Raw genomic sequence first — 72,089 nt, 5'->3', positions numbered from 1 at the left:
GTTGTCATTGTTGGATAGGACAGAGAAATGGAGAGAGGAGGGGAAGACAGAGAGGAGGAGAGAAAGATAGTCACTTGCAGACCTGCTTCACCGCCTGTGAAGTGACTCCCCTGCAGGTGGGGAGCCGGGGTTCGAACCGGGATCCTTATGCTGGTCCTTGTGCTTTGCGCCACCTGCGCTTAACCCGCTGCACTACAGCCCGACTCCCCCTATTTTAATTTTTGTGTAGGGTGTAGTCATCTAGTTTCATTACTTTGCATGTGACTGCCCAGTTAACCACCATTTACCGAGATTTCCATGTTCTGTTGTAAGCTCTTAGTTTCATCATAAATTGATTGTCTAACTTGTGTGAGTTTCTGGGCTCTCAGTTCTGTTCTACTGATCTCTGTGTCTTCTCATTCTGACATTAAGCTGTCTACTATTGCTTTGTAATAGTATATTTTGAAGTCAGGTTGCATGATGCTTTCACTTTTGTTCTTTCTCTTAGGACTGCTTTGGTTAGGTTGGGGGTCTATTGTAGTTCTAAATAAATCTTAGAACCTTTGAGTCTATTTCTGTGAAGAATGTCATTGGGATTTTACCAAGGGTTGCGTTGAGTCTGTGCATTGCTTCAGATCCTACAGCTGTTGTGATGATGTGAGTTCTTCCAGTCCATGAACACAGACTGCCCCTCAATGAACACAGAATGCTTGGGGAGGTGGGTAAGCAAGCAGGGGAGATTGCTCATCTGGATGATTCCTGGGTTTGCTTCTGGGCATCACATATGACACAGTGGGGCTCTAATACCTCTCCCTCGCTTATAAGTCTTTTCTTCTTTTTCTTTAATTTGTTAAAAAAAATTTACTTATTGGCTAGAGACAGAAATTGAGTAAGAAGGGGGAAATAGAGAGGGAGAGAGACAAAGGGACACTTGCAGACCAGCTTCACCACATGTGAAGCTTTCCCCCTGCAGGTAGGGACTGGGGACTCGAGCCTGGGTCCTTCCACATTGTACCATGTATGCTCACCAGGTGCGCCACCACCCGACCCCAGTCTTTTTTCCTTTTTAAGAATAATACTCTGTGTCTCCTGTTGGTTTTCAGCAGTGCTTCAGAGTTTTTAGTGCACAGGTCTGTCCCTTCCCTGGTGAAATTATTATAGGTATTTAGTTTGTTGTAGTATGATTGTTAAGTGGGATTTCTGTCCTGACTTTTCCTTCTGCTAGCTCATTGTTTGCATGTAGAAGTGCAACAGACTTTTGCATACGATTTTGTACTTTCCACTTCACTGTGCTTATTGTTCCTAATCATTTATCCTAGAAATGTTGGCATTTTCTATGTGTATTATTGTCCATCTATAAACAGTGACAGTTTTATTTCTTTTCCATCTGAACTTAGTGATATTATTTAAAAATTTTAAAATAAATTTTACTTATAAGATTTATAGTTATCATTTTCAATTACTGTATATATTTTTTTCTTCCCTTCCAATTTGTATATCTTGTGTAATTCCTCTGACTGGAATGTGTGTATGTCTGTTTTGGGGGCCTTGCATATGTGTAGTTTCACCATGCTGAGCCCTTCCTTCCTTCCTTCCTTCCTTCCTTCCTTCCTTCCTTCCTTCCTTCCTTCCTTTCTTCCTTCCTTCCCTCCTTCCTGGCTTTTTTCATTCAGGTAGCTGTAGCTATGTAGATATATGCAGACAGGAAGGAATAGGCTTCACAGTGTCAGAGCTTCCCCCAAGCACCACTGCAGCAGCCCCATAGTGCTGGGGCTTGAAGCTGAGCTGGATACAGGGCAAGGCTGGCATCCTACCAAGGGAGCTATTTTATTTTACTTTATTTTACTTGGCTCCTGCAGAACTCTAATACTAATGTTGAGTAATAGTGATGAGAGTAGACATCTGTGTCTCGTTCCTGATCTCAGAGGAAAAACTTAACAGATTTTCATTATTGTGGGTGATGCTGATTGTTGGTTGTCATATAGTCTTCATTGTGTTCAGAGATGTTCTTTTTGTGAAAAAATAAGAACCAGAAGAATAGCTCACCTAGACATTGTGCTGGTTTGCCATGCAGGCAACCCAAGTTCGAACCTGATCCCTACCACATTAAAGCAAGCCTTGATGCTGCTGTGTCTCTTCCACTAGCTCTGCCTCCTCACATCTCTATCTAAAAAAATAAAACAAAACAAACAAACAAAAGCAAAAATAATTAATGGGAGGGAGAAATGTGGGAATGTGAAAGACCCCAACACTGCTCTCCCACCCATGGAGCTTCCCTGGGTGCTGTGGACCTTGGAGATCCCATGTGGTGCTAGGGCTTACCCTTGGGGCACTGTGCATACAGTAAAGTGCCAGCTCTACTGCATTTGCTGTCTCCTAGCCCCAGAGTGGTTTGTTCCTTTTCTTCCCATTTTGTTGACAGGTTTAGTTACTAGTAGGTGTTGAATCTTGTCAAATGCTTTTTCTACATCTATTGAGTTTGCAGTTTTTAAATGTGACCCACCAACTAACTCCATTTCATACAAAATGGAAAGAAACATCTGTTGTTAGCCACAGAGGTCATCTTGGTTCTACTGCACTTTTTGAGAGGTGTGATCTCCAACACGATGGTCTCCTAAGGTATCTGTGATAGTACTTTGGGGCTTGGGCAGTGGCACAACCAGGAAAGTGCAGAAGTTACCATGCGTGGGGACCTAGATCTGACTTTCTCGTCTCCACCTTCACTGGTGGAGGAGCAGTGCTACAGGTGTCCTTCTCTCTCCCTCTCTGTCTCTATCATCATAAAAATATAATTATAAAAAAGTATTATTTTTTTTTCTTGCCTCCAGGGTTATTGCTGGGGCTTGGTGCCTGCACCACGAATCTTCTGCCCCAGCGGCCATTTTTTTCCATCGTTATTGCTGCTGCTGCTGCTGCTGGACAGGACAGCAAGATAGAGAGAGGAGGGGAAGACAGAGGTGGGGTGAGGAAGATAAGACACCTGCTTGTGAAGCGACTCCCTCTGCAGGTGGGGAGCTGGGGCTCAAACTGGGATCCTTGCACTGGTCCTTGTGTTTCGCACCATGTTTGCTTAACCCGCTGCACCACACTACCTGGCCCCTCAAAAGAGTATTTTTTAATAAATTGTGATTGTATAAGTTTGTTAGTTGCCTGGAGCAGGAATTACATTATTTTTCTTCCTCGACTTTATATATGTTATCATGATCTTTATGATAGGAAAATGAATGAAGTTTAAAAGTATAATAATAATTATCGATCTTCCAACTAACACAACAGTTCAGCTGCTCATCTTTCTGATCCTGGGAGCTGGGTGTGTGTGACTCTAGAGAGGTGATTTCCAGCAGAAACAGCTGCAGAACTTTGTTTGAAATCACAAGTCCAGAAACTGGGTGGGTGGGGGTGGGGGCAGCTTCTAGGTTATCTAATCTGTTATTTCCGTATTATCCTCCCTAAAACGTGCCCAATAGTTCTCTCCTATCTGTGAGATGATCAGTGAAAAACAAAAATGGTAATAACAAAAAAGAATTCTTTGTTTCTTTATTTTATTTATTATTGATTTAATAATGACTGACAAGACTGTAGGATAAGAGGGGTACAACTCCATGTAATTCCCACCATCAGAGTTCCGTATCCCATCCTCTCCACTGGAAGCTTTCCTATTCTTTATTCCTCTGGGAGCAGGGACCCAGGATCTTTATGGGGTGCAGGAGGTGGAAGGTCTGGCTTCTGTAACTGCTTCTCTGCTGGACATGGGCGTTGGCAGGTTGATCCATACTCCCAGCCTGTTTGTATCTTTCTCTAGTGGGGCAGGGCTTGCTCTGGGAAGGTGAGGTTCCAGGGTACGTTGGTGAGGTTGTCTGCCCAGGGAAGTCAGGTTGGCATCATGGTAGGATCTACAACTTGGTAGCTGAAAAGCGGTAAGATATAAAGCAGGACAAATTGTTTAATAATCAGGAACCTAATGCAAGAATACAGCAGATGAGATTTGGGATCTTCATTTTGGAAAAAGCTAGTAGGTCTATTTTAGGTATATTCTAAGGGGTCCATGATTTTACTAATTTTTGCCTGAGCCCAACAGCTAACATGCAGGTTGGCTAAAAGAATTGTCTGGGGAGATGGTGTCAAAGTTGGAAACAGAACTAGAAAGCTGGATCTGGTCACTATCAGATCATCGTCCTGGGCCCTAGTCTGGGAATCCTGGGATTCTCACTTAGACATGAGGGACCTAGACCTGTAACAGATCCCTCTCTCCCTTGTCACTGGTCATCTCCATCAGGAACAACATAATTAACCCTCTTGTGGGCTTCTATAGGACCTTGCCCTCAGAGTGGGTCAACATTGGTAGGGACTGCCCCACTCTCCGAAGGGAGGCTGGGTTAGCATACTCTGCTACTGGAGGAAGATGGGTCCTGCAGTGAGTGCAGCCTGGAATGTTCTTTGCCATGACCATAGAATGCAAGCTCAGACCTACAGGACTACAGAGGTTACACAGGCACCTCTGCTGAATATGGGCCCCAGATCAAATCGATGGGGTTTACAGAATTCTTTTTTTTTTAAGTTTTTTTTTTTTAAATCTTTAACTATTGGATAGATACAGCCAGAAATTGAGAGGGAATGGGCGATAGAGACGGAGAGAGCTAGAGACAGCTGAAGCCCTTCTTTACCACTCGTGAAAGTCTCCCCTGCAGGTGGGGACTAGGGACTCAACCCTGGATCCTTGTGCACTGTAACATGTGCGCCCCACCAGTGGCACCACCACCCAATCCCCTACAGAATTCTTAAGGGGGGGAGAAGAATACTCTCTAGGAAGGGAGATTTTACAATAGAAATGCCTTTTTATTAGTGTTAAACAGAGAGCCTTCACTCAGATGCTAGGGCTATCTGGCTGTGACATCTGTCACCCCATTGATTGCCACGGTTGGTTTGCCTATCTGGCTGGCTAGGTGAGTGTCCCCTCCCTCCCTCATTGCTTCATGTGCATCCCTCCCAAAGCTGTGTGTTTGGTCCAAGAGGACAGGACAGCCTTCGCCGAATAGAGATGGACCCGTGTTCGGTCGAGGGTGTACTAGTAGCTGCGCTCCCCTGCTAGAACCTCCAAACAGTAAGAGAGTCTTCACTCACCTTGACAAAGGAGAGAAGACTTAGATGCGAGAAAGCTGTGTGCCTCAATATAAGAACAGTGGGGAGGGAGGTAATTGCTGGAGTTTGCATCACTCATAGTGTTACAAATATTCCAGAAAGATTCAGAAATTGGGGGCTAGAAATCTGGGTCCTAAAAAATGGGTTACAGTATCTTACTGGAGGTAAATCAGCTGGTGGGCATCTGTTACATCTATCTTCAAACAGCTCTAGTTAGGAGGAATCCCTGGTCATAGCGATCAAAACTGTCTGCTTGAAACTTCTTCTACCCACTATTCTAGTTCTGGTCTGTTGGGGAGGGGGGGTATTGAGAGGTAGGTCTAGCCTGTAATTACCGAGTGCCCATGGCAGTGACTTTTAGACTAGTTTCCCGTGGAAGCCAGGTCGCCAGGGGATGCTGCTTGTAAGGATGCTCTGCTTTGAAATGTGTATCTTCCTTTAAGAAGCCAGGTGGGACCTAAGCACTTCAACTCAGGTTCATCCTGGGCAGCTCAGGACTTGCTAGAAATACAGTCTCTCTTGTCTGGGAAACCTGCACCTCTGTTACCAGCGGGGGCTTTGCCCTGCCAGTCCTTCTTTCTATCAGCTCGCTTCTGTTTTTTGTTTGTTTTTAAATTTTCTCTTTTATAGCTCTGCTCAGTTCTGGCTTATGGTGATGCTGGGGATTGACCCTGGGGCTTTTGATGCCTCAGGCTTGAAAGTCTCTTTGCATAACCACTTGGCTATTTCCTAAGCCCTCCTTTGCCCATTTCCAAAACTGCCAACTTTCTGAGCAGAAGTGGTTCTCCTCCTCCTCCTCCTTGTTTATTAGTGATTTAATAATGATTAACAGGATTGTAGGATGGGGATGAGCTGTGCTGCACCTAGTTAAGAACACAGTCCTAAGGATCTGGGTTCGACTTCCCCCACCCCACATGCAGGGGCAAATGCTTCACGATTGGTGAAGCAGGTCTGCAGGTGTTTATCTTTCTCTCTCTCTCTAGCTCCCCCTTTCCTCTTAATTTCTCTCTGTCCTATCCAGTAAAATGGAAAAAACAAAAAAAGGCCATCAGGAGCAGTGAATTTGTAGTGCTGGCACCGAGCCCCAGCAATAAACCTTAGAGGAAAAAAAAAAGATTGTAGGCTATCAGGGGTATAATTTCACACAGTTCTCACCACCAGAATTCCATATCCCCACCTCCTCCATTGGAAGCTTTATCCCTCTGGGAGTATGGACCAAAATTCTTCCTGGGGTGCAGAAGGTGGAAGGTCTGGCTTTTCCTTTTCTTTTTTTAAATATTTATTTCCTTGTTGCCCTTGTTGTTTTATTGTTGTAGTTATTATTGTTGTTGTCATTGTTAGATAGGACAGAGAGACATGGAGGAGGAGGGGAGAGGGGGAGAGAAAGACAGACACCTGCAGACCTGCTTCACCGCCTGTGAAGCGATGGCCCTGCAGGTGGGGAGCCGGGGCTCAATCCGGTATCCTTACGCCGGTCCTGGCACTTTGCACCACATACTCTTAAACCCACTGCCTTACCGCCCAGCTACCCAGGTCTGGCTTTTCTAATGGCTTCTCCACTGAACATGGGCATTGGCTGGTCGAACCATACTCCCAGCCTGCCCCCTATCTTTTCCTAGTGGGATAGAGATCCGGAGAGATGAGGTAGGTTCCACACGTTGGTGAGGTCATCTGCCCATGGTAGTGTCTGCAACTTGGTGGCTGAAAGATATAAAGCAGGACAAATTGTTTAATGATCAGGAGCCTCAAGTTCAGAGCAGAGCAGATGAAACGAAAGGTCTTCATGTGGGAAAACGCTAGGAAGTCCACTTTAGGTATATTCCAAGAAGCCCATGACAGTTAATTTTTACCTGAGCCCAACAGCTAATATGCAGGTAGGCTAAAAGTATTGTTTTCAGGGTGGAGGTGGGGGGTAGCCCAGTGGGTTAAGTGCACATGGCGCAAAGCGCGAGGACCGCGGTAAGGATCCCGGTTCAATCTCCCATCTGTAGGGGAGTCACTTCACAAGCGGTGAATCAGGTCTGCAAGTGTCTGTCTTTCTCTCTCCTCTGTCTCCCCCCTCCTCTCTCGATTTCTCACTGTCCTATCCAACAGCTAGAACAATAAAGTCAACAGCAAGTGCAACAACAAGGGCAATAAAAGTGGGAAAAATGGCCTCCAGGAGTAGTGGATTCATGGGGCAGGCACAGCCCCAGCAATAACCCTGGAGGCAAAAAAAAAAAAGGCCGGGTAGTGGCGCACCTGGTTGAGTGCATGTATTACAAAGCACAGGGACCCTGGTTTGAGTCCCTGGTCCCCACCTGCAGGGGGAAAGTGGTGAAGCAGGGCTGCAGGTGTCTCTCTGTCTCTCTCCCTCTCTGTCACCCCCTTCCCTCTTGATTTCTGGCTGTCTCTATCCAGTAAATACAGATAACAAAAAAATTAAAGTAAAGTTTTGTTTAGGGAGATGGTGTCGGAGTTGAGTGTTTTTCAATAAATTATGCTTCTGCTTAGGATAGTCAGAGCCCAGTTTCTGTCATTTGCGACTTGGCAACTTGTTTTTACCCTGGGTCATTGTGCAGTCTATCTGGCGAACCACCACTAATGGAGGTGAGAGAGGGAAAGAGGGAGAGACAAACATTAAAGCACTGCTCCACCATCCATGGTGCTCCCCTGTGGCCCTTGGTGCTGTCTGTGGTGTGGGGGACGAGCTCACACATGGAGAGCTCTGTCAGCTGAGTCACCTCCCGGGCTCAGTGATATCAGACCTGCTGAGAGGAAATTATGGAAACAGATTGCTTTGCACAGTGGTCTGTAATGAATACTGAATAGACATTGCACTTGAGTTTCTTTCCTCTTGCTGAAGCCAATGAGACATAAATAAGAAAAAGTGACTGAAGACTGGGGAGGGAGGAGAGAGGTAGCTGAGTTATATTCACAGCGGGTGCTGCGAATGGGAGACCCTGAGTGAACATAGGCAGAAGGCAGGTGGGGAGGCAGCGTGAGGCACTAAGGGCAAAACTGATGGAGCAGGTGGCCTAATCCAGTGAGGTGAGCTGGGAAACGGGCAGCGCTTGGAAGGAAAGGAGTAGAAAAGGGACACTCCAGAGCAGGGGTGAGAAGCTTTGTCCTGTGTCCCTGCCTGCCTTTGGACTCTGTTGCCTTTATGGATATCTTCTGCATCTTCCCCTCCTCTCGTCCCTTTCCTATCTCCTCTTCCTTTTTTTTACTTCCTTTCTTATATTTTTCAGGCCCTGTGCATGTATAATTTCCCTACTATGAGTCACCTTTTTTTTTTAGTCAAATATACATGAAACAGAGAGAGGAGGAGAAACACCATGGATCAGAGCTCCCCATTGTTCTGTAGTGCTTCATTGTGGTGCTGTGAGCTCAAACCTGGGTCACACTCATGGCAAAGCCAAGTACTTTAGCAGATGAGCTATCATCAGTGGGCGGTCAGGTCCAGTGTGACTGTGACCAGTCTCTCAGGTGGGAATGGGGAGACTGACGCTCACTCCAGGGCCTGTGTGAGGGCTTCTTGGAGAAGGGCAAGGCTGAGTGATCAGCCTTCACATTTCACCTTGAAAACGTCCCTTTCTTCTAACATTCTAAAATTCCCTCTCACTGTTTCTATCACACCGAGGGGCTGGGATTTAGCTCATTGGATAGAATGTGCACTTTACCTGGCATGAAACCCTGGGTCCTACACCTGGCACCACATAGGAGCACCATGTGGGAGCTCCTCAGATGGTGGAGCCAGGCTGTGGTCTTTCTCTCCCCCTAAGTATATAAAATGAAAAGAAAAAAAAAAAAAAAAGCAGAGGAGGCTGCCTGGGTTTGTCACTCTTGTGAGATCCCTGGTTCATTTGTTTTATTATTCATTCATTCATTCATTTACCAGAGCACTGCTCGCCTCTGGCTTATTATGGTGGTGCAGGGGATTGAATTTGAGACTTTGGAGCCCCAGGCATAAGAATCTCTTTGCATAACCATATGTATGTATCCTCAGAGGTTCATTCATTTTAAAAAACAAAGCTGAAAGAGCTCACTGGGTAGGGGGTGCACCTTGCCATGTGTGTGACCCAAGTTTGAGCCCCAGGACCATGAGAGACTGTCCTAGCTGTGGGGTAACTCTGGTGCAGGGATGTTTCTCACTCTTTGCGAATGACAAAGTTGGCCTGGGAGCAATAAAATCCTGCATGCTCCAAGTTCTCTGCAAAAACCAAGACAAACCAAATCCAACTCCGCTTACCCCTTCCCTCCCCATCCTATCCCCACCCCAGAACAAAACAAAACACTACCAGAGCATCACGTCTATAGCACTCCTTTCTGACCAGTCCAGCATGAAGTCCAGTTTCTTGGGATTTCTGTATGTTGGCTGAAGATTTGTAGTTTGGATTGGAGCTTATTTCTTCTTGACAGTCCTGCCTGACTAGCATGAGTGAGTGGGGGAGCCCCCCGGTACAAGCACAGATTTTTTTTCTGGCCTCCAGAGTTATTTCTGGGGCTCAGCACCTGTACTATGAATCCACTGCTCCTAGAGGCCATTCCCCCCCCCCCCCCCCGTTTTTGTTGTCCTCCTTGTTGTTATGGTGGTTACTGCTATTTGGATAGGGCAGAGAAAAATTCAGACAGGAGGGGAAGATAAGAGTCGGGGGGCTGAAAGAAAGACACCTGAAGACCTGGTTCACCACTTGTGAAATGACTCCCCTGCAGGTGGGGAGCTGGGGGCTTGAATCAGGGTCCTTTAAGCTGGTCCTTGTGCTTTGTGCCATGTGAGCTTAACCTGCTGCGCTACCTCCCGGCCCCCAAGCACAAGATTCTTGTGACTGAATTTCACTTTGACATCCTGGTTTCTCCTCGTATCCTCAGTCCTCAGTGGATGTTTGAGCACCATCAGACTGTGTTTTCATGGGGAACCCAAGCACCCTTGGCCTAGCAACATTCAGTGTGGACTAGGGAGAGAGCCCAGCCTTACTGCACAGGACTTGTGTGCCTGAGGCCCTGGAAGCCACAGGTTCAATACTTGACACCTCCATATGCCAGAGCTGAGCTATCTCTATTTCATAAAACTTATAATATTTATCATAAATATGTAACTCTTAAAATATTTTAATATGAAACATGTATTGTCATTTGAGGCTCTGTTTTTGTTTTTTTTTTAAATCGCCTTTCCCAGATTTTCAGGTCAACCTCTGTGGGTCCAGTGACTCCTCACATTCTTTAATTGGAACTTTTTGCAAAAGTTCAGTCAGGTCCACCTTTGCCCAGTGTGGCCTCTAGCCTGGACCTGGTAAGCCATCTGCTGTCCGCACACTAAGACAGTGGGGTGTGTGTAATGGGCCAGCCCCGCCCATGTGCCCCTCAAGTCCGAGCAAGTGAACAGTGAGTGAGGTTAGTGCACACTGGTCTGGGAGCAGAGGAACAGCCTTTGCAGCACCACGGTGCAGTTTTCATTTTCATTTTCATTTCTTTCATTCCATAGACCTGGGATATTTGGGGCTCTCAGGTTTTATAGGGAAAGAAAGTCTCCAGGAAACCAGGGTACTGCCTTGAAGTTCAACCTACAGGAACCATTTCAAAAGCTCAGTGAGGGTCTGAGTTGTGGTGCAGCACGTTAAGCACACACGTTACCATGTGAAAAAGCCTGGTGGTCCCCACCTGCAGGGGGAAGCTTTGTGGAAAGTGAAGCAGTGCCGCCGTTCTCTCTCTCCCTCTCCCCCTGTCTACCCTTCTCTCGATTTTGTCTCTATCCATTAAATAATTAAAAAAGAAATAACATAAAGGTCTCATGGTTTTATTTTGTCACTAAGGTCATCGCTGGGGCTTGGTGCTCACACAGCTCCATCACTCCCGGTTCCATTTTCCTTTTTGATGGGTGGGGTAGAGAGAAGAGAGAGACTACTGTATCATTGCTCTACTGCTCATAAAACGATTCCCTCCCCCATCCAATCCACGTGGCAGTCAGGGGCTTGAACCCACATCCTTGCCCATGGTAACATGTATGCTTTACTGGTGAAGTCACAACCTGGCTTCTTTTTCTTTTTTTTTTTTTTTATTTTCCCTTTTGTTGCCCATGTCTTTTTATTGCTGTTGTAGTTATTGTTGTTATTGATGTCATCGTTGGATAGGGCAGAGAGAAATGGAGGGGGAGAGAAAGATAGATACCTGCAGACCTGCTTCACAGCCCGTGAAGCGACTCCCCTTCAGGTGGGGAGCCGGGGGTTCAAACCGGGATCCTTCCACCAGTCCTTGTGTTTCACGCCACGTGTGCTTAACCCGCTGCACTATTGCCTGAATCCCTCTTTATTGTATTTCTAAGGGTGTATTGAGTGTGTGAGAAAGGGGGAATGAGAGGAGGGAGAGAGCAGGATACTGCTCAGCTAGCAAAGTGGTCCTGCCAAGGACAACCGTGTATGTGTGTCTCAGCACATCCACCAACCAGAGACCCGCATAACTTAGCACCCCATGTCTCCTCCCTGTTCCTTCTGGTAACCACTGTAGTTTTCAGGGTCTGAGTTTTGATCTTTTTTTTTCCCCCCATTTTCAGGCTTTACATGTTGCCTGCCAGTGATTTTGGTACAGTAGTTCTATTCAGTCTAGAGTTTTACTCAATACCTTTAGGTTGTTTTTGTTTTTTGCTTCTACTTTTTTGAGTCCATTTTCTCCTCTCCTAGCAGATAGATTACATTGGTTCACTTTTTTTCTTTTATGTGGTTGCCATGACTGTTTTTACATAGGCATTTGTAAAATCCTTGGGCTGAGGAGACAGAAGTGGGCATCAGACTTTCTTATGTGGAGACTGAGGTCCCAGGTGCAGTCCCTGGCACCACCATAAGTCAGAGCCGAGCAGTACTCTGGCCTCTCTGTTTAAAAATGGCTTATTTATGTGACTGTGAGTTGATTCTGTCAGAGACAGACCTCATTTTCTTGCAAGTCACCACACCAAGTTTGTGAATTGCAGCTAGAAGTAAAAAGTGCTGGGGGTTGTATTGTTATATGGAAAACTGGCAAGTGTTATTATATATGTACAAACTATTGTATTTACTGTTGAAAGTAAAACATTAATTTCCCAATAAAGAAATTAAAAAAAAAAAAGTGCTGCTGATACTGACTCCAGACAAGGTAGTTTTTTAAAAAATATTTATTTATTTCCTTTTGTTGCCCTTATTTTATCATTGTAGTTATTATTATTGTTGATACTGATGCTGTCGTTGTTGGATAGGACAGAGAGAAATGGAGAGAGGAGGGGAAGACAGAGAGGGGGAGAGAAAGACAGACACCTGCAGACCTGCTTCACCGCCTGTGAAGCGACTCCCCTGCAGGTGGGGAGCCGGGGGCTCGAACTGGGATCCTTACTCTGGTCCTTGCGCTTTGCGCCACCTGCGCTTAACCCACTGCGCCACCGCCCGACTCCCTACAAGGTAGTTTTATATATTGACATTTGAAAAAAAAAAAAGTTCTGGAGTTTAAAAAAAGAGGCTTTGTCTAAAGCCAGTATAGTTTTACTCCAGCTATCTCCTATACTAGAATATTCTTATCTTGATGGATTTATTGGCCTCTAGTCTTTTTCAAATATTTTAAGTGGGTTTCCTATGAGGCGGGGAAGCTTCATGAGTGGTGAAGCAGTGTAGCAGTTTCACCACCACTGCTCCCTCAGTTCCTCTATCTAATAATAAAAGATTCTCTTTACTAATCACCCGTCTGTTTCAAGCCCTACCCATGTCTTTAGCTTTAAAAGGTTGAGACACACCCTAGGTGGGGGCTTTTGAAAAAAAAAACACCCAAACCTTAAAATAGTTTACTTAATCTTGTGTACCATGCACAGTAGTCTCCATGGAAACCCAAATTGAGGTTAGGAAGTAACCACATGCAGTTCAAGGGCACTGATTTAACATAATTTTGGGAGATTATATTGAATTACTTAACTGCCAAGGTCTGATTCGCAGGTGCGCACTGCTGTGCCCCGGAATGCATGACCCAGCAGGCAGCCTGCGAGACACCACAGCAACGCATTGGGGGCTAGGGGTGTGTGTGGCCTTTAAAGATATTAGGGCAGATGATCAGAAAAGTTCTGTGCATCTGTGTGATGTAATACGTACATATTACAGAAGTCCAACATAGATATGTATTACTTATTGCCGAAGGAGACCCTGGAATACTCTTCGGGGCACACGCATCTCAATACCTAAGAGTGACCAGCAACCTCGCTCCCCCCAACCCGACTTGACATTTCTGGTTTGGCTCAAAAGGGCCATGATGGCTCACTTTGTTAGGGCCTCCAGAACTGTCAGAGCAAGTGCTACAGCCCCAAACCAAACAGACCAAGACTGCATGGAGAGCAAGTAGTCTACCGGTTTCAGGGGTTCACAGCCAGTCCTGAGTGAACTGTGTTGTTGGCACAGATCTTCTGTTTGGGGTGGGTACGACAGAGTGGGGTGGCTGTCTTTGGTATATGTGGCACAAGCAGATTACAGAAGTGGTAATGGTGCAAATTTCAAAATTGGCACCAGCGGTACCAGTTGGTGGCAGTGACGGGATGCAGAGGTGCAAGCCCACCACAGCTTTGCTATATTGATGAGCTGCTCTGGCTTCCACCCTTTTACTCGTCTCTTGGTCTATGGTTTCTGGATGCAAAAATCAACCCAAGGAAACCCTGAAAGGTAGTGAGAGGAATGCGAATCGTTTGAGTCCCAGGGTTGCAGAAACACCAGTGGTTTAAGTTTATTTTCTCTTGGTGTGAATTTTCCAACTGCGTAACAGAAGGCAGTCCAGGTGTGCTCCTTCGCCCGCTGGCACCACCACCAGCAGGTTTAGGTGGGTGTCCCACTAGCAGGCAGTCGGGAATCCAATGAGCCTGATAGCTCCTGCCTCTGCTGGGAGGACACCAGAGCAGCCAGGCAACAACAGAAAGGGGATGGACTACACAGCTTTTCTCAGAAGCCTAAGATTTGCTCCCCTAAGCCAGAGTCTGGGACAGTGATGTGGTGTGAACCAGAGGGGTCCCACCAGGAAGCACCCACCCAGGCAGTATTAGGCCCTTGAGCCAGAAAGATTTCTCTGTATGAGAACAGACCAAATAGCACCACAAAGGCCCTGGGAATTAGTGTTAAAGATAGGCAAGGGTCTGTGAGATAAAACTGAAGATGATGTGGGGCCCAGAGTCTCTCACTAAACCATGGAAAAGTCCAGGTACCATGGAAAGTCACAACCTCAGTGGGAAAAGACACCAGGATGCTAAAAAAGGATGCTAAAGTGGCATCTTAAAATGCAGACTATCTTGAAACAACAAAAAAAAAGAATCCTAATTATATATTAACGGGCATATTCTATATATACCTACAAAATATAGAACATAAAAGAGCCAAAAGAACATTAAAGAACTAAAAATATACCGTGAGAAAAATTTACTATGTATGTTGAATAGAGTAAAAATGAGGGAAAAGGGGTAGAGACTCAGTGAACTGTACAGATCGGTAGGATTTACAGCATATAAACAACAGAAAATATATGAATGAAAAGTAATAATCCTTAAGGCAGGAGAGATGGCTCAGCAGTAGAGCACACACCTTGTTTGGGTGACGTCTTGGATTCATTCCCTGGCACTGAATAAAGTAAGTGGTGTGGTAGCATTTCTCTTTTAGAATAAAGGCTTTTTTAATTTCCAGAAGGAGGGGTTAGGCATTGGCATACCCATTAAAGTACACACGTTACCAGTTTCAGACCCCTGGTCTCCACCTGCAAGGGGGAAGCTCCACAGTGGTGGAGCAGTGCTGCAGGCCACGCTCCTTCTCTCTATCAAATCAAATAATCCTATATGCACCAAGCACCAGTGGTAATCCTATTGGAAAGACATATTGCCAGAGGAACTAGGAAATATTTCTTGGTACCGAGTGCATGAGGACTCAGATTCCAGCCTGGTACTGTATGGCGTTTTTAAACAGGACTACACGAGACAGGTTTGCTTAAGAAGGGTTGTAAACCGCAGAATAACATTTTATTTGACAGTCTGATTTTGCAGATATCGATTATCAGTGCAAGTTCAAAGGTGATCAGCAGTTTTTGCCAAGTAAAAAAATACATTTTTTAAAGCCTCAATCTAATGCCAAGCACTCACAAAGGTGTTGAGATTAGTGTCTGTTTGTCAACTGTCTTGCTAGGTTTTTTGAACAAAGTTTTTAAAAAATATCCACATAGTTTTTACAAAGGCATTGTACTAGTCATTGTATCTTCAAGTCATTAGTTTTTACAAAGGCATTGTATTAGTCATTGTGTCTTCAAGTCATTATTTAGATTTTGAAAAAAGAAATCAGTATTTTAGAAAAAGTTTGGGCATGCTTGTGCAAAGATTTTGACATAATTATTTTTTCATGAGTCAGGTTCTGATTTCATGAGTCAGGTTGTGAAAAAGTCAATTTTTTAGAAAAAGTCTGGGTTTCTTTTATACAAGATGTTGAGATAATTTCTTCAAGTCATTATTTTTTCAGGTTCTGAAAATATTAGAAAAAAAATTCAGGTATTTTACATAAAGGTGCTGAAATAATGTCTCTTCAACATCATTATTTAGGCTGAGGAAAATCTGAATTTTTATAAAAGGATCTTGTATATGCATACAGGTGGGGTATTACTATTCTTTTTTTGCCATTGTTTTCAAAACTGTCTTTTTAATTGTCCAGGTTTTTTTTTTTTTCTTTGTACAAAGATGCTGAGGTAATTGCCAGTGATCGATTAATCTGCTATTTTCATTTGTATAGACAGCATTGTCTACAGAACAGACTATTTCACATTTTCTTGTGGATAATTTGGAAAGGTCATTCATATGGTAGACGAAGATATTTGAGTGAGTTAAAAAGAACCCCAGTTTGCAAATAGTTCCAAGGAGAGCCACAAAAACTTTACACACGTTTCTTCAACCTATATAAAGTGAGATGTTTAGTCTTCTAGCCCATTGCTGGTATTTTTAAAAGCACAAACTTCCAAAAACACTTAGATGAACATTTTCGGTCTACACCTTTTTTGATAGCATCAATAAAGAATGTTATTGTCACATAGTTAAAAAATTAGTCAATGGTTACCATCCTGTGTATTTTATATAAATAATGATTTTGAAAAACAAAACTATTAAATGTACAGGTATTGAGATATAGTTACTGGTTCATATCATCAGCTGTCTTGTTAGGCTTCTGAACAAGTAAGCTTTTTTTTTTTTAATGTCTTATGTCCAGGTAGTTTTTATAAATCAGTTAAATTTTTAAGAATTTATGGGCATATATACAAATGTCTTGATGTCATCATTTTTCTAAATTTGACTTGGTATTTTTTAAAGTGTCCAGCTGTTTATTCACAAGGTGTTGATATAGTTACTATTTTACATTATTTGCTTATTTGCTGTTTGGTTCTTGTAGACAGCATTTTAACAATTGTACATCGTATTACATCACATTCAACATTCTTCATTTGTGTGTCCACCCCTAACATCACAATTCTCTGAAGATCCTGAGTCTGGATTGGACAAATCTAAATCATTGGTGTGAGAGAGAGGACCAGCAGCACAATGCTCACTAAGTCCTCCTCCCTCATCTAACTTGATGTATTCTTCAGATTTTATACACAGATCAGCAGATTGCATGTACATTTCATCTTCTACAGTGTTACATTCCATTAAGTCCCGGCAGGGTTGAGGACTCTCTACCTGGTCTTTCTGTATATTTTCCACTCCTGCTTCCTTGAAGGGCATCACTTTACCACTTGAAGCAGGTGGAGGTGACTCCCTTGGCGATCCTGGTTGTTTCTCTTCAGCTTTGGAGGTCCTTGTCCTCCTCAAGGACCAGTTTTTCAGGTTGGCCAAGCTATTTCTTAACCATGTGACGGAGTGCACTTGTGAATGCCACCCGACTTTTTTGGTGCTGGCCTGTGCTGAGGATGGCCCTGGCATTGCTGAGTCCAGATGAGAAGAGAGCTCTTCAGAATTGTTCTGGAGTGTTGTCTCAAGTGCTGTAAACCCATGCGTGTCATAGTTTCCAAAAATGTCAGATTCCTGGGACTTTGAGTCTCCAGGTGAGGAAGTGCCTGGGGAGGACACAGTGGAATCAGTTGTATTGATCTTATAGTTGCTTGGTGGGGGAACCACTGTCCCACTCTTGGGTGTTTCTAAAGATTTGTCTTGTCCATCTAACAGATCCAGCGGATAGCTGGTTTTCTGTTTGGTAAAAATGCCCCGGAGGCAGTTCAGTGTATGGTGGTTCTTACCCATATTTGATTCTGAGCGGCACCTCTGACTTGTGGGGGAACCGCTGGTGTTCAGGAGGGATGTGTTGGTGTTGGGAAGTCTGTTAGTGGACCCGTTCTGTGATGAAGTGTCACTATCACCACAGCAATTGACAGAGAATGTCTTCGGTCTATATTTAGACACAGGTTCACGCAAGCCCTTCTTACTATAAGTGTTGGTCTCAGTGAGTAAACTCACATCGGAGACAATCTTAGACTCTCCCTGGAAACTCTCCATGTCTTTTTGTAGGAGAACTGCATCGCAGCTGGACTTGCGGGTTTTCTTAGGGTAGAACTTTGTAAAGATTGTGAATTTTGAGCATATGTTTGGCTCTGAGGAACGCCTAGCACTTTTTAGATAGGGTGCTATTGTGGAAGAGGTACTGGCTTCCAGAAGGTCATGTGGAAATATCACAGTCTGTTCCAGTGGATTGTCCTTAGAATTCTCTGACTCCAGATCACTTGGTGTTAGCATGGAATCTAAGCTTCTGCGGCAGTGACTCCTCCCCGAGTCACTGCTCGCAGTGTCCATGTGCTGCCTGTTCAGGGTGTTGCCTCTCCCAGTGTCCACCTGCTCCCTCTCTAGGCTGTTGCTCCACTGGCCGTCCCCCAGGTCCTTGTCGAGGGTGTTGCTGCTGGAAGTGTCCACAAGTTCATCTTCCAGGCTGGTGACACTCATAGAATCCACAAACTCATCGTCTTCTGGGTTATGGATGTTCAGAGTGCCTAGGAGCTCTTCATCCTTAAGACTGGTGAAGCTTACAGCTTCCTCTAGGTTGAAAATGCTGGTGGTATCCATATGCTCCTCTTCATCTTCGATGCTCGTAGCATCCTCCAACTTGAAAAAGCTTGCAATGTCCACGAGCTCGTCATCCTTGAGGCTGCTGGTGTTTTTAGTGTCCTCAAGGTTGCTGACATCTGTAGTGTCCATGAGCTTACTGTCTAGTGTGTTACCACATGTGTCCAGGAGTCCATCTGGGAAGTCACCAGACGGCGCCTCTATATCAGCTTCCAGACTGTTGAAGGAAGAGTTGTTTGGTAGCAATTCCAATGTATCTGTAAAAAAAAAAAACAAAAAACACCATGATTTAACACTTTCTACTTACCACAAATACCGCCTTTTAAACAAACTGGTGCTCAGTTTAATTAATTTATTTTTGCCCCCAGGTTTATTGCTGGGGATAGGTGCCTGCACTATGAATCCACTGCTTCTGTGGCCACCCCCCCCATTGTTGGATGGGAGAGAGAAAGATAGACCCCTGTAGGTGGGGATTTTTGCACTTTGTGTGCTACTGTCTGACCCCCTTAATTTTTTTTAATATAAGTCATAAAAATTTCTACTGTCCAGAAAGAAAGGATCTTTCACAACTTTCATGATTTTTGGTCAGAAAAATGAGGTTAAACTTAACAGTTTCTGGAAAATGGTAGAAAATGAAATAAATGCTACCTATATCGAAATTTTGAGTAGAACTCTACCTTCTAAAAAGATTGCTGCTAGGTACAACTCTAGTCTAATTACTAAACCCTGTCTAGTAACATTTATCACTTTATTACTCAGTGGCATAAAATAATTAGAGAAAAATACTAATAAATTGGTGGTATTTCTATTCAAGAAGACTGAATGTCTTCAATCCCCCCCCAAACAAATACCATGGTGCTGTTTTTAAAATGTTTTTATTGAATAGAGATAGAAATTGAGAAAGGGGGGAAGAGACCCCTGCAGCACAGTTTCATTGCTTGTGAAGCTTCCTCCCTGCAGATGGGGAGCTTGAACCTAGGTTTTTGTGCATTATAATGTGTGCTCAATCAGGTGTGCCACCACCTGGCCCCTGCTGGTTGTTTAACTTTTCTGTAGCAGAGTGGCTCTGGAATCACTCAGTAAAAGACCAGGCTTGTCTCTGTTACATCCAGGCCTTCCACTTTCAGTTTTAAGCAGAGCAGTTATATTAGAATGTTAGCCTTGTGGTCACTATAACATTTCATCAAACTGCTACTACCAACCTCATCCTGTTGCCATGTAAATATATGTCTGTACCCTACCACAGTCTTATATGGTCTGCCCTGACTTTCTAAAAAAAGATGCTACCTAGCATCTATACAAATGTCTATTTCTCACAGAAACCAATCCAGTTTATTCACAATACCTGTAGTGTTTTCTGTGGTGTTACACTGTAAGGAATCCTCTCTGAGGAGGGATGTGATTCCCTCCCCGAATAGTTCACAACAGTTTTCAATGACAAACTGCACAAGGAGAGTAACCTGTTCAAGAAAGGACCCAGATGTTAAGTGCTACATCTCATGTTAACATGACTAAAAGCACATTTAAAATATCAATCCCAAGTCTCCTTTAAAAGGTTGCTAGTTGCAGAGTTATAGTATTTCCCAAATTCTGAAAGAGCAGGATAAATTATCTCTCAAAATTACCTTACAGTCCTTAAAATATAAAATGTAAAGATAAGCTAGACATAAGTACTAATTATCAAAATTTGATATTTAGGTATACCTAAATTCCAAATCTCAAAGCATATGTTGTAAAGCCAGAAATATATTAAAGTGCTCAAGTTTCCTTGAAACAGTAATATCTTTAAGAGTAGTTTGGGGGTCAGGTAGTGGTGCACCCAGTTGAGTACAAGGACCTGGGTTTAAATCCCCACTGTCCACAATCCAGCTGGGAAGCAGGTCTACAGGTGTCTTTTTCTCTCTCTCTCTCTCCACTATCCAATAACAGAGAAAGGAAAAAATGGCTGCCTGGAGCAACGGATTCACTGTGGCCTCAAAGACCCAGCAATTACTCTGGTGGTAAAAAAAAAAAAAATTAAAATACAGACACTATTTATTACTACTTAATACTAGTGGCCTTGACTTTATGATCTCATTTTTATTTACTCCCTGATATTTTACATCATTAAATTTGTTGGTAGCCAGCCAGATAGCTTACTTGGGAGGGTGCCTGTTTTGTTAACATCCCTGGTATAGCACATGGGAGTAGTATGGTACTGGGAATGCTGCGATCTCTATGTCTGGGATAATATATATTTTTGATTATCACCAGGGCTTATAAAGAGAGGTGAGATTAATGGGGGATTAATGTTTTACATTTGACAGTAAATACAATAGTCTGTAAGTGCATAACATCTGTCAGTTTTCTACAACCCCCACTAGGTCCTCTTTTTGGACCTGTACTCTTCCCTCCCCTCCACCCCAGAGTCTTTTACTTTGGTGCAATACACCAACTCTAGTTCAGGTTCTACTTGTGTTTTCTTCTCTGATCTTGTTTTTCAACTTCTGCCTGAGAGTGAGATCATCCCATATTCATCCTTCTGTTTCTGACTTATTTCACTTAACATAATAGGTCCATTTCTAGCCTTCTGAGAGTTCTCCAGACTGATCGCCATAGAGGTTGGACCAATTTACATCCCCACCAGCAGGCAGGAGCGTTCCTTTGACCCCCTGACCCCACAAAAGAGGTAAAATTTTATTAGGGAACTTTTATTATTTTTTACTTTTCTTGAGACGTCCTAGATCCTTTCCACAAATTCTGTGCTCTGAGGTAAATGTTGGAAGCAAAGGGAAACCAACACCTCAAGCCCTGTGTCAACCACCAACTCCTAGAAGAGTGTAATTTCAAGTAACATAAGTGTTGTGGTTATCTCCTTATTTTTAACATGTGGGTCAGTGTAAATAATTGTTTTATATCGCACATATCCTGGCAATGGTGAACTAAGAATTAATGCTTGACTGGCTTGTTTTACTCTAAAACTACTTTTATCAGCTGCTCAGTTTTACTATTTCCCTCTTAAAGAGATGAAACACTAACTTTAAAAAGTGCTGTCTAGTAAGATACAACAGCTCAGTGAACTTGGGTTTATATGGAGGGGTTTACCAATTATTTAAGAAACTGTATTAATTTATAGAGATTCAGTCCCCCAGACATAAAAATGAAAAAAAAAAATACATTACCTTTTTTGTAAAGCTGCTCTCAAGTTCTCGGTCTGTATTAGTAGGCGGCCAAAGGAGGGTTGGTGTAAAGCATACAGCCAGGTTGAAAGTATTCATTTGATTCACAGAAGAATTCTGGTCGATACTATATAGCAGTGCAAATATATGCTTTAAAAGAACGATGTTTACTTTTGGGAGTTGGTCTAGAAGCCTAAAACACACACACAAAAGGGAAAGAAACAGTCTGGTAAATATGGAAAGATTTTCAGTTAATGTGACACCATGCTAAGTGAAGAAAGCAAATCTTTTCCTACATACACTAATGACTATGTAAAAAGGAGGCATACAAATGGCGTGTTCAAAACTAATGCCTGAAATATTTACCTGAAGTTTAAGTTCAATTTGTGTTGATTTAGGCAAATCCTGTAATTTTCAGAATATCCTCAACCAAGGAACTTTCTGATAAACAGCTACGGTGCTCCTTTACTGTTTTTTAATTGTTGTAGTTATTATTGTAATTGTTAGATAGGATGGAGAGATAGACACCTGCAGACCTGCTTCACTGCTTGTGAAGCGACTTCCCTGCAGGTGGGGAGCTGGGAGCTCAAACCGGGATCCTTAACACCGGTCCTTGCACTTGGCTCCACATGCGCTTAACCTGCTGTGCTACCACCTGCTTTCCACTCCTTTACTTTTAAGTAGCACCATAAGATTGTTGTCTTTTGGTGAAAGGCCAAAGCTTTGAAAGCTTACTCTGCTCAAACCAGCATTCTGGGTCAGTCTTGTCCCAGGTCTCTCTTGATCTCACTTTCACATGAAAGTTCAGCTTAGTATATTTCCTTGTCTTTCTATATTGTAGCTGATAAGGAACTTGAAAAATTACTGCTCAGTAGGTGGGCTACCCACTTGAGTGCATTAGTTAGCATGCCCAAAGATCTGGGTATAAGCTCCTGCTCGTGTAGGGGCACTGCCAAGTGGTGACGCAGGGGTCTTTATCTCTCTTTCTCACCTTTCAATTTCAATGTCCTATTAAATAAAAATAACTTAAAAAGGGAGGGGGGAATGGCTGCTGAGAGTAGTAGAATCGTAGTACTATAGCAATAATCCTACTGGCAAAATAAAATCATTCACTGAATTTTTTCCCCTATCATCTAGAGAAATATATATTGTATTCATGGTTGCTGCTTTTAAACAATCTGCAACCTGGGGGAGGGTCTAACACACAATGAAGCAATGAGTGTGCTTTATGTGTCTGACTCTGTTACACAGCTCTGACTTCTGTTTTCAAGAGCTGTATTATATCCTCATATTTAGAAGTTGGTCAAGAAAAAAGTGTGCTCAACAAGCAAATGTGTGATACTACCATTCTTAGGTTTTCACAGAACAGTGGGAATAGTGACTTCTGGCAAAGTCTGGACAGTGTATTCTTAGTGATCAAAGCCTTTACGACTCTTTTCCCCTGACACTTCTCAACAGTATTTATACAATACCCTCCTTCAGAGATCTCTGTATTTGCTCTAACAGTCTCTGACTTCATTGAAGAAAGGGAACTTTCTCTTCCATGAAGTTTAAGTGAATGAGAAAAGTAAGGAGCTGGCTCTTTAAATATTTACCAAAACTGAGATGGTAAATTGTAGACTGAGCCACAGTATTGCCTAGTGGGCTTCAGCTCCTATTAGATTTGACTAAACAGAAGGTGTGATTGGTCCATTATTCCATGTTAGCAAAATCCCATATTTTCATAACTAAATTAGAATCATTACCTTTTAATGGTACTTATTCTGTCTTCCCTGTTTTCCTCATCCACGATACATATCCAGCAATGATAGAACTCTGAAGATAAAAGGCTACCTGGGATGTTTCGTAAGAATTCCTACATAGAGGGGAAGATAGTAAATAATTACTCTTATGCTACATATCAACTAAAGGAATGAGAAAACTTTTTGGTGGAGTTAAGTCTCCCCTTCTCCAAAATACATAGAGCTCTGTGCCGTCTCTTCACTGACATACATGCTTTCTTTTCCTAATAAAAAACTAAAAGGCTAGTTGCAGTCTAGTCTACAGGGACTAAAAGGTCAACCATCCTAAGTCCTTCTCCCACCCAGTCTCACTCAGTCCATTAGTTCAAAGCAATGTGTGAAAGTATTTGAGGTTGACCCACCATTTAGTCATTCTACACTTCATCTCACAGGGAAGGGATTGTTTTAGGCTCTAGGGCTAGAGCAGTGAATACCACAGTCCTGGATATTCTAGAGCTTTCTTTCCAGTGGTACTGCTGAACCATTCCATCCACATCCATTCAGTTTCTCTTGGTATCAACTCATAGGGGAACTGTAATATATATTTAGGGTAAAAAGGCGCATTCCAGGCTGTGGCTGGTTTTTGGGACATCACCTTTCTGCCTGGTGCACAATAATGTGCCTGGGACATGATCCTTTTTTAGATCCTTTTCTGCTGAGACCACTGGCTGGATGGGGTGTGGTGAAACCAGACAGTAACACAAGGAGATGACTTTGGGCAGAGAAAACTCAATTCTCTCTCTAGACACTGTTTTCATACATGGTCAGCTATCTTTGGGCAAGTTATTCCTTACAACCTGCAGAAAAACTAAATCGGGGCTGGGGAGATAGCATAATGGTTCTGCCTGAGGCCCCAGGTTCAACTCCCAGCACCACCATAAGCTAGCGCTGAGTAGTGCTCTGGTATCTACTTTTCTCATTCAAACTAATGAAGAAAAACTAAATCAGCAACATTACCTATATGCCCTATATACCTTCTAAAAGACTACAGAGTCCAGGTACTTACACATCATGCTAAGGATACAAATATGGATGCCTGATATCAGAAGTGTTCATAAGCTAGACGCACACAGAGTCAACTAAGGCAGGGACAGCACCTCCATGCCAAATAGTAAAGTGAAGACTAATGGTGATTGATAGGATCAGATCTAGAACCACAAATTCAATGGAGCTCAATTGTAAGTCTCCCTCCTCCAAACCTGGAGTCCAGAGCAGCAGCAGACGCCCTGAATTCATCCCTCAAAACAGTTACAGATGTCGTCATGACTTTTCCAACAACCCAATAAATTTCTTCCTACTATAGCATGAAGAATTTAACTTATATTTAAGCAGAACTGAATGTTAATCTCAAGTCTTAAAAGCAAGGGGCTCAAAAACCTTTCCCTGCAACTGTGTGGAAACTTGAGAGTAAGACAGTTACATGATTATGAAGCTTAAATTAATTAAGAAACTTCTGACCAGACTTTTCAATCACTTGGATCATTTTTATACAGCAGTTTTGCAATCTGAAATGAACTCTTTTGGAGTTTTTAAAAATAGCTTTTAAAAATAGCTTCAACATATTCCACCCATTTAGTGAAGGGGACTTTTTTTTATTATATTTTTAATGGGTGAAGATAACCTGCAGGTGAGGAGCTGGGGCTTAAACCTGGGACCTTTCCCACAACCATTCCCTAGCACAAACTTCTGCTAATGTGAAAAACCTAACATAGTAATGAATATTTTTTACAGCATGGGAATTCTTTAAACCAAAGGAGAGTCATCATTGTCTGTCTCCTATGTCCCCAACATATTTTACTTGCTAAGCACACTATACTTTTTACTCTATTCACAAAACGTTACAACAGAGTTTTATCTATCATTAGAAACTTCAGTGCTTATGTCCTCAAGATTCTTAAGTTGATTTTTATGCTCAAAGCAGGCTGTGCAGGCTAGAGACCTTCCCTTCACCCCTGGTTAGGAGATGGGAGCCAAAGTACAGACAAAGGCTCTGCTGTAAGCTTGAGGCATTCTTAAGATGGTGAGGAAAATATTTTTGAAGACCCCTAATGCAAGTAGGGATGTGACTTCAAGAAGCATGAGATGAAAAGTGAGAACCATAGATTTATGACCAATGTGGTAGGTATAATCCTACTCTACTTTAAAAACTGCTTGAGGGGGGCTGGGTAGGGAGACACCTGCAGCCTTGCTTCACCACTCATGAGGCTTTCCTTTTGCAGGTGGGGACCAGGGGCTTGAACCCAGGCCCCATACAGGTGTCTATCTCCCCTTTCTTATCAAAGAAAACAAGTGGTAGTGGAGGACATTGTGACTAAATGAAATTTTCAGTAGTCTCACAAGCAATTTTTTCTTCAAAATGTTCATCATAGTAAAAATTTCTTGATCTACTTAGTTTTTATATTTACTTTCCCTTTTGTTGCTATTACTGATGTCATCATGGTTAGATAGGATGGAGAGGAGGGGGAGAGAAAGATATAAGACACTTGCAGACCTGCTTCACCGCCTGTGAAGCGACACCCCTACAGGTAGCTGGGTACTCGAACCGGGATCCTTACGCCAGTCCTTGTGCCACATGTGGTTAACCCGCTACACGACTGCCATCTATCTATTTTATACCAGAGCACTGGTCGACTCTTCTGGTGGTGCTGAGTCTTTGGTGCTTCGGACACAAAGGGCTTTCTGCATAACTACTATGCTCTATATCTTTATCAACATTCCATTATGGTTAAGGCATGTTAGATACACTTCATTCAACATCTTATCAGTGGTCATTTCTAAAGTCCAGTGTTGATTTGACACATTGACTTTCTCTAGAGCTGCATGATAAGGTGGATGAAGAAAACTTTTCTTACCTTTAACACTGCTGCTACTAAAATAGGAGACTCCATGTCTAGGTTTACTTCAACTCCAGAACTGAAGTTGAGTTGAAGTTTCTCTTTAAATTCTCTAATTGCTCTTGCACTTGCTGAGAGTCTAAATATACCCACTGTCAGAGGTCCTTTTTTATAAAGATAGATAATCAAATCCTATGGGTAAACAAAAGAAAAAACCAAAATGGCACCTTACAAAAAAGAGAAGGGTGCACTCAAGGAATAGCACTGAAGGACTGCAGCTGGATGGACTGCCCACACGATTAAAGCCAGTTTGTTTTGTTGGATCCCTACGTCTCTTTTCTCCTATTTACTCTTCCTAGATTTAACATCCCACCCAAACATTTTACTTTTAAATGCTCACTTTAATGAGATTGGCCATTGCTCAATTTACCAACAACCACTTGAAAGCTTTTCCTCTGGCCCCTTCCTATACTTCATTACTCTTTCCCCACTATTCTGTAATAGAAACTATCTACTCAAGTATGCTTGCAAAATTTTTCCCACTTGCTTGTCTATGGGCCTTCAGATTACTTCCTGTGTTTTATATTTATTTAAAAAGTCAGCTTCATAAGCAGTGAAGTAAGTGTTGCAATGTCTCTTTCTGTCTTCTATCAAATGAATAAAAAAAAAAATCAGTCCCCAAAGTCCTCCATCCCTCCAGGCAGCTTTCTCCATTCATGCTATACTTCCTCTGCTTACAATATAGAAAGAAAATGGGTCTTGGAGACAAACAGCCCAGGGGATCTGAAACTTACAGAACACATTTACTGTGACCTTTGGTTAGGCTTTTGAAGTTAGGGGGTAGTCACTATCATTCCTATTTTACTAAGTCAGAGGCAATACAACCTTAGTGGATTAATCTAATCCACTCTATATATGAAAGGTAACCAAACATGAGAAGATGGACCTTTGTCTTTAAACACATATTTTTTGACAGTTAAAGATTTCATGACCTGTTGCTACAGTGAGTAAAGGACATTCAGTCAGAACAATGTGGATACTGTTTACAGTGTAATTCCGTTTATCTCAGCAGGCTTATTTGTATGGTCCTTTCCTAAAACCTGGCAAGTCTGAATTATCTGTGATTTTCTTTTCACTATCCTTTCCCAAACTTCCCTTCCTGTTAGTGTTGCAGGTCAAAATGAGACTCACCATGATGGGTCTGGGCAGGTCTTCACCAGTACAGATATCACCAAGGCTGGCTCCAAAGAGCTGACCTGGCACAGGCGAGGTGGGTGACTCAGGCGACATGGGCATGAAGGGCATGTTATCAAGGTGGGCCTGGGACCCACGCCAAAAGGCCCAGCTCATGATAGATTTTCTCCTTTTAAATGTTTTTGAGCCTGAATCTTAAGAAGGAAGAAATGTAAGAAAAATCTCGTTTCACTCACTTATTTAAAATTCCAATCAGTAGGATTTTGTTTTACTACTTTAAAACTCATTACTGGTTTTTTTTTTTTTTTACATTTAAGAAGAATGCATATAGAATCTGGCATTTAGCTATCCTATAGTAAAGTAAAAATCAAGTCCTGTGTACTATATATTTTCAGCTGCCATATTTTTGTTAAATACAACAGTCACTTTTAGAGTTCATGTTCTCTCAGGCACTGAAAAAAAATTTTCATTCAAGTTTGCTTTTGGAAACTCTAACGTGTGTTCTCACAGGAAAAGTGAGAACACACATGTTAAAGATTATTAATAAAATTTACTTTCTTTTTTTTTATTGTTGTAGTTATTATTGTTGGATAGGACAGAGGGGGAGAGAAAGATAGACACCTGCAGACCTGCCTCACCGCCTGTGAAGCGACTCCCCTGCAGGTGGGGAGCCGGGGCTCGAACCGGGATCCTTATGCCGGTCCTTGTGCTTTGCGCCACCTGCGCTTAACCCGCTGTGCTACAGCCCGACTCCCTAAAATTTACTTTCTATATGTCAGTGTACAGCAGTCCTGGAAAATTCAATATAGTGTTTTCTCATGTTTAAGTCATCTTGAGTTATTTTTTGCCTCCAGGGTTATTGCTGGGGCTCTGTGCCACTGCTCCTGGAGACTATTTTTTTCTCCTTTTGTTGTGGTTATTATCATCATCATTGTTGGTTAGGACAGAGAGGAGGGGAGAAAGACACCTACAGCTATGCTTCACCGCTTGCGAAGCGAACATTCCTGCAGGTAGGGGCCTTACATCGGTCCCTGTGCTCAACCCATCTTGTTATTTTATAAGTAGAAACTTAATCAGATAACTGATGCTGGTTATACAACTCCCAGAGCAGGAACCATGCAAGTGAAAATATTGGAAATAAGGCAAACAGAAGGAAAAGTTAGCCTGCTGAGGGGCACAGAGGTGGAATCTGAGTTCAGACTAGGACCCTAGGAGCTATTTCAAAGCATTCCCCCTGCAGGTGGGGACCTGGGTCCTTGAACACTGTAATGTGTGCACTTAACCAGATGCGCCACTGCCTGGCCCCCTAACTTCAGTTTTTCCATACTAGTGGTGACTAAGTTATTTCCATTGAATTTAACTTTTGCTTTGTTGTATATCCTAGACTAAAGCCTTGCTTTATTTTTCATAGGAGAATGTCCAGAGCTCTGTTTCAACTTCCACAATGCCAGTGACCAAATCGAGGACCTCAGGCATGCACGTTCTACCTGCTATATAATGAGTATTTTTCATTAGCTGACTATCTGGTCCAATGCACTAATCAAAATCAGTGACCACAATGCCCAACTGCTTGGCACCATCACTCTATCCCATGAATGTTCTGTAGTTGAAATCATTAACTTTCAACAGGAAGGTTAGTAAGCTAATCAGTGGCAAACTTAGGTAAAAATCACAGGATTCAGATAAAAAGGGAATTTTGCATTAAAGAGAAATAAAAACATCTACTGACAAATCCAAGAAATCACTAGTATTTCTGTAGCCTGGGCATTTTTTTTTTACTATAATAAAGACTTAAGAAAGTCATATTTTAATGAACAGAAAACTGTGGCATCTCTATAAAATTCCTTCAAAATGTGAATGAATAGAATCCAAACACACCTTACTTTAAAGGGCTGAAGCTCAAACCTGGTTTAGAATGATGTTCCTATGATGATCATGCTTTACTACTCCAGATTTGAGGATGCCCCTCGGGGAATGTGAATTAGCAAAGATTTCGGTAGAAGTCACCTCAATCTCGACACGCTTGTCAATATCAGAGCAGGGTGAGGGCACCAGTCTCCTGCTGCATTAACTACCAGTTGTTCATCAACCAGGCCATCCTCTAACACTACATCTTTCCTTCCAAAACATTTAGCAAGTTCAAAGGAAAAAATACCTCATTTGGCTGAAACTTTAATCTTTGCCTTGGTTCTAAAATTTTCAGGAGTGAAAGTTTCTGTGTAAATGAAAAGCTCTATGGAGATATAGCAACCTACCGCTCAGCTTCTGAGTCAGAGACAAATGTCTAGATTTTAAGATGAAGTGACATTGCATCTCTTGGGGCAGCTGTTCCATGACAAAGGGCTCTTGAAAGTTGTCAGGCATCATGGCATCCTTTGGTCCTTCTGCTAGGAGAGCTGTGTCTCGCAGATGATGCATTTTTATGACATATGGGTATTCGTGGCCTACACAGAGAAAAACCTAAATGTAGACATTAGACTGACAAAAACTGTGGACATGTAAGAGCCACTGAAATTTACTATTTTCTTTTTCAAGGTTTGTTTGCAAACTAAACATACTTTTTTCCCCCAACCACAGCACTGCTCTGAACTGGTTTATGGTGGTGAGGGGATTGAACCTGGGACTTTTGGAGCCTTAGGCATGAGAGTCTCTTTGCATAACCATTATGCTATCTACCCCCACTCAGCATACATTAAGTTATTCTTTCACATTCAGTATATATTGGATCTATAAATAGATCAGTCTCAACTCTATGATTAAAAATTACTTACCTTACTATTTTTTCCCTCTGATTGCCACCAGGGTTATTTCTAGGGTGTGGCACCTGCGTGACAAACCCACTGCTCTTGGTGGTCATTTTTTCTTTGTTAGGGGAAGGGAGAGAGATGCCTGGGTCCCTGAGTACTGTAACATGTGCTCCACCACATGGTTCCTTACCTTACTTCTACACAGTATTAGGAAACTTTATTTCTTGAGAGAAGAAGTAGAGCACCACTCTGGCAAACCCTGACCTCTACCAGTCACTTCCTTCCAAACACTAAGGATCAACTGAGAAAGTCTTGACATTCTTTAAATAAGGGCAAAATAGGTATATACTTCAAGTATCATATAAGTACCGTGTGCTAACCGATTGTGCCACTGGAGCTCTGATACTTCGTATCATATCTGTTACTCAACATAAGGTATCTCTCTGAAAAGTCCAAGCATCAGGACTGGTGTCCCCCACCCCACCCCCTCATACTGCCCGCTGAAGGTAAAAGTCAGGATTGCAGGGTGGTAGGAACACAGAAACTAAACACTGGATACTTGACTGCAACTTGCGCTTTACTATATCTTCTTAATTTAACTCTCAAATATCAAATAAGTGGTACTTATTTTATTTTTTTGCCTCCAGGGTTATGGCTGAGGCTTAGGGCCTGAATGAATCCACTGCTCCTGGAGGCCATTTCCCCCATTTTGTTGCCCTTGTTGTTGGATAGGACAGAGAGGGGAGAAAAAGAAGACACATGCAGACCTGCTTCACTGCTTGTGAAGCCGCTCCCTTGCAGGTGGGGAGCTGGGGCCTGAATTGGGATCCTTACACGGGCCTTTGTGCCATGTGTGCTTAACGTGCTGCACTACCGCCCAGCCCCCTCTTACAGAATTTAAGGGTTTTGGAAAACTGTTGTTTGTGAAAGAGGAAACTTCTCAACTATACCACTAGCTGTTTTAGTGAAGAGGTATAGTTTGACTAGCACACAGAAAATGCTTCATAATTAAGTCAGTAAGTAGGAGATTAGACATCTAATAGTTCTTAAATTTGTGGCTAATAATCAACACTTAGGAGTGAGTGTGTTTTTCTATTCTCTCTTAGATTGCCATAGACACTTACCGATCAGGGGGTAAGGTGCACCCTCTTTTCCAGAATTCAGCCATAACTGGAAATCACTAACAGTGCCCTTTGGAGAGAAAAGAATTAATCATTTTTAATTAGTGTTTTTTTTTTCTCCCTCTTGCTGCCAGGGATTCACACCTGTGTGATTCTACCATGGTAGACTGGGTTAGTTTTTTTCTGTTATACATAGAGAGAGAGAGAGGAAACAAGAAACCACAGCACTTCTCTACTGCTCAAGAAGCTTCCCTTTGTATTTTGTTACCATGGCGGATACTCGAACCAGGATCTTCACTCCTGGTAAAGTGTCCTCTACCAGGTAAGATATCTTCTGGCCCATTCTGGGGGTGTTTTTATGTTTTGGGAATAAAAAAAAGGACACACAATATAATTAACCTAATACTATTATGCTTTTATAGTTCACACAGGTATAAGAGGAGAGAAATGAAACCTTATACTGACCATGTATGGTTTTTTTTATTACTCTTACTGTCCCTTTTTTATGACTGAGTTTTCTAGTAACTAGTTGTCCTATCATAGAAGGGATAATATTATCAGCTTGTTTTTAATTAAGAATATTTCATAGAGAAACTTACAGTCATCCCAAATTCAGGTAGTAACATCTTCACCACCTCATTGACGGTATCTGTGTTTGCTGCCATGATTGTTTTAGACTGTAGACAAAAAGAGATATCACAAATAAAAACTTTAAAACAGATGAACAAATAATTGTCAAATGATAATCCAAAGGCAAGTCTGGATTTCAGATGCTGATTGAGAAAAAACACAGTACTTAAGTGTAATACAAATCCTTGACTATAATTTACTTTCTTTCCATTGTATCTTATCTCTATTAGTAATACATATATTTTTCTCATAATATATCTTTGTTTAATGCATATATTGAGACTATGACAAAGGAAACATGAACCCCCCCTCAAATCAGTGAGGCTAAATTTCTGTATTTCCATAATGCAATGTAAAACAAAGGGAAACTGAATTCTAAACACTGTTTTCACAAGGTGTTCTTTACTTCTTTGCATTGTATGGTAGGAAGTCAACTTAGGTAAAAGTTAAGATTAGCACTGATTACAAAATAATCCCCCAGATCCCACTTGTAGGGGGAAAGCTTCACTAACAGGTAAAGCAGAGCTGCAGGTCTCTTTCTCTCTCCGTCAGATAAAATACACAAATATTTTTAAAAGAATATATAAAGTTTAGAAGTCTTAAAGTCAGCTATTTATTGGACACTTAGGTTACTGAGGATTCACTGTTGAAATCTTTAGGGGTATTTAAATCAATGAGCCTATGTCATAGTTCTGTGACAGACTACACCGGAAAATTACTGATGAAAATAAACAGTTTGCTGCAACCAGAAAAGGGAGTGAACAAAGTATCTATGTAGTTTGTTGGATTCCAGGATATTATTTACATGTACATAAGTCTGATAAGTCAGAAATTAGTGCTGTGGCCCTAATGGCTTTAATGATACAAATAAGCACAAACAAGCATAAACATAAATGTAAAAAAAATACAGCTATATGAAACCCACTAAACATCACTTATCCTTCCATTATAGTGTTTTTTTTCCCTCTATAATCAATTACTTGACATACGGACTGATAAAAGTTGTTAAATAATTTCAAGTTGTGTACTTTGTAACTCCCAGGATCATACAAAATAGTTTATCTGGAGTCTGAAAACCCCTTTATTTAAATTAACCCCCAAAATCTTTGTAAAGAGAATAGTCTATCCTGTAATACTAATAGTCATCCCCAATGTTACCTGGCTTCTAAGATAAGTTTTTCTTAATATAAAAGACATATGTTGAGTACAGCAGTTACAGGGTGTGTATTTTTCTGTATTTGCTTCTCTGGTAGACAAAACATAAGTCTCAGCAAAGAGAGCTCTTTGACTAGTCAATTAAAAACACAACTGAAACTCTGAATGGCTAGTCTTTTCCACATGAGCAGAATTCCTGCCAGACTGTGCGTAAGTAAAGGCCAGTAGTGAAGAATGCTCCCTTCACATGCACACCTGTTTTTTTTACTTTGAGGGTAGGAGAGGGCTATTTTTTCCTGTTAGGAAGTAAATTACCTGAGTAAAGGATACGTGTGTCAGATCACTGCTGACTTAACTAGGGTCCAAGTAATAAAAACAGAGCATGTGAACTGACCATGACTCACTCTTACCTTGCTTTCACAGTGAGAGGGATACTACTCAGACATATACTTTCTACACACTAAAAAGAAAGTGTTGATTATTTCTATAGTGCTTGATTATGAATGTGACCCAACTGCTAAAAAAACTCAAAGTGGACAGAAAACGGTGGTTTTTAGTTTTGACACACTGCTTGCTTCAGGAGATCACTATAGACTCTTTCTCAGAAGCAGTGACATCTGGCACTCACTTCTGCTGTTGGCCAAAACATAACTGTCTTTACTATGCATTTTTTAAGTTTTTTTTTTTTTTTCTTGATTTCTGGCTATCTCTACCCAATAAATAAAGAGGGTAGTAAGGGAGTTAAGAGATACCTGTAGGACTGATTCACCACTTGCAAAGCTTTCCCCCTACAGGTGGGGACCAGAGGTTCGAACCCAAGTCCCTGCACACTGTAACATGTGCACTCAACCAGGTGCAGCACCATTGGCCCTGGTACTATGCATTTTTATACAGAAAACTATTTTATGGGATCTAGAACTGTGACAGTCCATTGCATGAGAAAGATACTACATACATATTACTAGGGCCAAAGACTTTTTGACCAATATGGGCAAAACTGAACTAGAATCAAAATGTTTATTTCCCCTAGACCTCACCTAATTATTTACCTGAAGGATTCCATTCCTAAAAAATATATATATATATATATAAAGAACAATTTTTCAAAACTGATCTTCAGTTATAAAGTGACAGCTTGGAAAAAGTTGCTTGATACTAATAGTAAATACTCCTGTGGAAATGGCTTTTCCTGCACAAGCCTCTGCAGCAGCTATTGGAGGACTCCTGAGAACATTAAGTCAGAAGAAGGGAAGCAACATTCTTGCCAAGTGTAAATTAAACACCATCATTCACATACATGACTGTCTTCAGGGTTTGTGTCTGTGTTTGTATATACATACATATGCTCAGGAAAATCCATTTTTCTGCAATGGTGTGTCTATATGCTACTTCCATAGTACATGTACAATCTGCCCGCTTGGCTCTCTTTAGCCATGGTCTTCTGTCCAGTACAGAGACTTGGATTTTAATTGGCTTAGAAGCACTTACGTCAGCACAGCTGGACATCTCCTTTGCATACACCTTAAGCGGAACGGTCTTCGGGAATTCCTTTTCTTTTTCTAGTGTGATGTATCTAATGAAATGCAACAGCCCAAAACAACAGCGAGTCAGATGATTGCACTAGTGACTTTTACATCTGTCTACTTTGCTGAACTCCTCAATATACTATGCAGCTTTTAAAAAGCAGGTGGAAAGACTCAGCAAAGTCAGAGTTACATTATGGGTTGGAAGAGAAATATTCTTGGGATACTAGGCATAGGAACAAGGGACATCCATTTCCAATGAAATATGAGCACAGCCAGGTTCAAGTACCTCTACCTTCAGGTGGTGTTTTATCCTGGGCTTCATACAGGCCCATGACTTTACAGATAAGGACACAGGTGCACATATAATACTTTACTAGACCAGACCAAACCAATGCCTTTTCACTTCTCATTTAGCTCTTCATTGGAGTGTAAATCTTGGTCATCCCATTGCTTGGGAAAGGGAAGATGGGAGGAAGGAAGGACTTTGGGTTTAAGAGATAAAAAAGAATGAGCCATTTTATTCTCTGTCCAAGGGTAGGTGCTGAGTGGAAACTCCTTCACATATGGGAAGCTTTAAAGAAAATGTTAGCTCCAAATGGTAAGCTGGAGACACTAAAGAGATGAGAGAGATTACTGACTAATTGCTATCTAAAATAATCTAACCAGATCTCAATGTTCTCTTTCCTAGGATAAAAGGCGTGTAGCAAGAGAACATTATTTACACTGTAATAATGTAGTAGTGGTTGGGGTACAGTCTAAAGCAGCTTCTTCTGAGGACAATATCTGCTGAGCAGAAGGGAAGAGTTTGGGGTGCAATCTTTCCGCGGAGAAGAATTTAACTCATATAAATACAGCATAACGATTAAACATACTTATACTGAAAACATACCTCTGAAGCAGGCACATCCATTTTTCCTTTTCTTCTGAAGAACTGCAAAGAAAATGGAAGAGAAATTAAACCATGATGAAAATTTAAGATAAAATATTTAAGATTGTTAATTCAGATAAAATAATCAACAATCTTAACCGGTAACCATTGTTACTGACGGGGCTGGGCTGTGTACCATCTCAACGTCGGCATAACTGCTCAGGAGAACCTGCTGTGAAAAGTTCCCTTAGGACTAGTGACACAGTCAAAATATTCAGTCCCCTTGGACTTATTTTTACTTATTTTACTGGTATTCCGTAAGTGGTATTAGACTAGTGAGAGGTGGCTCCTGTACTAGAAAAAATATTTATTTGAAATATAAACATCTGGTTTTAAAAAAATACATGCAAACCATATGATCATGAGCAGATAATTATGCAACAGTTTTTTGCTTCAGTTTCCATATCTATAAAGCTGGCTAATTCGTGATGTGTATCATTAGTGCCAAATAGAAAGTCTGAAATTAAGAAAAATCAAAGAGAAAATTGGAACACTGATGGAAATATCCTGGTCCAGAAATCAGTTTCTGTCAGGAAAAGAACCATCACTTCATGTATAAAATTGTAATAAAGTCATTTCATTCATAAAAAGCGTATCTTGGGGGTCAGGTAGTGGCACACCTAGTGATGAAGTCATTTAAATTAAACTAAATAAAATGGTAGCAGAGGAAGCTTGTATTTTTAGGAGGGGTGAGGAACATAAGTGGTATATCTCACCTCCCCAGGTCCCTCCCCTACTAGGGAGAGAGAGAGACAGGCTGGGAGTATGGATCGACCTGCCAACGCTCATGTTCAGTGGGGAAGCAATTACAGAAGCCAGACCTACCACCTTCTGCACCCCATACTGACCCTGGGCCCATATTCCCAGAGGGATAAAAATAGGAAAGCTAAAAAAGGGGATGGGATGTGGAGTTCTGGTGGTGGGAACTGTGTGGAGTTGTACCACTCTTATCCTATAGTCTTGTCAGTATTTCCATTTTATAAATAAAAATTACAGAATAAAAAGTGGGATACATATTATATGAGCAGATACTAAGGAATGTTGACCATGACTTGTTTTACATGTCATCAGACTAGTGGCTCAAAAAACAGTTATCTCCTAGTCAGTCACTGTACTATCTATAGTGAAACAAAAAAAGCTAAAACAAATAGCTTTGAATTCTAAAACTGACAGAATCTATATGGAACTCCAAAAATGAGTCAAACAGAAAAGGATAAATTATAAAAATTAAATTCCCATGCTGTCCCCTTGGGAAAAAGGTAGAAGACCATCACATCTCAAAAAAGGCCCAGTCATTTCATATTTCCCTATCTGAACTGTGATTCACAAACCTAAGATTAATAACTACCAGAAACATGGGAACACCTTTTTTTTTTAAAAAAAAAAAAAAAGACATTTCAATCTGAAAATTATCTACAAGGTGAATCATAAGGACAGTATTTTAAGTCCTTACTGTGAATAGCACATTTATAGATCAAATGAAAACCTACTTTGTCAGGCTAGTATAAAAATCATATTTTCTTATTTACTAGAATACATGCTTTCCTTGGTCAAACCAGAATACAGGTGAGCAAGGTGTCACCAAAAGACATTTTATGATGTCTCCAAAGCAGATGAAGAGCTTCTGGCTTTCAGCCTATCATGGTCACTGCTGACATTATCTTTTCCTATCCCTAGACTTGTCCCTTGAACATCCAGAGGTGCTCTGACTCCTTGCCACACATGGGTTACAGGGATGTTTGCTGATATGAAATTATTGGTGTCTAGGAACCAGTCCCCTTAGTTTCTCCTTACAGTCATTTCCTCTTGGGCCAATAAACTAAATGCCAATAGTTCCCAACTCATTCTCAGCGACGGGAGACTTTCTATTACACATGCTCTACTCTTCCCAGACTTGTGGGGAATCTTTCATATGCCTTCCCCCTTTTCACTGTACATGATACTTCTTTCTCTTGTCCTGACTTTGATCAAATGTGCATAGTTGTTTGAACTGGGAAGTTCAAAGATGTGAACAATATCTTAACATTAAAGGAAGGGAGTGCTGGAGGGGAAAGTATATAGATTTTATTCCTTTTTACAAGTAAGAGGTGTCTTAAGTTAATGTTCAAACTGAGCTAAATGGCTCCTAGAGTTTTCAATACCATTAATTTTCATGTTTTATTTTAAAAAACTTTTGGGTGGAAACATAACCATCACTATGGGAGGTGTGCCAAAAAGATGAGTTTATTGACTTTAGCACACAGAGCACAATATTTTCCTTTAAAAATGAGGGGAGGATAAAATCTGATGAACACTTTTCTATCTTAGAAATTGTACAGTTGAATGTGTTTCTCAGCAGCTAATCATATAAATGAACAAGCTATGATTCTTACCTGAATGTGACAACGAAGTTGACTACTGGCCATCCCAAGACAAAGGATTTTATGGCACTCGTGTGGCCTTCTCCTACTTCATCGATACAATTTGCTGTCCACATATCAGTTAGCTTTATTTTATTTTTTAATTTAAAGTTGTTGTTACATCTAGAAAGATATAAACCAAACAAGAGCTCCTATTAAGTTTGCCCCTTCAATTTTATGGGAGCTCCTGTACTTGAGATAAGAAGCAATTACAGAAGCCAGACCTTCTACCTTCTGCATCCCACAATGACCTTGGGTCCATCCATACTCCCAGAGGGTTTAAGAATAGGAAAGCTATCAGGGGAGGGGATGGGATAGGGAGGTCTGGTGGGGGAATTGTGTGAAGCTGTACCCCTCTTATCCTATGGTTTTATATAATATATAAAGGAAATATAACAATGATTGGCACATGGTGAATGCTCAGTAGATATTATATTAGCCATTAGAGTGGGAGGCTTTATTTATACTTTCAGTCAGCTCCCTGGCTTTTGTCTTGGAGAGCCTGGTACTTTGTTGGTCTAAAGCAGAGGCAGAGAACAGTTTGAGCCCCCAGATGCCACCTGAAGGGGGGGGTCGCTTCACAAGCGGTGAAGCAGGTCTGCAGGTGTCTATCTTTCTATCCCCATCTTCCCTTCCTCTCTCCATTTCTCTTTGTCCTATCCAACAACAGCAATAACAACAGTAACAATGGCAAGGGCAAGGGCAAGAAAAATGGCCTTCAGGAGCAGTCGATTCGTGGTGTAGGCACCGAGCCCCAGTGGTAACTCTGGGGGTCGCTTCATTAGCAGTGAAACAGGTCTGCAGGTGTCTGTCTTTCTCCCCCTGTCTTCCCCTCCTCTCTCCGTTTCTCTCTGTCCTATCCAACAACATCATCATAAATGGCAACAATAACGACAACAATAAGGGCAATAACAAGGGCAACAAAATGGGAAAAAAAAAAAAGGTCGCCAGGAGCAGTGGATTGGTAGTGCAGGCACCGAGCCCCAGCAATAACCCTGGAGGCAAGGAAAAAAAAAAAAGACAAGCTCCATGAAAGCAAGGACCACATGCCTCACATTATTCACTGTACCTCCATCATTGATTCAGGGCATGAATGCTTGTTGAAGAATCAACTGACACCATATTTTGCAAAAATAAGCAAAAATTGTTCTTCAGATACTAGCAACAGTAACACAGGTCAGGCACTTATATACTACGCGCTTAGTGGAAAGGTGACCCCTTTGCTAGAGGAAATGTGTACTTACTTGACTTTGGTCACAATAAACAGATCATTGAACAGAAAAATATGTCGTTCTTGCTTCTGCAGGCCTCTTCGAAGTTCTACACGGCCGTCAATCAGCAGGTCTCGATCGGAATGATCAAATATGGAGAGTAACGCACCTGTTTCCACACCAGTGGAAATTTCACTGTAACAGATCACAGCACAAATCTTTAGTATGATCAACTTTCTATAAAATGAGTGTATAGTTGATAAATATAAACCCCTGAATTTTCCAGAACTGCAGTGGTGCGACTTCCTAATTGTTCCCCTCATCTACCTTCACACAGTAGCTTCTTGCATTTCACTATGAGAAGGTTGAAGGTTCACGAGGTGGCGCAGTGTGAGAGCACAGGACACTTGCTTACTGTCCTACACACCTCCACAGGCTAGAGCTGAATGATGCTCTGTCTCACTTATAAATAAAAGAAAATTCTCAAAGTGAAGTCCAAGGTTTTTTTTTTTTTGTATTTTTTTTAAACTTTAACTATAGCATTGCTCAGTTCTGAATGACAGTGGTGCTGGTGATTGAATCTGGGGTCACAGTCTCAGGCATCAAAGTCTTTTGTATAGCCATGAAGCCGTCTCCCTGACCTGAAAGCTTTATAAGAAGAAGCACATATACACCCCAACTTAGTCTGGCACTGAAATTTTAACTGCTGCCTGTCAATTCACTTAATTTAACTGAACAACATTTCAATGTAAACGGCACAGAGCAGTATATGCCTTCAAATAGCTGGGCATGCATATAATTGACTTAAGAGTCCAATATCTGTCATTTAAAATATTTTAAATTTAGAATATTGGGTGTGTATTTACTGAGTTTTGACAATCTGTATAATCTAAAACCTTATTAAGATATAGGTAGAACTCCAAAAACTTCTCCCTTTCTCTTGTTATATAAAATACATGAATATGGCGTATCTGTGTATAGTTTCTTTTTTCATTAAAATATAAGAGCTATTAGCTCAAAAGTCTCTAAACTCCAATTTTTACATATTCAATTATTTTAAAAATAGCCACAGCAAGCATAGCTACTGGTAGCTTGCCTGCTTTGCTTACTCTACAAAACTACACCTAGAATCTGATCTGCTGGGCTTTGATAAAATAGAGCCTTGTGGGTGAGACCTCAAGTCACTGAAATGTCTTTTTACCTCTGAATCAGTGATCCCTCATCCTGTTACAAGGTGACATCATTTAAAAGAGTTATCTCGGGAGTTGGATGGTAACGCAGCAGGTTAAGCACATGTGGCTCAAAGCGCAAGGACCAGCAAAAGGATCCCAGTTGGGAGCCCCCCTACCCGCTCCCCACCTGCAGGGTGGTGAAGCAGGTCTGCAGGTGTCTATCTTTCTCTCTCCCTGTCTTCCCCGCCTCTCTCCATTTCTCTCTGTCCTACCCAACAATGACAACAATAATAATAACCACAACAATAAAACAACAAGGACAACAAAAGGAAATAAATAAAGAGTCATCTCTAGAAACTCCCACTCCAACCTCCCTTTTTCCCAATAGAGCCCTTGTCTCCCCCTCTTCTGAGTGGTGAGTCTTTGGCTGTAGTCTACACATAGTACTATCAATCAAAGATTCACTATGCAAGCCAACTCAATGGTCATATGTCTTTAAAATTTTAATTAAATATTTAATTCCTCAAATAATATTATGATGAATATTATTCTACATAGGCTCACCAACAGAGTAATCACTCTGATCCCCCCCCCCACTTATTAGTTTTGTCTGTTGTAGAAATTCCTGAGTAGAATCACAGCGTTACTCTTGTGTAAGATATCTGTTAGGCGTGCCTTCTGGATTTGTTCATTTACTGTATTTACCAGTAATCCTTTATGTTGTTGAATAGCACTTTCCATACCCAGTTTTAAAATTAGCCACACCAGACTGTGTCTATGGGCCTAGCATTAAAAAGCAGTTACTTTGAATCTGGCAACCTCAACCTCAAGGATCACATTACAGAATAAGATATTTTAAGCAAGCAGTGAAATCACAATTCTAATAGGAAGAGTAGTTTTATAATAAAAATGAGCCTATACTTCACAATGAAATTGAGATTTACTTTGAGCTTATTCATAGATCACTAGCAATGAAATCTGGAGGGGGGATGGCAGACAGTATATGGATCCTGCTTAGGGTTAAGCATTCTGGTTGGATCATCAGTGTAAACTTCTTAAGGGCAAGGGTATTTATCTAGTTAGTTCATTGCTGTGCTTTGACCACTGTCTGGCCACAGAACAGCTGACTGCTGAATGATGGTGATGCACATGTGTCTTCTTGTGGTCTCAGAGACTGTTGTGGATCTCCTCTAAAGGTGGTAGCTGCTGGCAGTGGCCAGGGAAGAGGCAGGATTTTTTTTTTTTTAATTGGAGAAGGGAAACTTCTGTTTGATCTTTTGTCTTACTAAAGGAGTACAACTCCTTGGGGTTGGCACTGAGATGTCAAGAAATGAAGGAAAAGAAGTCCTAACTCATAAATGGTACCTTACTTTAGTGGTATCTTAATTTATTTCTCTTAGGGCTTAGGAGTTCTCTGAGTATTATTCATCAGATATTAGTAAGTACCCAGCTCAGGAGGCCTGTCCTGACTACATGGTCACTCTCTAAATGCCACATTTTATTTTATGAGATGTCATTTTTAAGACTTTTGTTTGCATGTTTTGCTACCCACATCAGCCTAGTAGAAAGTAAATCTTGTTAAGGATACACCTACATGCCTAGAAAGGTTCTGTGATACACAGATGGCACAGTTGTTCAGTTACCAGTGGCCTGGTGCCTATCTCTTTTGGAGTTTATGATCTGAGAAGATAAACTAATGACAAGGAAAAGGAACCTGAGAGAAACAGCATACTGGAGATAGATCTCCCTATTTTGAAAAGCATTTGCTCTGCTATATTTTCAGGGCAAACATGCAGAAACCCCTTTCTTCCTGCCAAACGAACTTACATTTGACAAGAGTGATGTTTCCTTTTATACTGAACACACACTGAGAAACACAATCATGTGACTTGCATGGGCAATGCCAACTAGTCTGCCTTAGCTGTGATGCTGGTACCAGAGGAAGACTGGTATTTACACTTGAGTTAGTGTGAAGTTGTTAGTGTGGGAAGAGAATTGATAATGAGGACTTGTTCTGTCCTTCCTTTGCCCTCGTCATCTCAATGATGACCCCAATTAACGGAGGACAGCAGAAGTTACTACTAGCCAGTTAGTATTTTCTCAACCCTTGGCCTTGAAGATATGAGCTAAAACAACCATCATTTTTCATTCCAGTTGTAGATTTCTATACTTTGAGAATATTTTAGAGGGAGAATATTAGTGTAGGCTGGAGGTATCTAGGAAAAAGCGGGTAAGAAAGAAGTTTGTAAATGAGGCAAAGAAAAAATTATGTTACAATACAGCAGCACAAGAAATAGAACATCAGTGAAACTTTCATGGGAATTCTGTATGAGCCAGGGAAGCTTGCCATGAACTGAACTTAATCTTAAAGCAGTTCTTTAAGTAGAGACACAGGAAGGGATTTTATATTCAAGGCACAGAGAACTAAGTAAACTGCAGAGCTGTTTGACGGCTGAAGGTATGCAGGCAGAAAGCCAGGGGATGAGGATTAAAAGATTTTTGGAGTGGGAGTCAGGCGGTAGCACAGCAGGTTAAGCACAGGTGACACAAAGCACAAGGACAGGTGTAAGGATCCCGGTTCAAGCCCCCGGCTCCCCACCTGCAGGAGAGTCACTTCACAAGCAGTGAAGCAGGTCTGCAGGTGTCTATCTCTCCCCTTCTCTATCTTCCCCTCATCTCTCCATTTCTCTCTGTCCTATCCAACAATGATGACATCAATAACAACAACAGTAACTATAATAAAAAACAAGGGCAATAAAAATGGAAATTAAATAAGTAAATAAATATTTTTAAAAATTCAAAAAGATTTTTGGAGTTAGACAGACCTTGGCTTGAAACCTAGTCTATTACTTCAAGATAGTGTGACGTTGGGGGGTTAGTGAAGCCCCTGAAATGGCATTTTGACCAGTCTGTGAGATGGAAGTGTCAGCGCTTACTTCTTAGGGTTGCTTTGAGGACTCTGGGAGCTCCCTAACGCACTAGCTGAGCACAGCACCCCAGCTCTACACATGCTGACTGCTGTGGTGGGGCTGGCTGCGGGGTAGCACCAAGTCAGTGGGAACCCTTCTGGGATCCAAAGAAGTCTAAAGGGTTACTTGCTTTAGAAAAGCATTTGCCTCTGTATGGCCTGAATAGCACCCTCTTCTTCCTTAAGATGTGTGGTTTCTAGCTCTACCTTGGCACAAAAACTACGATACATATTGAAAAGCAGCTTAGGAGAGAGTCCCTCCTACTGGAAACGGCAAATAACAATTTATGCCTGGCAAGCAAGAAAAACTACTAATTTTGTTGGTTTCACTGTCTCTATGTGGGAGGGAAAGTAGATAAAAACGGCATGTGTTGAAAAACCATCCTTATTTTCAGGGCAGAGTTGAACCCCAGGTTCACATAATGCAAATGTAGTCAAACACGGCATTGGTGTTCAGCGATGATAACGTTTCTGGATTCAGGTCTGGTCTATTCCACCACCACCTAAAATTCATAATGCTGAAACGTACTCTCTCTTGATGTTTTGACATTCCAGAGCCTATAGTAGCTATCTCCAGACTTCTAGTCTGAAAAGGCATTAAGACAACCCTCCCACAGTTGCTATGGAGTTAACTTCATTCCCTGAGATCTGGACATGGCTCAATCACTCCTGAGGATAGACTTCACCTACAGAATGCACTGGGAGGGTGGTTCTCAAATTTTAGCTTATATCTGAATCACAGAGAACTTGTTAAAACAGAATTGAGTGCTGTTTCCTACGTGCTTGATTCTATTTGGATCTAGTCCCTACAGGCCGGATGCCTAACATGTCTCCCGGTGAAACTGGTGCTCCTGGGCCCAACACTGCACTTTGAAGACCACTGCCCTTCGAGGTTCCTTGCCTCTCTCCCTTCCATATTTTAGGCTTTATTGTTTTACTGAGTTTCTTAGATAGCTTGAGGAATTATTACTTGAAGAGGTCCATAATCTATCAAATTGATTAGATGAACACATATGGAAAAAGTCTGTGCCTTTGAATAAAATCCACTCAGTTTTCAAGAAAGCCTCTTTTAACAGTAAAAAGAAAGGAAGGAAGAAAGCACTCTACATTTCTAAAGAATCTTATAATGAATGAGATGGCTTGCTTTAAAAGAGAGGTTTCTGCTTTCACCTAGTTACTTGAGGCTGTGTTAGAACACACCCACTAGGCTTATAGGGAGAAGTAGGAGGGTGAGAGACGGAGAACAAGTTATGACTGAGTAAGACAGGGCCGAAAAAAAAGGAGGGATGAACTGTTCTTCCATCAGTTTTTTCTAAGGGGTTGAGCCTCACCACTTCTCACTGGGGGACGCAGGGAATACTGAAGATCAGTCTTTCTTCATATAATTTTTATTCCAGGTTGAGTGCAGTGATCCTGCGGCCTTAAGAGTCTCAGGCATGTGAGTCTTTTGCTTAACCACTATGCTGCCTCTCCAGTCCCAGCAATGATACCCTCTGAATCTTTTTTTAAATTAAAAGTTTTTATATTTATTTATTTTCCCTTTTGTAGCCCTTGGTTTTTTTTATTGTTGTTGTAGTTATTTTTATTGTTGTTATTGATGTTGTCATTGTTAGGACAGAGAGAAATGGAGAGAGGAGGGGAAGACAGAGAGGAGGAGAGAAAGGCAGACACCTGCAGACCTGCTTCACCAGCTGTGAAGCGACTCCCCTGCAGGTGGGGAGCCGGGGCCTTGAACCAGGATCTCTAACTGGGATCCTTACGCCTGTCTGTGCGCTTAACCCACTACACTACTGCCTGACTCCCCTCTCTGAATCTTTACGGGATGACATCCTGATTTTTCCACTTAGGCCAATTCTCTCAGAACTGGAAGAAGCCCCCATCCATCTCAGTGCATGATTTCAATGTTTTAGGAAAAAAGACACTGGCTATTATTCTCCTTTATAAAAGTCCTGTTCTGATTACAATGGCCTTTTATTCATTCTCTATTTTTTATAATTTTATGGGGGAAATAATAATTTATGAACCTTGACTGTCATATGAGTACCGTTTCTTGTCTCCCCGATAGGTGTCAGCACATCACATAACTACCCACTAAAGTAGTCCTCTGTGCTTGCTTAAGGCTAGTAGAAAAAAATGAACCTGCGGCCAAAGTGAACCTAGCCTGGCCCCAGTGCTCGCTCATGCTCTGTGTATGTAATCACAGGCACTCTTGCCCTCTCACTCTTGGGCTCCTCATTCCTAAAATAAAAAGCCTGGGGAAAGATATATATATTCATTTTGGTTATCTTTCTTCCTGTCTGAAGCTTGTTAGAAAGCTGCTTTGCAACCATGCATAGGCATTACCTCAGGAAAAAAAAAAATAAGCAAAGATGTTTGTAAAACTAAGCATGTATAGGTTAAAAGGCAAGAGACCGGCACTTTTTAATGATGTTCCTTTCGGTCACTACCAGGCTACTCCAACATCCGTGGCCCTAGTCAGGGAATTCTGGGATTCCCACAGAGATATGCGGGGCCTACACCTCTAACAGGTCCCTCTCTACACCATCACTGATCATCTCCATCAGGAGTATCATCATGATGCCCTCTTGTGGGCCTCTACAGGACCTTGCCTTCAATGTAGAACAAAGGTGGAAACTGCCCCACTCTCTAAAGGGAGGCTGGGTTAATACACTCTGCTACTGAAGGAAGACGGGTCCTGAAATGAGTGCAGCCTAGAATGTCCCTAGTGACCATGGAATGTGAGCTCAGACTGACAGGGAAGCAGAGGTTACACAGGCTCCTGTGCTAAATATGAATAGACATGGGCCCCAGGTCAGATTGACGGGGTTTACAGTTAATGGTAATTATATACTTTCCCCATATTCGGAAGCTACTCTCTGCCCTGATCCAGCTTTCTAGTCCTACAACCCCCGCCCCCCAACACTGACACCATTTTCCTAGTCAATACTTTTAGCCCACCTGCATACTAGCTGTCAGGCTCAGGCAAAAATTAGTAAAGTCATGGGCCCCTTGGAATATACTTAAAATAGACTCCTTTCTTCCAGTGTGAAGACTCCAAATTTCATCTCCTTCATTCTTACCTTTAGTTTCCTGATTATCAGACAGTTTGTTCTGCTTTATATCTTACTTCTTTCCAGCCACCAAGGTGCAGTTGCCACCATGATGCCAACCTGACTTCCCTAGGCAGACTACCTCACTAATGTATGCTGGAACCCCACCTCTCCAGAGCCCTGCCCCACTAGGGAAAGATAGAGACAGGCTGGGGGTACGGATTAACCTGTCAACACCCATGTACAGCAGAGAAGCAGTTACAGGGGCCAGACCCACCACCTTCTATATCCCATAATGATCTTTGGTTCATACTCTCAGGGGGATAAAGAATAGGGAATCTTCCAATGGAGGGGAGCAGATATGACGGCAATTGTATGGAATTGTACCCTTCTTATCCTGTGGTTTTGTCCATCATTAAATCAATAAAACTTAAAAAAATGTCAAACTCAAAAAAACCACCACCACCACCACCAACAACAAAAAACACCCAAGTGTGTATAGTGATTAACTCATCTTTCAGTTTTCTGGTTCCTAACTTTCTATAAACTTTATCAAATGAAGCATCTGCATATGTGATGTGAGCATCACTTCTGATTTTTAAAATAACTGATCACATATTTGTTCTAAAGGCTTTATGGTTCACAGAAGCAGGTCATATTAAATAAAATAATAATATAAGCCATATTTTCTATTATTGAACAGAATTCTGGTGCTGATAAAACTCCATGCCAAAACCACAAACAAAAAATAAAGTAGCACATACCGTGTACAACATTTTTCACTTACTTGGTGCTAGGTCGCTTTTGCATTATTGCTCTCTCAAGGAAGAGAGAAGGAGCACTCTTTCTCCGTTCTGAAACAGATTTCATTTTCTGTTGAGGAGAAAAAAAGGAAGACCTCATGGTTTACTGAGAAAGTAAATGTCAGTTTTCAATACGATTCAACAAAATTTTTTACTGCCTGTCAAGGAGTTTACAATCTGGGCCTGGGTGGTGGCACACTTGGTTGAGTGCACGTGTAACAGTGCGCAAGGACCCAGCTTTGAGCCGCTGTTCCCTACCTCCAGGGGGAAAGCTTTACGAGGGGTGAAGCAGGGCTGCAGGTGTCTCTCTGTCTCTCTACCTCTCTATCACCCCCTTCGGTCTCCATTTCTGGCTGTCTCTATCCAATAAATAAATAAATAAAGATAATTAAAAAATGTTAAATAAAGATAATTTAAAAAATTTAAATAAAGATAATTTTAAAATTAAAAAATTATTTAAAATTTTTAAATAAAGATAACTTAAAAAATTTACAGTCTCATTATGGATATCTAACATAGGTACAAATGTCAAGAAACAATATATTTTAAGATCAGAGAATAGGAGTGTAAAAGGCTGACCAGAGTATTTTGGGAGGAAAGCCACCAGAACCATTATCGTTGACTGCAACTAACAGAGAGATGGCTGACTATGTGCCAGTTCCTACATAAAAGGGAGGACAGGGCTAGCTCAATTATAGTTCAAAATGTCATCAGAGTAAGTGTCATTCTGGTTCACAACTCACTAAACACATTTAAGTCTCCTTTCTGCTTTGACCTTGAGGATTCACCTTAGAGAGGGAGGAGCCATATTCCTTATTTACCTCCACAGCCTTCCTTCTGCTGCCCCTGACCTGACCCTCTGGCGCCACTGTCAGCAAATCCAAGCTCTCACACTAGACCTGCGCTAGTATAATATTTACAATTCTGAGCTTCCAGGTTTTCAAAGAACTTAAAAAGGGTTCAAATGACAGCCCCACCCCCTCAAAAGAACAACAACAAAAAGGTTTTAAAATGTGAAGAAAATGGGACTGGATAAGCAGCTCACTGGGTAGGGTATCTTGTCATATGTGTTAGCCTAGTAATCACATCTCGCCTTGGGGATGGTGCTGTGGTGTTTCTCCCTGTCGGTCTAAGATACTTTATCTGTATAAAAAGTTGGCCATGTCAGTGTAGAAGCAATTACAGAAGCCAGGCATCCCACCTGCTGCACCCCATAACGATCTCTGGTCTATACTCCCAGAGGGATAAAGAATAAAGGAGCTTCCAATAGAAGGGATGGGATACAGAACTCTGGTGATGGGAATTGTAAATCAGAAACAGAAGGATGAATATGGGATGATCTCACTCTCAGGCAGACGCTGAAAAACAAGACCAGAGGAGAAAACACAAGTAGAACCTGAACTGAAATTGGTGTGTTGCACCAAAGTAAAAGACTCTGGGGTGTGTGTGTTGGGAAGTACATGTCCAAAAAGGATGACAGAGGACCTAGTGGGGGTTGCATTGTTATGAGGAAAACTGAGAAATGTTATTCATGTACAAACGATTGTATTTACTGTTGAATGTAAAACATTAACCCCCCAATAAAGAAATAAAAAAAAGAAAAAACAAAAAAAGTTACTATGATAGTTAACCATATAATAGTTAAATATCAGTGTAGTGAAACTTTTTTTAAAAGCTGTTGTTGGGTAATAAAGAGTTACATTTTCTTTCTGTCTATAATTTGTGTGCAATACAATATATGGAAATATAATGAAACTATTGATCCCTTTACAAATGTGTTAACAGTATGAACCTGTCAGAACAGGTTGAGGCTATGCTTACATCAACACCAGCACATTTCACCGTTGTGATAGGGAAAACCTTCCAGTGCTTTACCTCACTGGAAACAAAGGTGGGTTTGAGAAGTGTATGATTTCTTTGTTAAGCAATAATCACAATACACACTGATTTCACAGAATGTCCAAATGTTTAAGGTGCATCCTCAGATGACTTCCTAACAACTCAATGCTATTCTGAAGCTGAATGTTTTAAAACCAGCTAACTTTATCTACAGTTTTCTTTTTTTTGTCTTACTTGCTATGTGGTGCCAGAGATCACATGTGTACAAATGTCCATAGCAAAATTACTCGTTACAAGAAAGTATAGACAGTCTCAATGTCAGTAACATATATGAACAAATTGTGATATACGTATATTCATAAAATGAAATATTACTTGGTTAATAAAGTTGCTAGTACATATAACATAGATGAATTTTGAAAACATTATGTCCAGAATAAACAAACTATAAGAACTTAAGAACAATAGGTTAGCATTAAGCAAACTGTTTCTAAGACTCTGTGAGGACTATGTTGTTTATCTCTGGAAGGTGGTGGGTGGGGTGGAGACAGAACTTTGGTGGTGGGTGTGGTGTGGAATGTATTTTACTGATACAATCTTGTAATCCAATATTAATCACAAAGTGAAAGAAGAGAAAAAAAATAGACTAGCATTTGCCTAGGGCTTGGGGAGGCGAGGGAACCAGGCAATGATAGTTCAGAGCTGTGATGGTTCAGGACTGTGGTATTCCTGTTCAGACAATGAAAATGTTCTAAACTTAACTCTTTTTAAAATATTTATTTATTTATTCCCTTTTGTTGTCCTTGTTTTATTGTTGTAGTTATTACTGATGTCATTGTTGTTGGAGAGGACAGAGAGAAATGGAGAGAGGAGAGGAAGACAGAGCAGGGGAGAGAAAGATAGACACACCTGCAGACCTGCTTCACCACCTGTGAAGCAATTCCCCTGCAGGTGGGTGCTGGGGGCTTGAACCGGTATCCTTCCAACGGTCCTTACACTAAATTTAACTCTTAATGGATACACAATTTTGTTCAAATACGAAAGCCACTCCACTGTGTATTTTAAATCATTTAATTGTATAGCATAGGGATTGTATCACAACAGAGCTGTTCAAAAGCATAAAGCTATCTGCCAAAGTATGAGAGTCACTGAGGAAACTAGTCCAGGGCTAAAGCTGTTTTCTTTAGTCCTATAACAATCATCTGAACCATAATACACAGAAAACCGGAAATGATTTCTTTGTTTTTTGGGCAGAATGTGTTTTATACAAAATGTTTCAGCAGCACTTCACTGGAATTCCTGCAAGGAATACGTCCACTTGCCTCAAATAGCAGCACCCACACCTCTTCCCCCCTCCTCGGCACCCTTATTCAGTATTTGCACCTAGTAAATCCTCCATAGCTGGGTATCAGGGAAGTGAAGTTAACACAGCCTATCACTGAGAACTTAATGTGGCAACTAAGTGTGTGTGTGTGTGTGTGTGTGTGTGTGTGTGTGTGTGTGTGTGTGTGTGTGTGTGTGTGTGTGTGTGTGTGTATCTAAGGAATGAATTTGTGACTAGGCAGCTGAAGCAAAAAAAAAAAGTTCTGAACTTTTACTTTCAACTCTGAAAACTCTTTTTTTTTTTTTTTTTTCCTCCAGGGTTATTGCTGGGCTTGGTGCCTGCACCATGAATCACACCTAAGTAGTCTCCCTAGAATTTTAATTTCATGTCAACTAAGAGATACTGTACTATCGCTTGGAACCTCTGTTACACTGCATATGGCCACTCTTAGTCTCAGAGATTAAAGGAAAGAAAGAAAGTGTATCAAAGAGAGGAAAAAAGATTTGTGTCAGGTAAACTGCATTTTTTCCCTAGTCACTTTATGAAGACACACAATCAAGCATTACAGTTGAATTTTTGTTAAACTGTGCTGAAGTCACTTTTAAACTCTTAAAAATGATCACAGCATTACAATTAATGGCTTCCCACACTTATGGACAACTAAATTCTGACATGGGGACCCAGAATATTGAATGGAGAGAGGCGAGTCTCTTCAATAAGTGGGTGTTGCTGGGACCAGGTGATGGTGCACTGGGTTGAACATATGTATTACCATTTGAAAAGACCCAGGTTCAAGCCCCTAGCCCCCACTTATAGGGGGAAAGCTTCCCAAGTGGTGAAGCAGGGCTGCAGGTGTCTCTCTCTGTCCACCTCCCTTTTATTTTTTAACTTTATTTGATAGGAAAGAGGGATATAGGAAGGGAGAGAGATAGAGAGATACCTGTGGACCTGCTTCACTGCTGAAGCTTTCCCCCTGCCAGAGGGGACTGGAGGCTTGCTCCCAGGTCCTTGAGTACTGTAATGTGCCGGACTAAGAAGGTGCGCCGCCACCCAGCCCCTAAAATAAAATTTTAGTTTTTTTTTCTTTTTTAAAAATCTTTTTGTAATCTATTTACTGTTAGATATAGACAGAGAGAAATTGAGACAGGAGGGGGAGATAGGGAGGGAGACAAAGAGACACCTGCAGCTCTGCTTCACCACTTGTGAAGCTTTTCCCCTATAGGTGGGGACCAGGGGTTTGAACCTGGGTCCTTGCACACTGTAATGTGTGCGCTTAACCAAATGCACCACCACCTGGCCCCTTTAATCCTCTCTATCTCCGCCTTCCACCTTAGTTTTTCTGTCTCTAATAAGTGAATAAATAAAAATATAAAACAAACACAAAAACGAAAATGTTGGGAAAATTTAATTGAAATGTGCAGACAAGTGAAACTGGATCACTACATATCACCATGCACAAAAGTCAACTATCTTGAAATGGGGCAGAGGCGTGGGCATTAGATTAGCAACTAGCAAATCTACAGAAGTAAACATTGGCAGAATACTCCATGATCTTTGCTTCAGAAAAGCCTTCAAAGACTCAAGACCAACAGCCATGAAGACAAAAACAAAAACAAACCAATGGGACTACAACAAACAGAAAAACTTCTGCACAGCAAAGGGAACCATCACACAAACAGTAAGATACCTTACAGAATGGGAGAGATCTTCACACACCACAGGCAGATAAAGGGCTAATAACCAAAATACACAAGTACCTTGTTAAATTCAGTGGTGGCAACAGCAACAACAAAACCCCATTAAAAGATGAGGGGTGGAGAGAATCTTTATCGTTACGAGATCTAGAGGGCCGACAGACATACGAGAGAGTGCTCAAAGTCACTGGTTATCAGAGAAATATAAGGAAAGACAACAGTGACAACCACTTTATACCAGTGAGAATGTCAAACATTAGGACAGAACAACGCATGTTGGTGATGATGTGGGGGACAGGCGACCCTTAAACATCGCTGGTGGGAATGTAAACTAATCAAACCCTTCGGGAAAAACAGTTTTGGGATTTCTCAGGACACTAGAAAATGACTCATCCTATGGCCCAGCAATTCTCTGGGGATGTATCCAAAGGAAGCAGAACGCCTATCTAAAGAGTTCTATGTACAATCTACGGTCACAGCAGCACGACATAATCTGTAATAGCCTAATGTTGGAAGCAACTCAGATGTCCAACGACAGATGAGTGACTGAGAAAGTTGTGGTATACACACAATGGAATACTATTTAGCTGTTAAAAATGCTATGAGTCATCTCTTTTGCCGCATCTCGGATAGAACTGGTAGGAATCATGTAAAGTGGGATAAGCCAAAGTAAGGATGGATACCGGATGATCTCAGAGACTGAATTAAACAAACATGAATAAAGAGGCTGGGTGGTGGTGCACCTGGTTGAGTGCACACATTATAGTGTGCAAAGACCCGGGTTCAAGATCCTGGTCCTGGGGCCAGGTGGTGGCACAGGCACAGCTGGTTGAGCGCACATGTTACAGTGTGCAAGGACCCAGGTTCGTACCCCTGGTCCCCACATGCAGGGAAAGCGTCACAAATGGTGAAGCAGGGCTGTAGGTGTCTGTCTCTCTCCCTCTCTATCACCCCCTTCCCTCTTGGTTTCTGACAGTCTCTAGCCAACAAGTAAAGATAAAAAAATATAAAAAGAAAGATCTCTCTTGTCCCTTGTTCATTAAAAAAAAGAAAAGAAAAGATCCTGGTCCTTATGAGCAGTAAAGCAGTACTGCAGGTATCTCTCTCTCTCTCCCCATCTCCCCTTTCTTCTCAGTTTCTGCCTCTGTTCAAAATAAATAAAAAATAAACTAAAAAAGAAAAACACTGAAAAATGAATACAAAGGAAAAACACAAAGTGAAATTCAGACTGGGCTAAGTGAGGTGCACTGCACCAAAGCAAGGGGCTCTGGGGAGTGGGGGAGGGACGGAGTGGAGGTGCTGGGCAGGGAGATGAGAAATCACCCCCAGACACCTGCAGTCATGCTGTAAATCCAACACCCCAGTAAGAGGGTCAGAATAAAAGAGGGGCCGAGGAAAAAAAAAGTTAAAAGTTTCAAGTTTAGAAAAAAAAAAAGTTCAATCTGATTTATAAGTTAACTTACACAAATCTGGCTACCAGGCTTTTGTGGCTAGTGTGTACAACTCAGTGGACAGGAAACTTTCCCTTACACATCTGCAGCATTTTCGTGTAGAGATCCAGCCAAGTCACTGAATAACTATACTTTGAAGTATATATACTTCAAAGTATATATATTACTTACTTACAGACTTATATATATTACTATACTTACAGACTTTGCAAGAAAATCATTTATTTATTTATTTATTTATTTATTTGCCTCCTGGGCTACTGTTGGGGCTCAGTGCTGGCACTACAAATCTACTCCTCCTGGCGGCCACTTTCCCCTATTTTATTTTACTGGATAGGACACAGAGAGAAATTGAGAGGCTGGGGAGACGGAGAGAGAAAGACACCTGCACGACCGCTTTGCCGCTCATGAAGTGTTCTTTCTGCAGGTGGGAGCGGGGCGGGCAGGGACTGGGATCCTCGTGTGGGTCCTCCACGTCCTACTATATGCTCTTATCCAGATGTGTCATTGCCCAGCCCCCAGGAAAATTATTTTTGATTTTGACCCTCGCTCGATTTTGTCAGATTGGTCTGCAATGCTCTCTTAACTTGGAATCTTGCCATCCAGAATCAGTTTGAGCACTGAGAAGAATGTGTTGCCACAGCTTGGGTTACTGTAAAGGAACAGAATCTCTTTTCTGAAGTTCAGAAAGAACCTTTCTTTTTAAAATATATATTTGGTGGTCTTCCCTTTTTCCATGAGGCAGTAGTTCTGAAGTCAAACAACAAACATGAAAATCTGTAGAACGCAAGAAATGGCACTGGTCTAGGAGACACTGGGCTTAAACCCCACACCTTACCTACACCACTTAGCAGAGTCCTCTGTCACATGACCTAACTTACCCTATACACTGCAAAGAAAAACACACGTAATTCTCTGACATGGACAGTACTTTATATGTGAAACATATTCCCAGAGGGTTGAAGAATAGAAAAGTTATCAGGGGTGGGGGTGGGAACTGTGTGGAATTGTACTCCTCTTATCCTATAGTCTTGTCAGTGTTTCCATTTCATAAATAAATTTTTTTTTAAAATGTGGAGCAGAGTACTGCTCTAAGCTATGCATATATACTGTATGGAAATATACCTAATATCCAGGTTCAGTCCCCAGCACCACCACAAGCCACAGCTAATCTGTACTCTGATGCCTCTCTCCATCTCTCTCTCTCTCTCTCTCTCTCTCTCTCTCTGTATCTCTTTCATTAAAAATAATAAAATAAGGGTGCCTGGTGGTGGCACACCTGGTTGAGCACACATGTTACAATGCACAAGGACCCAGGTTTGAGTACCCGGTCCCCACCTGCAGGGGGAAACCTTTGTGAGTGGTAAAGCAGGGCTGAAGGTCTCAGTCTGTCTGTCTGTCTATCTGTCTGTCTGTCTGTCTCTCTCTCTCTCGCTCGTTCACTTTACCTTCCCTCTCAGTTTCTGGCTGTCTCTATCCAATAAATAAATAAAGATAATTTTAAAAAGTTTAAAAAATAAAAATAATAAAATAATGGGCTGTCAGAAAATCTTTTTTTTTCTATGAAAAAAATGCATCATGATTTTTCTGACAATCCAATATTTTAAAAAGAGCCATACATGATAGAAATTCCCTTACACATTGCTCTTTGATGCTCCGCCTCTACCCCTAGCCATACAGGTTTCTGGAGTGTGACTGTGGACCTTCAAACTGGCCGGATTCTGTTCTCTAGCAAAGCGATCAGGTTCCCTCTGGCCATGTTCCCCTCTGAATAGTTCCCTGCAGATAGCAAGCTTCAGCACCTGTGCTCTGGCCCTAGCAATGCCACACAGGCCAGACTTCACATTTCTCATGTGACAGTGCACATAAAGTGACATTATTTGTACAATAGTGTCACCCTAGGATTAAAGGGGTTCTCTGGTTGCTTCAGTTCCCACACCCCTGCCTGAGGGCTGGCTTTATCAGTAGTGGCTGGGGAGCTCTGCCATAAGGCAGCCCTTCATCTTCAGCTGAGAGCAAGGACTCTGTGACCAATCCCCAATAGCCATAACGGCGAACAGTTATGTCAAATGGGGAACAAATACATAGACCTGGGCCTGCTGACATCCAGACGCAGTGCAGCACAGTGATGTGATGGATAAGTAGAAGCTGAGGGAGTGAGGGGACACAGGTGGGAGAGGAAGTTCTCCTCAGTCAATGGGGACAGCAGACGACCACAGAGCACCTGGGAGATGTGAGCGGACATGGATATGCATATTTATGTTCCATTTCCAGAGCCTACACTCGTCACCAGAAACAGGTCAGACCTTCCAGTTGTGCCATGTGACAGCTGTCTGTCAAAATTAGGTCAAGGCCGCTAAGCACAACACTGACACATTCAGTGCCAGTAGCACTGTTTCTGCTGCTGTTGGTTGTGTTTCTAATCTAAACTTGTTCTAGATAAAGAAAATCGGACTGAAACAAAATTATAAAGTAAGCTGGGCTGTGTTGTCTGCAGGCCTCTTCATTGGTGGCTGACAGAAGGCAGCTTACCCTGCCCCCTCAGCAGACTCCCACATTGTGGTCAAGTCTCTGGTAGGCAAACAAAAGCTCAGCATCACCCCACCCGGGGGTTGCCAAGCTGGGCACTGGTGCTCAAAGTTTTCTGACAACACTAGAACCCTCTGTGATCTAGAATACTTGTGGTACCAAGACAAAGAGCAGGAGAACCGAACATTTCCTTGAATGAAAACAGACTTTTCCCCTCACAATTCCAGAGGCTGTGTGGCTCAGGGTCAAGGTGCCTGAAGTTCTGTTTTTGTCTAGGGCCCTCTTTCTGGCTACCAGGGAGCTGGCTCCGTGTGTCCTCACACAGGGGACAGAGGGCTCCGCTTTCTTGTAAAGGCATAAATTCACCTCTCTCCAAGTTTACCCACTAATACCACCACATTGAGGTGAAGGGGGGACACAGTGAGTCCATCACAGAGGTTTGTGCCAAATGCTCTGGAGACGTGAGCATGAATTCCACCAAATCGCCAAAATAAAGTGCACACACTGCTGCTCCTCACGGAGGAGCTCTTTCTGTAACCGTGGGCAGAGAATATGCAGCCCAGCAACGCAGCTTCAAGCATCTCACCTCATACCACCTCTTTCTTTTCTTTTCTAAAAAATATTTATTTATTCCCTTTTGTTGCCCTTGTTTTATTGTTGTAGTTACTATTGTTGTTACTGATGCCATCGTGGATAGGACAGAGAGAAATTGAAAGAGGAGGGGAAGACAGAGGGGGAGAGAAAGAGATACCTGCAGACTTACTTCATCGCCTGTGAAGCGAGGGGATTCAAACCAGGATCCTTTTGCCGGTCCTTGTGCTTTGCGTCACTTGGACTTAACCCGCTGCGCTACCGCCCAACTCCCACACCACCTCTTTTTAATTGTTGTTTCCAAACTCATTGTTCATTACACTAGCATTTTTCCTCTATGTATATGCACTCACTAGTGTCAATTTAAATTGAATCTAGTGTGCTTTCAATTACTCATACCTTAAGTTTTTAAAAAAATATAGAGATAGAGGGAAAGAAGGAGGGGGAGAGAAAGGGAGAGAGGGAGGGAGAGGGAGAGGGAGAGAGAGAGAGGGAGAGGGAGAGGGGGAGGGAGAGAGAGAGAGAAATTGAGAGGGAAGGAGGAGATAGAGAGGGAGAGAGACAGTGAAACACCTGCAACACTGCTTCACTACTTGTGAAACTTTCCTTCTGCAGGTGGGGACCAGGTCCTTGTGCACTATAATGTGTGAGCTTAGCCAGGTGTGTTACCACCTGGCCTCAATACCTTAAGTTTTCTTCTTTTTTGTTAGATAGGACAGGTGAAAATTGAGAGGGCATGGGAGGTGGAGAGGGAGAAGAGGAGAGACACTAACAGACCCGCCTCACCACTTGTGAAGCCTTCTCCTCTGTAGGTAGGAAGCAAGGGCTTGAACCCAGGTCCTTGTGTGTGGTTAACAAGTGCGCTCAACTGGGTGCACCACCACCTGGCCCTTGTACCTGGTTTTATAAGTACACGTTTTCTTGGAACATAACTATGCCCACCCACTCACATTCTGCCCTTGTTAGAATGGGATGGAAGGGAGAAGGAGAAAGACAAATTATGATCTATAGTCCTCAAGCACTTTCCAGCTGGCCCTTTGCTGACCATGCTCTAAATAATAAACTGAGGACAGCGCTTCGTTCTGCCCTGCTCAGCACTGCACGTAGCCCAGCTGATACTTGTAGAGTACCTGATCTGGAACACATGTGCTCAACTAGGGGCGCCGCCACAGGAGCCCAAGGGTTCCCTATTTGTAGCACTGATCTGGGCACTGGGGAGGGAGGCAGCCTTGACCTGCAATACTACGAAGTGCTCACAGTCTAGCAGGGGGTGCTGGTAACAAGCAACAGGAATGTATCAGGCAAGGATGCATGCTAGAATGACAACACCAAGGGTGACTGAGGACTGAATTCTACTTAGGCAGTTAAGACAGGTGTGTGGATCTGCAAAATACAGCCAGCATTGTAAAAACCTGAGGCAGAAGCAAAGGGAATTGCAACAGCAAGACTTCAAAGTAAGAATGAAAAAAAAAGAAGAAGAAATGAATGAGTTGATCTGTGGAAAAAAATAAAGTGATGTGACTACAGGCTACACGAACAAGAGGGGAAGGTACAGAAGCGGGACAGGCTCAGCATTTTACTCCAAATATGAGGAGGCCACGGCCAGATCTCACACATGTGAGAAACATGATCAATTTGTATTTCGAAAGGCTACTCCGCTACTGCTGCATGGAGGCTGGGCTGGGGAAGGGCACGAAAGGGATGGGAGACATAGGCTCGGGGGCTTCTGCGAAGGGACACCCACCTGCGTGATGTGACGGCAGACACCTGGCTTTGGCCACAGTGGCAGCTTTAACTGAAGAAACACAAACTATATTTTGAAATGGTTGTTGACTGGCCTTTCGAATGAACTGGTTGATTTTATGATGTTTTTTTTTATTATCAGTGATTTGACACTACTTAATAAAATGACTAGAGTGAAGGGGTATAATGTCACACCTGCGTTTGTGTTAGGCAGACGTGTTAAGCACTACACTGTGGAAACCCCCCCCCCACCTGTGTTTGTGTTGATGTGTAAAATTTATTACACCCGCCACCAAAGTTCCTGTGCCCTTCCTCCTCCCTCTGATATGGACCACAGTCTGGTTACTGTTTTATTCGCATGTTCTCTGGCTTTAGTTTTCTGTGCTAGATGAGTAGTACACATGCTGTAGGTGTCTTTCACCTCTTATTTCCTTTACAGCAGAACCACCCCCAGTTTGGATTGGTTGTTTAGAGTGATGAAATGAGAGGAACTGAACCTGAATCTTAAATTTCTGACTTGAAAACTGGGACACGGAGGTAGTAGATCCAGGGAAGATTGCAACGAGTAAGAATAGCTATTGACGGCTTATCTATAAAAGCACACCTATATTTATATTAACTCAGTTTCACAGTTGCTTTTCTAACAATCTTGAGGAGGCAGGCAGTGTTTGCAATTTACAAATAAGGAACTGAAGAAGTTATCTTGTTCAGAATATCAGTACCAACACAATGAAACCTTGAGCCTATATTGTTGTCATACTCCAAATTTCACCACACTATGCATAGTCCTAGAAACTACTGAGAAGTTCCGCAGTTTTGTAAAGTGTGTTAAATTTCTTGCTTCTGTTGCTAAAGTGGAGGCCTGGAATCAAACAGATATGCCGACTAACATTCAAAGTAAGCAAAGTCACACTTCACTGAAAAATATTAAAAACAAAATAAAGCAATTCTTCAACCTCACTCCAACTCCAGAGGCAGTAAAAAGGTATAGAAAGAACAGTTGGCAAAATATACTTCCTTTTTAAAAGGAGGAGGCTGGATTGTTAATATGACAACCCATCGGGGTTCTGAATAAAAGAAAGCATCTTATTTATTTTTGTCTCCAGGGTTATTGCTGGGGTTTGGTGCCTGCACTACAAATCCACTGCTCCTGGAGGCATTTTTCCCTTTTTGTTGCCCTTGTTGTTTATCATTGCTGTTATTGTTGTCATTGTTATTGGATAGGACAGAAAGAAATGGAAAGAGGAGGGGAAGACAAAGGGGGGAGAGAAAGACAGACATCTGCAGACCTGCTTCACACTTGTGAGGTGACCCCCCTGCAGGTGGGAAGCCAGGGGCTCGAAAAGCGATCCTTGAGCCAGTCCTTGTGCTTTGTGCCACCTGCACTTAACCTGCTGCGCTACCGCCTGGCCTCCAAAGGAAAGCATCTTAAGCAGAAAGGCTACAGCGAGTAAAACGAACATAGAAAAAGGGCAAAACATCCGTCCCTTTACTGGTTAAGTACCACTTGATCAATAATCAAGCAACTCTCCACTACTCTCTCCTCCCGCCAGCATGCGGTTGAGGAAAATGCACCTTTGATCTGTCCTGACTCCTTAATTTCACTGGGGAAAAAATGCTTTATAACCTGTCAGCTACTGAACATTCATTCACTCGCCTTCCCAAATGCTAACCTGTTGTGTACACAGACGCAAAACCTCAGCGTGTGTGAAGCAGAGAGAATGGAACAAGGCCAAACAGTGAGTCTCTCTCTCTCCTTCTCTCCCTCTCTCCCGAATGCTAACCTGTTGTGTGTACACACACACACACACACACACACACACACACACACTCACTCACTCCGGCAATGCTTGTGTGAAAGGGAGTGAAGCAGCAGACAAGGTCAAACCGTACACACGTGGACTCACACCCTTCCGATGCTCACCTAATATCTGCGCAGACACATACACCGTGCCCCCCATCCCCATATTTGGAGAGAGAAGAGGACAAGGACAAACCCAGCCTCCACTAGCACAGGGCGGGTCCACACATCCTCCACTTGGTCCCTTAACGGGCCCAGCGAACCCGGGTTCCCGGCGAGCAGATGCAGTGAAGCCCCTGCGGCCCCACCGCAAAGCAACGGGGGAGCCAGAGGACCTTGGAGCGCCCAACCTCCCCACCAGCCCTGTTGGGGGACCCTTCGAATCCCAGTCCGCTTCCATAGAAGCTGGAAGGGCGAGTTTCCAAAAGGCCAACTGTCAGAATGCGGGGGCGGGGCGGGGCCCGTGCTGTCAAAGCCCAAATTGACCCCCGAGAGCCTGGAGGGCAGCTCAGGACCAAGAGCCGCGGCCTTTTCTTTTTTCCTTTATTTTTGGGAAGGGGGAGGGAAGGGGGGAGGGAAGGCTCTCCACCCACCTGCGCCCAGGACAATCAGCCCGGCCCGCAGCTGCGGGGGTCCGAATGGGCCGCTACAAGTTGCAGCTGCCTCCCCCCCCCCCCGCCCTCATCCCCACCCCGATACCCGACACCCCGACCGCTCAGCCCGCCCAGCCCGCCGGCCCCGCTCGGGGCCACCCTGCCCCGGCGCCCCGGGTCTGCATCCCCGCCCCGGGCAGGTGCGGGCCGGGCCCAGCCTACCTTGCCGGGCGCGGGTGGCGGCGCCCGGATGACCGCATCGGGCAGGGACGAACGCGCAGGTGGCCCCGCCATGGGGGGACGCGGGCCGGGGGAGACCGAGCCCCCCGGCTCCCGCGCCGCGATCGAGCTGCGGTTCCTGCTGCGGCTGGGAGAAAGAGGCTGCGGGTTCCACGAGCGGCCGGAAAGCCGAGTAGCTCGGAGGTTCTGGCGGCGAGAGACACGCAGGGGCGGCGGCGAGCAGCGGGTGCGGGCGGCGCGGCGGACGCGGACGCGGGCGGGCTGCGGGCTGCGGGCGTTATGGTCTCGAGGCTCCCGGCTCGCGCACGGTGGCGGGAGCGGGGGGCGCGCGCGGGCGGCGGGGCTCGGGCGGCGGCGGGGGGCGCGGGGCCCGGCTTGGCGTCCTCACCCGAGTGCCGGGGCCTCCCGCGACCCCGGACACGCCCGTCAGGGAAGAGGAGCGCCCCGGCGGCCCCCCTGGACTCTCCTGCCGGGGGGACATCGCCTCCATGAAGGCCTCCCGGCGGGCCCGACCCCGCGCTCAGGCCGGGAGCCGAGCTCCGCGCGCGCCCAGCGCGCCTCCCGTCGGGGCCATGGAGCCGCCCGCCCGCCCGCGCCACGCCACGCCACGCCACGCCGCCCGCTGCGGGCTATTCCGGCGCGGCCGCACGAGCGCCCCGCCTCGGCCCCGCCCTCGGCCCGCGCCCGCGTCTCTATAAAGGGCCCCCGCGCCGGAGCGGCCGCGCAGCCCTGCCGCGGGCCCGATGGGGGCGGCTCCTCCCGCGGGGCTTCAGGAGCGCGACGCCAGGCCCCTCCCCGCACCCGCAGGTGGGCGCGACTGCAGCCCGCACAGGGCAGGTGTGACCTTCAGTACCTACTGAGGCATCTGGAGGGGGGCCGGGCCCGGCAGCCCGCTCCCGCACACCTCCATGGGCAGCCCCCCGCGCGACTGGCACCGGCGGCTTCTGTCTGCAGGCTGCGGGGAGACCCGGGCATCGCAGACGCGGAAGCGCGAGGACGGGTCCCGAGACCCGCTCGGCTGGGACAAGGCTGCGCGGTGCGCACGGCCGGGCTGCCAGCGCCCAGAGCCCAACTTGTGCCAGCGCCGGCCTAGCCGCGGATGGTTACTCCGAGGGCCGGAGACTAATCAGAGGGAGGGGGTTCGGAGGCCACCAGGGCTGAGTGGAGCGTTGCTGCATTTTGCAGGACGAGCTGATTGGTGCAGAAGCTTCGGTAGGTGGCATTCTTCCCTTGGAGTCCGCATCTGAGACAAGGATTCCCGAGGAAGGACGCCACTCTATGACACTAAGTAGTTGAAGGGAATTTGTTTTTTTGTGGGAAGGAAAAAAAAGGAGGGGGGTTGTGATGTCATCGGGATGGGGTGTGGAAGAATCAGGGTTGACTCTATCCAAGCAGGAGAAGCTATCCAAACACACCACCACCACCAGAGCTGATTCCTCTGGAAGTAGTGGACAGACCATGTTAACAGCCTATTTTGAATCTTGCTCACATCACAATATTTAAAGCATAAGCCGTGCTAATATGTGCACACACCCACACAGAATTTTTCAGGGTGACATTCATGCTGCTTAGGCCCTTGTGTAGTGAGGGCTGTGCACCCACCAGAGTCTATCATGAGTTTTACAAAGCAGTGATTGGCAGCATCCTCCATTCCTTGTTGATATTACCCCACAGACTGCCTTCGGAAATGAATGATTCCAATTTTTTTTCCTCCTCTGCTTCATTTTTCAAGTTTCAGTCTTTACTGCGGGGGGGGCCCCGAAAGTAGCACACCAGGTTAAGTGCATATGTTGCAAAGTGCAATGACCCGCTCAAGGATTTCAAGTCCTGGATCCCCACCTACAAGGGAGTCGCTTCACAAGTGGTGACGCAGGCTGTAGGTATCTTTCTCTCTCCCTGTCTTCCCCTCCTCTCTTGATTTTTCTCTGTCCTATGCAACAACAGCAGCAGCAGCAACAACAGTGGGGAAAAAAATGGCTGCCAAGAGTAAGGATTCATAGTGCAGGCACTGAGCCCCAGCCATAAACCTGTAGGGAAAAAATCTGTCTACTGGAGTTGGTGTAGTGTGCGCAGAGTGAAAGGCTCTGGGCTGGGGCAGGGTAGGGTTCAGATTCTGGAACATGCTGGCAGAGGAGGTCCTAGAGGGGACTGAATTGTTATGTGGAAAACTGAGGAATGTTACATGTGTACAAATTATGGTATGTTACTGTTGACTGTAAACCATTAATCTCCCCTAATAAAGAAAGAAAGAAAAAAAAAGGATGTGCAACTGGGGAAATGGCTTATTGGATAGAGCACAGGACTTGCATATACAAAGCTCTGAAAACAATTCCTAGGACCACATAGGCTAGAGCTCTGATCTCTTTCATGAAATAAATAAAAAAGGAAGTTTTTTTTTTTAAATCAGTCTCCAATGCCTCACGTAATTTACTTAGGCTCATTAATAATGATCTCTTGGGGGTTGGTTGGTGGCACACCCAGGTGAGTACACACATTATAGTGCATAAAGACCTGTGTTCAAACCCCTACCCCTATCTGCAGGGGTGAAGCCTAAATGAGAAGCAAAGCAGGTCTGCAGATATCTCTTTCTCTCTCTCCTCTATCTCCCCCTCCTCTCTCAATTTCTCTCTTTTCAGTCAAATAAAAAGAACAGAAAAATAGGAAAAAGTGACCATCAGGAGCAGTGGATTCATCGTGTAGGCACTGAGCCCCAGTGATAACTCTGGTGGCAAAAAAAGTAGATCTACACACACACTATCTCTCTGGTAGGATGTTTTGGTTGTTTACTCTTATACGACAAGTGTCCTAACAGTGTCTCGCAAAATCATGTCCACTGATTAAATGAAGGAATGAGATGCTGAAAGGATGGAGGTAAGAGATCTAGTAGGACTGGACTAGAGCTGTTCTATGAATTACTTTGAGATAAATACCTTATGTTCCAAATGAAAGTATTATTTATACTACACACATGGAAACCTCATATTCACATCTTAATTTATAAGTGCTTGTATTTTAAAATAAAACTTTAAAAAAAATCTACATAGGAATCATCCTACCCCTCTCCTAAAAGGAGTTTTGAGGGAGGAAGGTTTCAAGTACTACAGAAACTTGAGTTGGCACAAATTAATATTATCACTAGAGTAAAAATATTAAGAACACAAGTCTAGTTACATCACTCCTCCAAACTTAAATACTTCTTTGGCTCCTTGTGTTTATGGAACATATGTAAAATGTCATAGATTGAAATACAAAGATGCCTTTGGTCTCACATCCTGTCCCTACTTATTTCTCTACCCAGCCTTACCTCTTCTTCAGCTCTTACCCTGTTCTCTGTGGTGTGGACCTGTCTGTGGCTCCAAGAACTTACCTTGATCTTTCATGTTTCCATGATTTTGAATCTACTATTCATACACTGCCTAGGAAGTTTTGACACTTTCTTTCCTATATGCTCTAACCCTCATTGCTACACACACACACACACACACACACACACACACACACACACACACACACACACACACACACGTTGGTATGTTCCCTTCCCCCCGACCTCTGAGAAGAATTGGTTTGCCCCTTGCTAGTTTCGCCCCCCCCCCCCCCCCCCGCTTTCTCCCCACCCCCTATGCTAAGGACGGGCAGAGTCCCAGCAGCAGCGGCAGAGAGAGGATGATGGAGAAAAGCACATGGTGTGGTGATTTGCCCGTTCGTGAATAAAGATTAAACTGTGTTCTCAGCCCAGCCATGTGTCTCTGGTCGTCTCTGTTACCCGCCTGTGAAGCCAGCCCGGATAAAACCACACACACACACACACACACACACACACACACACACACACACACACACACACACACACATCAAATACCAATAAATCTGGAAGATTTACATCAATAATTGACTCAGGAAAACCTTCCTGATTTGATTTTTTTTCACCAGGGTTTCACACCTGCACAATTTCACTGCTTGTAGCACTCTTTTCCTCTTTTGTCCAGCCAGAGGGTGAGAGAAAGAGACAAGAGAAAAGGAGAGACACTACAGAATCCCTCCACTGCTTGTGAAGCTTCCCCTTTGCAGGGTGCTCCCAAGGCCTGAACCTGGATTCTCATGCATGGTAGAGTATAGGTTCAACCTCTGAATTTATTTCTAATTACCTTGTTACTTTCATACATCAGCCACAAACACAGGGTTTAACGGTCCCTTCTAGCATAGTAACAGCACCTGCAGTGCTGCTCCACTATTCACAAAGCTTTCCCCCTGCAGGTGGGGAGCGGGGGCTCAATCTCAGTTCCTTGAGCATTGTAGCGTGTGTTCAAGCAGGTGCGCCACCGCCTGACCCCATTAAGGTAGAATCCCTTACACCGTACTTTACAGACAGGAAAACCAAGGCACAAACACATTGGATAACTTGCTCCTTGAGCATTGTAGCGTGTGTTCAAGCAGGTGCGCCACCGCCTGACCCCGTTAAGGTAGAATCCCTTACACCGTACTTTACAGACAGGAAAACCAAGGCACAAACACATTGGATAACTTGCTCCAACAGCTGGCAGGTGGTGAAGTTAAGCTTGGAACCTGCGAAGTCAGTTCCGGACCCTGTGCTCTTACCCACGTGGCTCTTCTGCAGTAGTATTTCCCTCCCTTTATCACACACATTACACTCTGCTGTTGTCACCAGCTTTACTTACCTGCAAACTCCTTGAAATGAAAAGTTCTATTCCCTCTCTTTTTCTCTCTCTCCTTGGTGTGCCACTGATATTTTCAGTGACTCTCCTATGAATAAATGAACGAAACAGAATTTGCCTCCACCACCATGCTGTATGACTTAAACAACCAGGCTCTGAAGTGAAAGGCGCTCTTGGAGCAGTTCTTTCATGATTCAGTTCAATCCATTTTCCTGAACTGGGAATGTTCTGTTGTAGAAAAGAGTGATGCCAGAAAACAGAAGTGATGACAGGAGAGTTGAAGGAGTGTGAATGGCCACTAATACAAATGGGATGAAGCATCCAGCATATCTTTAAACAACTCACAGAGCAAAGCACCAAGAACAGCAACACTTAACAGCTGGGAAACACCAGTAGCAGGCCTCTGACGGGAACAAATCTAAGAACGAAACCAAAATATTTTTTCCGAGCATTAGACTGAAAACCAGTAAATGCGTTTCACTATAAAAGGAGATGTCTGTGCAACTAGTTCTTGCTTCCTGGTGCCTGGTATGTGCCTGCCACTGCAGGCACTTGGAGCGGAGTCAAGTCCACAGGTACAGACCTTGTCAGCCTCAGGAGATACACAAGAACCTTTGGCTGTGCTAGCCACACATTCTGGGTTGCAAAGTGAGGGCTCACAGACTAAATTCAGGCATGTTTTCATCATACAATTTTTCAAACTTGCTCTCAACTTTTATTTTATTTTTGCTACCAAGGCTTTTGCTTTTGCTGGGGCTTTGTGCCTACATGATTCTACTGCTCCTGATGGACTCTCTTTTGCACTCTCTCTCCCTCTCCCTCTCCCTCTCTCTCTCTTCTGATAGGAGACTACCACAGCACTAGCCCATCACTTGTGTAGCTTCCTCTTTGCAGGGTACTTAAGTGTCTGAGTCCTCAAGCATAGCAAAGTGTGTGCTTTATTGAGTTAACTCTCTCTCTCTCTCTCTCTCTCTCTCTCTGTTTTGTTTTTATTGCCAGGCCATTTTTTTTTTTTACATTTTTGTTGTTGTCTGTTTTTCTTTTCTTGCTTTGACAGGACAGAGAAATTGAAAGGGGAGGGGAGATTGAGGGGGAGGGACACCTGCAGAGCTGGGGGAGTGGGGGCTCAGACTGGCTCCCTGTGCATGGCAGTGTGTGCGCTTAACTGGGTGTGCCACTGCCCTGACCCCCTGGGTTGACTATTCCCCAGTCACCTTGATCCCAATCTTTAAAATCAGGATATTTCACATAGAAATAATCCTGAGGAAACCTCAGTTTCTCCAAGGCAAGTAGGTGACAATCAGCTAAAGTGATTTGTAGCTGTAATTGTAGTTACTGGTCACAACAACCCTCTGGAAGAGTTGCTCTCAGAGTAGCCTGGTCACAACAACCCTCTGGAAGAGCTGCTCTCAGAGTAGCAGCTGTCTCTAGTTTTGGGGGACTACTCACAGGTAAGGTAATGGAAGAAGGAAAATGACAGGAAGGAACAAGCCAAACTGAGAGGAACACCTAAGTGTTTAAAGTCCAAGTGACAGGGCTTTTTCAAGAAGATAAATGGTTCAAAAAGTCTTATGCTGTAAGAGACCAACCCCTCTCCAAGATGACTATGAGCTTTGATTAAAAATAATAATAATAACAAAAGAGCCACTGACTTTACTTAATTATGAAGATTTGATGTTGAGACCTCTTTTCCCTTCCCTTGGTTAGAATCCCAAAGGGGACTATTTCCTCAAAGGACATAATCTCAGTTCTAGGAGTGGAAGTTTATGAGATGGGAGAAGAATTAAGGGAAAAGCAGAAGACAGGACCAAGAGGACAATATAGAGGGAAGATGCTAAGAGCTGAGGCTGGACAAATATCCGGGGGTCAGCTGATGAAGGACCATGAATTCTGTGATTAAAAAAAAGAGCTGAACATGGGAGTCAGGTGGTAGTGCAGCGGGTTAAGTGCACATGGCACAAAGCACAAGGACCGGCGTAAGGATCCTGGTTTGAGCCCCCGGCTCCCCACCTGCAGGGGAGTCGCTTCACAGGCGGTGAAGCAGGTCTGCAGGTGTCTATCTTTCTCTCCCCCTCTGTCTTTCCCCTTCTCTCTTCATTTCTCTCTGTCCTATCTAACAACGGTGACATCAACAACAACATTAATAACTACAACAATAAAACAACAAGGGCAACAAAAGGGAATAAATATTAAAAAAAAAAAAAGGAGCTGAACACAAATCTGAAGGGCAAGAGGTAAAACAGGAACTGGAAGCTTTTAGAGTGCCTGCCATGCTAAGTGTACCTCAGAGGTTAGATAGTATACTCAGATAGGAAGATGAAGCACAGACAAGTTAGGCAACTTTGAGATCACACAACAACTGCAAGTGGCAGAGTCATGAGCTGAATCCAGATTTGACTGAGTCCAAAGGCCATGTGCCTATGACATTAACCGTATTATAGAATTAACAAGGGGCCGGGTAGTAGTGCAGTATGTTAAAATGCACATGGTGCAAAGCGCAAGGACCAGCACAAGGATCCCGGTTTGAGCCCCCAGCTCTCCACCTGCAGGGGGGGGAGTCCCTTCACAAGCAGTGAAGCAGGTCTGCGGGTATCTATCTTTCTCTCCCCCTCTCTGTCTTCCCCTTCTTTCTCCATTTCTCTCTGTCCTACCCAGCAACAACAATAACAACAAGGGCAACAAAAATGGAAAAAAAAAAAAAAAAGGCCTCTAGAGGCAGTGGATTCGTAGTGCATGCACCGAGCCCCAGCGACAACCCTGGAGGCAATACATAAATAAATAAATAAAACTAACAACAGCTCCTATTAATTGAAAGTTCACTTAGAAAGATGAGAAGATATAAATTTGGTTGCTAGGCACTATGCTACAGTATATTATCATAATTTAAATACTATCAGGATCTTTTTTGAAAATTTGTTGTTTTTTTGTTTTTTTGTTTTTTAAATTTTTTTTTGTAATTTTATTTATTTATCTTTCCTTTTGTTGCCCTTGTTGTCTTTTTTTTTTTAATTGTTGTAGTTATTATTGTTGTTGTCGTTGTTGGATAGGACAGAGAGAAATGGAGAGAGGAGGGGAAGACAGAGAGGAGGAGAGAAAGACAGACACCTGCAGATCTGCTTCACCGCCTGTGAAGCGACTCCCCTGCAGGTGGGGAGCCGGGGGCCTCGAACCGGGATCCTCATGCCGGTCCTTGCGCTTAGCGCCACCTGCGCTTAACCCGCTGAATTTGTTGTTTTTTAAATTAATTTATTTACTTTTTTATTTTTGAGAGAGATGCAGAGAAAGGCACAGAGTGAAACACCAGAGCACCGCTCAGCTCTGGCTTATGGTGGTGCGGGAGATTGAACCTGGGACTTCGGAGCCTCAGGCATGAAAGTCTCTTTGCATAACCATTATGCTATCTACCCCTGCCCCAGAATCTTCTAAGGCACCCTGATGGCTTGCAGTTTTAGTCCACTACACTAAAGAAAACTCAAGCGCTTAACCGATGTGCTTGATGACACTGATTCCTTTTTGTCCTACATGGTCAAAAACATCCCACATGGTGCTCCACCCATTTCATGTAAGATGAACACTGCGTATGACCCCAGGCTCTCCTAATCAGTCCGCAGTCAGCGTGCTTGCTGGCTAGAGGCTTAGCCTGCTCATTTAAAACATGTATTTTACAAAGCAATATGATATCTCAGTCAGAGACAGCAAATGAAGAGGAGACTGTCTGTTTTCCCATCACAGTTGAGGCTGTTCTGTGAAACAGGCCAAATTAATGAAGCAGCCACCAACACCTGCTCATGCCCATTCAGGTGTGAGTTCTGTCCGTGACACTTCTTGCCCCCACAAAGAGCATTCTGGGTTTATTTTTCCTTCTTGTAGGGATTTCAGCTGACAACGTGCTTTTAAGTTGTCTGTACGTTTATATCATAACCCTCTCCAAAGACTGGTGGGAATTAGCCCTTTTCACTCTTCCTAGTTCCCTGTGCGCTCTCTAGCCCCGCTGGTCCCTGTCTGTGCTGCTGGGTAGAGTCCAGAGCTCACCCATGAGGAGGCTCAATCAGCTGTGCAAGACTGCTTTGCTCAGTGGTGGGACAGCATTTCAGTCCAGTTCTGACTCTCAAAACTGCAAGACTGAAATCTTCTCTTAAGCACTACTTAGATTATAGATACTAATGAGAATTGGCTAGATATTTGCAACAGAAAATTTTATCTACTTTTCCCATATTCGGGAGCTACTCTCTGCTCTCACCCAGCTTTCTAAGCTTGTTTTCAACTCTGACACCATCTTCCCAGACAATACTTTTAGCCTGCAAGTTAGCTGCTGGGCTCAGGAAAAAATTAGTAAAGTCATCGCCCCCTTGGAATATACCTAAAATAGACTTCCTAGCTTCTTCCAACATGAAGATCCCAAATCTCACCTTTTATACTTTTACCTTTTAGGTTCCTTATTATTAAACTTCCCCCCCCCCCGTTTTATATCTTAATGCTTTTCAGCCACCAAGTTGCAGATGCTGCGATGATGCCAACCTGACTTCCCTGGGCAGACGACCTTACCATTGTGTCCTGGAACCCCACCTCTCCAGAGCCCCACCCCACTAGGGAAAGATGGAGGTAAGGATCGACCTGTCAACATCCATGTCTAGCGGAGAAACAATGACAGAAGCCAGACCTCCCACCCTCTGTACCCCATAAAGATCTTTGGTCCATAGTCCCAGAGAGATAAAGAATAGGAAAAATTCCAATGGAGGGGATGGGATACAGAACTCTGATGGTGTCAATCGTATGGAGTTGTACCCCTCTTATCCCACAATCTTGTCAATCATTATTAAGTCACTAGTAATAAAAATAAAAGATAAAAAACCACAGTGGGATATCATCTCATACCCTTTAGCAAGATCATCAAGAAGACATGAAATCATAAATGCTGTTGAAGGCGGGGGGAAGGGAAGGGATTGTGCACACCACTGGAACAGCAGCTCAGTACAGACACTACTGAAAACAGGATGGAAGGCTTGCAGAACAAAAATGTAACTCCCAATTAATCTGTATTGCTTCTTAATTTTATTGTTAAGGCCAAGAGGGCTCTAAAAAATAAAGTCTCTAAGAGAAAAACCCCAAAATACTGGGGGCTGGGCAGTGGTGCACCCAGTTAAGCACACACATTACCAAACTGAAGAACCTGGGTTTGAGCCCCTGCTCGCCACCTGCAGGAGGGATGCTTCAGGAGCAGGGAAGCAGGTCTGCAGGTGTCTCTCTTTTTCTCTCTCTTTCTGTCTCCCTTCTCCCAGTCCTTTCTAGTAATTAAGGGAAAAAATGGGAAAAATGACTGCTGGGAGCAGTGGACTCATAGTGATGGCATAGAACTCCAGCAATAACCAGTGACAACCCTGGAGGAAAAAAAAAAAAAAAAGGAGAAAGAGAAGGAGAAGACAAGACAAAATATCTACCAGAGGGGGCAGGGGAGTGTAGAAGTTGGTTCCAGATTTCACCACTGCCCAAAGAAAACGGATGAACATCTACAAACTTTAGAGAGGAAAGGACAATGAGTCCAAGCCAGAGGTGTATTCTAATATACGGGTATTCAGCATCCCCACACATAATACTATCAGGGGAACACACCATTCTCCAAAGAATAGTGTGACAAATAAGCAGGGAAAATCTGAGTCAAAATAAAGAATTCTGAACAAGAAGCAGCAGAGAGATGTCTTACCTGGTGGGTTGCATGCAAGGCCCTGGGTTCAAATCCTGGCACTGACTGGGAGAGCCACAGCACAGGGGGGGAGCTCTGTAAATGGTGAAGTGGTGCTGTGCTGTCTCTCCCTCTGTAATAGAAAGAAAAATGAATGAAAAACAGAATGAAAAAGTTGGCCCAGGGTTGCTGGAATCATGCATGCATGAAGCCTTGGTACTGAAAAAAAAATTTTTTTTTTGAACACTGAAATCATAGTAAAAGACTGGTGGATAAGTCTTGAATCAATTTATGTATAAAATTGATTAAGAAATATCATTACAGGGCATGTTGCAAATATGAATAAATACTGACAATGTAAAGATAAAAGGTAACTAAAAGAATTAACTAAGAAATTATGAGCGGGCAGGGGTAGATAGCATAATGGTTATGCAAAGAGACTCTCATGCCTGAGGCTACAAAGTCCTAGGTTCAATCCCCTGCACCACTATAAACCAGAGGTTAGCAGTGTGCAATGCTCTGGTAAAAAAAAAAAAAAAAAGAAATTGTGAGATCAGAGGAAGAGAACAAACAGACTACTAATGCTTTTTAAAATATGACATTGTGGTGGGAATTGTATCCCTCTTTACTCCACAATCTTGTTGATCATTCTTAAATAACTAATAAAAGATTTAAAAAATTAAGTATGATATCAATGCAGACTGGCTAAAATTGATAATTGTAATTATTTTAAATGAAAAAATCATTAATATTTTATAGTATGTTTGTCTTTCTAACTCTCTATATACAGAAATTTAAAAACCTCATTTAGAAAACAGTACCTGTTGTGAAGAAGTACTTTAATTAAAAGTGACAATTCTTCAATGCACTTACTGAATTTCTTTTATATTTGATTTTATATTATATACACTTATATTTAATTTCTTTTTTCATTCACCTCTCCATTAATGGAATAATTCATTTACCTGTAGTTGAACAGGAAATATATTCAATCATTTCCTATAATATTAACAATAATTATTTATGGGCAGTGGGACTTCATGTGATTTAAAAACTTGTTTTTCAGAGATGCTTGATCCTTTAAATTA

At 42.9% G+C, this 72,089-nt stretch overlaps 1 protein-coding gene across 1 annotated transcript; it reads right to left on the bottom strand.

Moving 5' to 3' along the window:
* Nucleotides 1-15,067: 15,067 nt before the first annotated feature.
* On the bottom strand, nt 15,068-60,799 carry ARHGAP20 (Rho GTPase activating protein 20). Its single transcript, XM_016194015.2, has 15 exons — nt 60,628-60,799; nt 46,825-46,910; nt 38,881-39,042; nt 37,610-37,759; nt 35,199-35,240; nt 34,272-34,356; nt 31,598-31,675; nt 31,002-31,068; nt 29,386-29,574; nt 27,128-27,324; nt 25,955-26,128; nt 23,067-23,176; nt 21,325-21,514; nt 19,509-19,623; nt 15,068-18,420 (listed from the first exon to the last, which is right to left on the bottom strand). Exons 1-15 carry the CDS (start codon nt 60,697-60,699, stop codon nt 16,541-16,543), a joined length of 3,597 nt encoding a protein of 1,198 aa, XP_016049501.2. The 5' UTR covers nt 60,700-60,799; the 3' UTR covers nt 15,068-16,540.
* Between the last annotated feature and the right edge of the window lie 11,290 nt (nt 60,800-72,089).

The sequence above is a fragment of the Erinaceus europaeus genome, chromosome 20, assembly GCF_950295315.1.
Source record: "Erinaceus europaeus chromosome 20, mEriEur2.1, whole genome shotgun sequence".
In the NCBI taxonomy this organism is placed as follows: domain Eukaryota; kingdom Metazoa; phylum Chordata; class Mammalia; order Eulipotyphla; family Erinaceidae; genus Erinaceus; species Erinaceus europaeus.
The sequence above is the reverse complement of the archived record's forward strand: the minus strand, read 5'-3'. Positions and strand labels throughout refer to the sequence as shown.

Excerpts from the sequence above, each read along its gene's own strand:
- ARHGAP20 (XM_016194015.2), bottom strand. The coding sequence starts at position 60,699 with ATGGCGGGGCCACCTGCGCGTTCGTCCCTGCCCGATGCGGTCATCCGG. Across the intron at positions 26,129-27,127 it reads ACCTGCCCAGACCCATCATG|GATTTGATTATCTATCTTTA; the intron begins GTGAGTCTCATT and ends GTTTACCCATAG. Across the intron at positions 18,421-19,508 it reads CACCACAGAAAACACTACAG|ATACATTGGAATTGCTACCA; the intron begins GTATTGTGAATA and ends TTTTTTTTACAG.